Genomic DNA, 72,089 nt, shown 5'->3' on the forward strand with positions numbered 1-72,089 from the left:
CCGTTCCCCATTTTACCAGGTCTGTTTTAAGACCAGTAAAACCTGGAAAAGTGATGGCATTCCCAGTATTATGTAAAAGCTGTGCTTTCAATCATGGGTGCACTTTCTATCTTACATGACTCTGGGAGAAGCCGGCTGCCATGTCTTGAGGTCACCAGGTAACCTAAAATCTCTGCAGCCAACAGGCATGAGGAACCGAGGCCTGCCAGCTAGCACGTGAGCACCGAAGTGGAGTTTGCCCCACTGGAGCCTTCAGATGACAACAGCTCTGGCTGACAGTGCATTACAAAGCCATGAGATCCTGAGTCAGAACCACACTGCTAAGTCACTCCCTGATTATCATAGAAATGGTAATGATTGTTTTAAGCTGCTAAATTTTGAGGTCACAAAGCATTAGCTAACATTTTTTTCTCCCAATCAAAGCATAAGATCGGATAGACTATAATTTGTTACAACAAATGAAACAAGTATCCTTTATACTGCTTCACAATTCCAAATTATTCACTATCACAAGAGCAATGTGTTAAATTCTGGACAACAAAGTCAGCAGCGGTCTAGTATGAATATATATGATTGGGATTGTATTTTATCAGCTTTGATTTATTCCAAACAAGCTCTGACAAATTTTTGGTTCTTTAACTTACAAGGGTTAAATGTTACTAATTTCTGGGGAAGGGCTCCAGGCTCTAGTCTGCACCCCAACAGGAACCTCAAATGCTGGTCCACTAAACGCTTTCATTACTGTCAGATGAGCTGGTATTGAGGTGGAAGAAAGGTAGAAGATGAAACTGAAATAAACATTTCTTGAAACTTCTTCCAGATCAGCTGGTCTTCCTTCTGGAACATCTCTTGGAGCAGAAAACCCTGAACCCCAGAACTCTGCAAAGCCTTGAGAGGTACAACCTCCCCCGGCAGGATGCAGAGGTTCACTGTCGGTGGTGTGAACTCATTGTTAAGCACAAACACACAAAAGAGAACAAAAATATGGAGAGATTCCTTAAGAAGCAGGCTGTGGGCTTATATCTCTGCAGGGAACTGATGGTGAGGATGTCAGGCAGCAACAGGCCACCCGAAGCAGCCTCAAGCTGACCAAGGAGCTGGATGGATCGATGCTCACCCAGGTGGTAGCCAGAGATGTTATTTTAAAGAGGATCACAGCTCATAACCTTGTAGCCCTGGTGGGACCAGGTTTGCATCGGCCCTCGACATCAGAGGAAGATTACAGGGCTGCCAAAGCCATCAGCCAACAATAGCATCCGCATGTTGGTGCTTCTTTCCAGAGGCTGCTCTCAGGAGAGTACATGTGTGACAGGGACATCCTCACGAATAGTCTCCGTGGGGCTGACGGGCCTGTTCCTTCCACTCACTGAACATGCAACCTCAATACACCAAACTTGAACTGGGTCTCTTCTGTGCATTTAAGGCAGTTCTTTCATTCAAATGATTAAAGGTATCTGAGACATGTCAAAAAATCTGAATTTTTTTATCAGTCTTCTCAGCAAATGGCTTCATTGGATATATCTATAATTCTGGAAAGTAACAGTGTTTCTATACACTAGGACCAGTGAACACCATTTGATGTTCTCCTTTGGGTCATTTCAGAAAAGATTCTGCAAAATTCTTTTGAGATTGATATGTCCATTATTTAGATTTCCTCCCCAAATTTTAGATTTTGGTAAAAGTACAGGATAAGACTCTAAGATGTATTAATGATAAAATGTAATGGATTAGTTAAAAAAAATTACTAATTTCTCTCGATAAGAAAAAGAACAATTAATAACACTATTTAAATTGTTAATAAACCGATATTGCTATTAGTTGATGGAATGGTCAAAAAAAAATTTTTTAAGCCAAGTTCAAAGATATTTCTGAAACTGCATCCACAAACTGCCAAACATTATACCTGGCACAGATGAGACATCAAATAAATATTTACTGAAGTGAGTGGTAAAATTTTATAAGCAGTCAATTTCAAAGCACTGTGAATATAGCATAAATGTCATCAAAGGTCAGTTCAACTAGTGATTCTATACCAGAATTGATCTGTTTTGACTTTCCTTGCACTCAAAACTCTGTGTCTCCTCCTCTGTTTCTTTCCCAATCTTTGGTAAGAGGATAGTATGTGAAACCTACTGGTAATTCAAGGTGATAGACTGAACGACCACATGTGTTCATAAACTCTTCCTGTTGAGACTCTATTACTGAAAAGGGAATTTAAAAATGTTTAAAATGACAGAATGGAAGAGAAGAGAGACATCAAAAAATATATTTCAAAAAACTGTATGAGATGGAAAATATTTAAAAATAAAAAATCAATTAACAAAGTTAGAGAAGGCTCAAACTTTAAATAGCTATACAGATTAAAACTAGAAGTGAACCTTAATTCCTAAAGAGGTCTAAAACTTAAAGGCATCAACAAAGTCATGGAAGGGACAAGGCTGAATAGGAGAACTGGTACAGAGTACGAACAGAGTGTTCATCTTTTAGGTCCCCTTTGCCATATCATATGCAACCAAACACATCATTTCCCAGCTGTGCAAACTTGGGCAAGTTTCTTAATACCTTTGCACATAATTTTTTTTGTTTGTAATGAAAGAATAAGAAAATACCTACTTCACGGGGTCATCATGATGACTGAGTCAATATATATCAAGTACATAGAACAGTATCTAGCACATGGCAAGCATGCCATAAAGCACTTTTACTGTTATTTAAGCCTGTGAGATGCTATTTGCTTTGATTATAGTGTATAACTGTGTGAGAATCATAATTTAAGTAAAATCACCTTTGAGGGACACATGAATGATGAAGGGATAAAGGCACTTTCGTCCTGTGAACACAGCTCTATGATAAATATACCACAGCAACATCTTTGTTTAGTCTCAAAGCAAGACTAATAATCATGAGTGCTGCAGAAAAGTACTAAAATGGTAAAACTAGGGGGGATGGAAGGGGAGTTACGGGACTGAAAAGTAGTTACCATTTTGTACGGCGAGAGAGAAGAGCCTCTGTGATCTTCCCTACGTCGTTCTGCAAGTATAATGGCTATCCACTGCTTATTTATGAATAAAAAATGATGAAATATTACATAAGAAATGTTAGCAGGAAATCTTATAGTTCGTGCTATCTACAAAGCATTTATTGCAATGACAAAACTAGAGGTTAATTACTTTTTTATTGTTGAATTATATTGTAAAGTCTACATCTACAGTTTAATCAGGAAGAAATGCTTTGCATTTACATCAAGGACATATTTATTCTAGTGGAATAAGAAACAGACAAAGACCAAACACATTAAAAAAAAAAAAAAGACTACATGTTTTACCTGGTCCTAATTTTGCTATTTTGGACCATATCTTTCCTATTAGAAAACTGATTTTACATACATATTAAGTCTGATTTATCATTCCATATTTTTAAACATTAAATGCCGCTTCTCATAATTTCTAATTATAAACAAAAGATTGAAAACAAAATGGGAAACAAGGTTTAAAAACAAAGTAAAAGTAGACTGCTATTACCTTACAGCGAAAAGCTGAGTAAACTGTGCCCCTCTGTGGCTCATCTCAAAGAAAATACTTTAATCAGAGAGGCAAGTGCTTCTGATCTAGATGTACGTTTTTCACTTTCCCTGTAGGACCAGGCTTACAAGCATTTCTGGTAAACTGCCAATTAAGTGAAAAATGTCTACGAAGTATCTAAAAGCTAAATACCAGAATAGGGCTAATTCAAATCAAAATTGTATGCTCATCTAAATACACATCTTTAGCTTTTTCCTCTTTTAAAATTACCTTTTTATTTCAGATGATATTTAAAAATAACTTACATGGTTAGTGTGCTTTATGGTCAAAGACTGTAAAATTGAAACTCAAATGAATAAAATTTTTGTTTTACTTGATTCTACTGAAATTTTAATTACCTACTATTTTACTTAACCAAGTTATACATGAGGTAAGTTTTAGCTAAAAAAATAAATCAACTACAAAGATAAAGTTAACCACTTCAAGAGTACACAAAAATCATAATGCCCATCTCATATTCTGAGTTTACAAACTTATGTATTAACTACCATGTATCCAAGAAAAAGTTTACTATGTAATTTAAAAAAAAATATTTTTGCACTTTAATTATGTTGGGAAATAGAGGGCAAAATAACTTGGCAAAATTTGTTTTTGGTAAAAGAATACAATGCAATAACAAATCCAAATGGAACCTAAGACCAGTGTTTAGTTTCTAACTTCTAAACAGACATACACACTTATTAATCTAAAAAATATTTTGGTAGCAAATTGGATTGACAAAATGTTTTGCTGTAAATAAAAAATACATGTTTCCAATTATAGCCTTATAGCTAGCTAAACAGCTTTTAAAAACACATAAAGCCAGCTAACAGCTCTCTAAAATATGTCACACTAAAAAATCCCTGCTAAAAATCAACTGTATTTAATGGGTCTTACTGTAGTAGGACATTCATGATACTAGAAATCTTTTAAAAAGTGAATACAATAGGGCTACGGCAATACATTCTATTAATAAAAGTTACAGAAGAGATTATTGCTGTACTTTTCCCCATAAACACCATTAAACTTTGCTGCCGTTAAAAAAAGCACAACCCCATTACATTTTTCCCTTACTGAATTTCATGTTTCACATCTCTAAAGTTTTTATTCAGCAGAGAATAAATCTTAAAATCTTTTCTGTAAGAATTCAAAGTATTTAAATGAGTAGCTTCACATTAGACTGCCATGTTTTGCCCTTCTTGTTTCCCAAAATACACCGAAAACAATATACATTTTTCTCAAAAATGAAATAAGATGCCCACATTAAAAAAATAAAGCCTACAAAAATGTTCCAGAGCTAAAAAAGATTGATATGGCACGAAGTGATCTCCTACTAGTCCAAAGTCCAAAACATATAAATGAAGTCCATTTATATATCTTGTTTGCTTTTCAATGGAATACATTTATTGAGGTGAAATCACATTATTTTTAGCTCTTCAGTCAACAAGTGTACACAAATGTTTTTTTATACAGTTATTAAAAATAGGAGACCAAGCTGAGTGTGCCAAAGAGATATCATTCACTTGTGATTTCTAGAGTCATTAAGAAATTTAGAGAATGGATTTCGTTGGTTGGTTTCCATAGCTTGATAGACCAAAAACAAAAAAATGACCACAACAACAAACAGCAAAACTTTTACCCACATGGGAATGGAGCGTCCCTTTTTTGTTTTTTCTGACTTGACATCTGCCAAGGGAACATACTTAGGAATATATCTGGATGAGAAAGACTCCTCCGTCCTGAAATCACTGAGTTCTAACGGCCGGCCCGCAGCCCCTTTGATCGGTCTGCGGCAGCTAGCACTGTGGGGAGTAAAAGGAGGAAAAGGAAAATAAATTTTAGATAAAGTCATGATTTAAATAAATAATATAAAATGTCAAAAAAAAAAAAAGGTAAAATAAAATAAAATGTCATTACTGCTCCTGTCTCAAACACATTCCTTGAGGTTAACAGTAGAAAGTTATCACATATGAACAGTGAGGCGTCACCTTTTTAAAACTTCTTTACATTTTCCACTAAAAAAGTTAGATGCAAATTTTTTATTAAAAAATAATATGCAAAATGTTGATAAATATTCACTAAATTTGCCTTCTTCAAGTCTTTTCAGAGCTAATAGCGGCAATAGGAGGAAAGAAATAAGGTAGTTTGGTTGTGATTCCTTCAGTCAGGAAACAATTAAACAGATGTGTAAATAGTCTTTTCAAACAGAAGAGAAACTCTCAGGGAAAACAATGCTTTACTTCTTACTAGGTTTCCATTTCAATTTAAAAATGAGAATTAAATAGTAGGTAAATGATGTATTTACAATCCTTCAACTTAACAAAGTTAATTTTGAAACCGACTCGTGTTCTAGTCAAGATGGCAGAACAGGGATTCTGAATTGTTTATGTATCACTTTTAAAATAAGAAAAGTTACTAAAAAATTAAAAGAAAGTAATACCAAACTATCTATGTATTTGAGAACACAAAGAGAAATATACTCAAAATGTTAACAGCTAATTTTCTAATTTGTAAAAATTTGGATGATTTTTACCTATAGTTTCAAATCGATGACCAACACACTGTATGTACAAATACAGAGGAAAAAATGAGCTAATTTTAAAAGCAAACAAACAAAACAAACTGACTCAATTTTTCAGAATATGAACTGGTAGCTTAGAAGAATTAAACTGCTCCCAAAAAAGCTTAATTCTAAGAACACAGGTATACTAACTGTGAAAAATTAGAAATTAAAATTCTCATATGTATATTAAATAATCATGTTGCATACCCTAAAAATATACAATTTTTATACATCGATCATACCTCAATAAAGTGGGAATAAATAAGTGAATAAATAAAAATGTCCAGTAAGACATACTAATACTTGTTTCAATGTATCTGAATACCTAATTCCTGTTGGTGTTGATGCTTCAAAGGGAAACATTTCTTTAAGAATATCTCTTTCTAGTCTTCTTTCCTCTGTTTTTTCTCCCACCTAAGAAGAAACAAAGAAACAACTACAATTAAAATTTAGTGTAAATGTGCAAAAATTAAAATATAATTTTAAATAAAAGTTTCAGAGGACAGAATGCACTTCAATCTATCCCAGCTTTTATAACTGCCATTTCTAAATTTATTATCACCTAAGGAGTCACACACTTCCAAAGCTCTCTTCAGATTTCTTCAAAATGAAAGATATGTTAATGTGATAACTGCAGGAGAAAAAAAAATTGCCACACACTTTAATAAGTAAAAGTTAAAAAACAAAAATTGAGTGCAGCTTATTTGGAAGTATAAGTTCCCCCACTGAATTTCCCGTGCTTTTCATTAAGAGTACACTGTTTCTTCCTCCACTAAGAACTGTGTTATAAGATAAATGATCAAATATAGCAGGTATCAAATTAACATGGATCTTTAATTTTAGTATTTTTTAACTAGAGTCAATCTAATCTTCCTAACTTAAAAAACATAAAATATATATTTTTTAACAACTTGATTGTTGTTTTGCTGTGTTTACCTTTATGCCCAGATCAAAATAACCTTTGGTTAAGATTAAAACTACAATGCATCATGCAGTTAGTACTTAAAAGCTTAATTACACAGGAGTTAATCAAATGAAGCGTCATACAAAGTCATTTTGAGTCCCATTATTTGACCTTCCCGTGAAAAATAGTAAAGCTGCCCCCCTACAGCCTAGTTACACTTTCGACTCACATCCATAACAAAGAGAACAAGTTATAAACAGCAAAAAAAGACCACTCCCTTGATAATTGGAACTTAAGAGGCACACAGTAGCAAGAGGATAGGATTAGCATGACATATTAGTTATTTTATCATCACTATAGAAGTATGTCTTTAAAAGAATATATGCATATATACACCCACACACATCACCCAATAAAGCAAGCTCAGCTCCCCCCAACTCCAAAAAACAAATATAAATATTTCCTCTTTAAAAGATCAATGATAACATCGATCTAAGTTTTATTCATTTACTTCAGCTCTTGTCAATGGTTTCTTTGGTGTTCTTCTGGGAATGTCTGAGAATTCAGTGATTGGCAGAATAGGAGCTGCATGCTTGAAATTTCCAGTCACCCTATTGACAACCTGCCAAGATTCAAATTATTCAGACTCAGAATTATCCAAACATAACAAAGACATGTGAAAAAAGAAAAGAAAAAGATATTTTATTTCTCTAATATTTGATACTTTCCCTTAATAAAAATTCAGGCAAAAGGACTCAGAAATGAACATATTCAGTGGTTCACATGTGAAGCCTTATCATTCTTTAAATATTTTAGCAAAAAGGTATCCTTAGAATACTTAGGATTCTTGCACAATAAAAAATCCTAAAATTCAGAATTATATGGGGAAAATGAGTTTAAAAATATATAACTTTGAAATTTGCCAAATTCACCACCTCCCCGATTCTAATTAAAGGGTAATTTACAAAGAATACCACTTGTATAGTTTATGAAACATATTTACTAAGGTTTCGTTGCTTGAAGCCATTATAGTTTCAGCTATGGGAGTACTCTCTGAAATTATTGCACCATCTATACGAAAATGTTCTGAAGTATCCACCTGTTAGTTTGAAAACAAAACAAAAACAATAAACATAAAACAGTCACTAAAACCCTACCAATCTGAAAACCCAATTCTAAGCAATAAGCCTTGCATCACCCTTTTCCTCGGAGTTCTTCTCGACCCTCTCGTGGATTCCCTAGTTAATGCCTGTAGAGGTCCGCCTTTTGAAGATCCACTTGTCCATTCAGTCTCAGATATTCCAGCTTGAGAATAGCTCTATTTAAGCATTGACACATTAAAAAGTCATATTCTAACATCAGACACCTTAATGGCCATATTAGCATACTGAGAAGCCATGAAGTCTCCAAATGCTAACATGTGCAAACAATGCTGTGCCCTCAATATATTTCTGTGTATATTGACTGATCCGATGTGTAGCTTAACGTACAATAAAAATACACTAAACAGTCCAACTACAGAAGCTCACAAATTAAAATAAAAATGGGGGCGGGGGGGCCCGGACATCAATTTATCCTTGGCTCTTTTTATGACTGCTGTTTGCTGTTTGGCTCTGGTATTAGAGCTGCATCTCTTTGGCTGTCTAAACAAAAAGCGGGCTGAGCATTAACTTTGACTTATGTCATTTGCTACAACAAATCAATTTCTTTTTAAAATAAAATACAAATTTTATAATTGTTAAAATAGATTGAACATTATTCTTTTCATGTGGTTAGGATTATTTAAATAGATCAGTTTAAATTATAATCCATACACAGCTATTTGAACTTAAAAATTCCCAGATATCAAACTCAGAAAGATATTAAAATTGAGCACCAACACAAACCTGGTGGTCACCTTTCATGGACATGCAAGCCTAAAGTGTCACTGTGCCAAACCTCAGTACTACCCACTCCTCACTGCTCAGACAGTGGTTACCTTCCAGTCCCAGACTCACCTTTCCCTGAAAAACTAAGTAGTTTTTCTTCATTTAAAAAATAAGTTGGCAGTCCCTATATAATAGCTTGAAAATCATGAAATTAGTGCTTCTCAAACTGTGATTTGTGTATCAATCACTTGAAGCTTTTGTTAAAATGCAGATTCTCATGTAGTAGCCCTGGGGTGGGGCCTGAGATTCTACATTCCAAGTAGCAAATTATTCAACTCTGAAGCCACTATTATCAGATGCTCCTTTTAAATTCTTTTAACTGGAAAACAGCCATCGATGATTAGTGTTATACTAGAGAGTGTTTATACTGTCACTTTTGCTTTCAAGCTAGTATTTTATCTAGATAACATATGTTTTTATATCCAAGTCAGTATCTATTAATTTTAAAGACAGATAAATTTTATTCTTATTTTGGGACAATGGCAGTCATCCAATAGGTATGCTTATTTGACTAGTAGTATTACTACCAAACCCATACAAGGTACAGACAGTCTCACAGAACTGATTTTGAAGTGTCCTTCTGACTCACAATCTGAATCTCTGGATTCTTTTTTCTGCTATCAATTAGGAAATATTCACTGAATGCAAACTTAATGTTAGTCAAAAGGCAAATCTGTGAACAAATTACATATACATATGATAAATGCTTATTTAATAAATTCCTGATTAACTGTATAGAAGGAAACAATAGTTTTAATCTCAATCCTGGTGGCACAGTATCATTTGGAGAGCTTTTCAAAAAATATCAAATGCCCCCAACCCCACCTTTGACCAATCAAGTCAGAATCTAGAAGGGCCTGGACATACTAAATTTTTATAGCTCCTCAGGAGATTCTTAAGTGCAGCCAGGGTTGAGAACAACCGGTTTAAGATAAAATAACTGACTTATGATGCATCTCAAAGTCAAGTATTTTTTAAAACCACTTTCAACAGTTTCCTCTTTAATAATCAACTGATCAATGGCAATAAAAATAATTACAAGTATTTTAAAAATACTCTATTTGGTATTATTAATGTATAGTCAGTATTTCAAAACTCTTCAAAGAATTAAAAACTACACTGCTGAAAGGTCTAACAAAGTTATCCAACTGATACAATATAAAGACCAGGTCCTTCACTTACATCCACAAAGGTAGGGGGTTGGGGTGAAAAGACATCCTTTTCCCTTAAAATTGGTTATCTACCAAATTCTAGGACTTTCCTTGTTATGTCTTATTTTAAATATATAACTGAAATAATCTATCAAAAATTTTATTAAACATCTATTGAAACTATTATGGTTAACCAAGTTCTACTTAGCGATTCTTTATTTTCTTCCATGAAAGGAAACACGAGAAACTCACTGGTTACCCATAGGAACAGCTGGGAACAGGGGTGGGAAGGACATTTTCCCCTATAATTCATTTATACTTTCTTCTATTCAGGCACATTAAATTCTTTAGTTGAGGACGATCAACCAACTTTATTAGTTCTTGACTGTCATTGTCTAATTTAGAATTAATTATCTTTGCAGAAAACTAACAACTCTTCACACAACCGGAAAAGATATTCTGAAGATTAAAAAAACATTTTCTCTACCAGAATCTACTGTAAGCAACTGACCTTAAAAAAAATACAAGTAAAAAATAATAAAATTGTAATTCAACGTTATAACTACTTAGTAAGATAGACCAATTATTGATTGACAAGAAACTCACTGCTATGTAAAATTAGTAGTTAATGTGATTGTTACATACTGTGGCCAAAATAAGAATTGCAGCATCATCTATTTTGAGCAAGATGTTTCATAAAAGTCCAGAATTTAGCATGGAGACAACAAGGGAAAGAAACAAAAACCTTCTCACGGTGCTTTCAATAAGCTATCAGGTTAAAAGTTATCGGAAGACACTGGGTAGTTGAGGCACAGACAATGCAGAAGCTGGGCTATTAAAGGAGGCTATAAATCCCAGTGAGTAAAAATATAAGCTATACACAAAATATTTACACAAAACTAGGTTATGAAAAGAAATAATCAGGTTAAAAGCCACCATAAAGAACTATCAATTTAAGTAAAACATGACCAGTATGGTTATTCCTATTAACTGTTTTTCAAAGCAGCAGCTTATTCCTCCCTAAGAGATAGGAACTTATACATTGCTGGAGGGAGAGAGGGGTGGGCCCATGCAAAATGCTTCAACTATTATGCAGGGGAATTTGGTAACACCTAGCAAAATTACCCAGCAATTTCACTTATAAATTTCCTGAAGATAAATTGGCTAAAATATTAAATGATACATGTAGAAGCTACTCATTCATTCATCTTTGCATAATTCAAAATAGCATATATCTAAAAATAATCTAAATATTCACCAAAAGGAAAATGGCTGAATAAATTATATTACATCCATAAAATGAAATATCATGCAGTGGTATGAAGCAATGAGGAAGATGGCAATACTATATTCTGATATGGAGTGATCTCCAGGATATGTTTAGATAAAAACAAAGATAGAAATGTGAAAATAGGCTGCTTTTTATTTGAGGAGAGCATAGATAATATATAAATATATGTATTTACTTACATTTTCAAAAACAAACAAAATTTAAACCAAGACTTAATAAAAACGATTACCCGTGGATGGAAGGAACAAAAATAGAAGCCAGATTCCTGACGCTTATCTATTTTGCTTAAATAAAACCACATACATGTTCTCAATAATTAAACAATATGAAAGAAAAAGAAAAAAATTATTCCAAGTGACTTTAAGATACTCAACATAAGAGAAAAGAGACACAAGTAAAACACAGAAGTTAGAGAAGTCTTCATTCATTTATTTGATGAATTCATGATTTATTTTCTCTAAAAAATAAGTACTCCTAGTCTACGGCTATGCCACTCTGAACAAGCCCAATCCCATCTGATCTCAGAACCTAAGCAGGGTTGAGCCTGGTTACTGTTTAGATGGGAGACCACCTAGGAAGATCAGGTGCTGTAGGCGTAAAAAATAAAAATTAAGCTGACAAGGTCCTTGCAATCTGTGAAGTCAACCAAGGGTTGCCTTGCCTAAAAATAAATAAATAAATAAATAAATAAATAAATAAATAAATACTCCTAGCTTTACTTACTGAAAGGCCTAGAGGCAATGACAACCCAGCAGGAATGAACACCAGATTGTAGGTAGCCTCCAAATGATATTTCCCATTATCTATTAAAAGGATTAAGATTCTTTAGAAAAATGGCTGATATGTTAACAGGCAGAAAATATCCATGAACATGGGTCATCTTACTGTGCCAGAAAACAAGAAACTATCAAAGACAAAGGGAGTCGATAAAAGGATATAGGAACCAACTCAGTAATTTCTAATGGCTAAAGGTGGCACAATTTGAACATGAAAAAAGAATGATTGAAAATGATCATAAATCAAATATATAAAAACCATACTAGTAAAAAATTTCACTGATCACCTTCCAAAGGTGGTAAGAATGACTAAGGTGACTAAGGCACCTTAATTTAAAAAGTGGCAAATAAAAGGCAAGAATTAAGCATTTATCCTGGCTCTCCTGTATGAATTCTATTTCAATGTAACTAAGCAGTTCACGAGGAAAAGTTCTTCATAAAAGAATTCCAGTTACAGATGTAAGGAGAATGAGAAAAATCACCATCTTACAACCTCAAATGAAATAATAGACCTCGGCAATAATCATACATGACTGTCAAAATCATTACATGAAAGGGCAATGTGAAAGTTTATAATAGATGGATTAAGCTTTCAACATTTGAACTTATTACTATATAATTTCAGCATCACCGAAAGGATATCAAGTGCCAAAATCAAGCAATAGGAAGGCCATGACACCATTTATGAAACATTCCTGTCAAAGAAACTGAACCTGAATCTATCCATCCCTCTAATCTGTGCTGTCCAAAATGGTAGTTGCTAGCCACATGTGTCAACTTAAATTTGAGTTAAATAAAATTAAAACTTTAGTTTCTCAGCCACATTAGCCACATTCCAAGAATTTGATGCCCACATGTGGCTACTGGCTATCATAATGGAACGCAGATACATAACATTTCCATCATTATATAAATCTAACTCCCAGGCTATAGAACAGCAAATTAAATGACATTTGAAGGAAAATCTACCAAATTCAGAATGTGGGACAATCAATAGAAAACTGACTCATTTTCTTTATCACATAAATGGCGTTATAGTAGAAATAGCTACAAAATTAAGGTAAAAAGGAAACAATACAAAACAAATAATATGTGGAATTTCTTTGGATCCTTATTTGAATAATTTAATCATAAAAGACATTTCTGAAATTGGAGATATGAAAAATTATTAATTTTATTAGGCATGATAGTGGCATTGTGTGTGTGTGTGTGTGTGTGTGTGTGTATACAAACAACTTCCATCTTTGTTAGAGATGTATACTGAAATACTGATATTTTAATGTGTGGAATATATCAGAGATTTGCTTCAATGTACTCTGGCAAAAAGCAAAATAAAACCAAAGGAGTTTAAAAAACTGGAGGGTATGGATGAAGATGAAATAAAACTGGTAAAATGCTCACAACTCTTCAGGCTCTGTGACTAGAGGGTCATGAAACTTCTCTCCATTTGTCTACATTTTAAATTTTGTGTAAGGCCATTATCTAATTCTGCCTGTTGTCTCCTAAATCTATTCTCTCTTTTGATTATCCTGTCCCTCAGTTTAGATTCCCCAACACAACTATCTCTTAAATCACCTTTAATACCATTTTTCCTCCCTTGTTTTAACCTATTATCTGACCAGTCAGCACCTTGCCTTCATACTCTGGGCCAAAATTCTCCATGCTTGTCTATTTCAGGGTCCTTCACCAGATTTTCCTAGTTTCTGCATTAACTGCATCTTGCCTACACCACAATAAAAAAGGTAAATTTTCATCTAGAATAAGGAAAAAAAAAAACAGACTAGCTTAGGACCAGACTAGCTTCAGAGTGCAGGGAAAAGTCACAGAAGACAAGAAGGGCACAAGTAAAAGCAAAGTCAGAAACCGAGAGACAAAGACACAAATACAACACCCTTCCTCTTCCTCTTAAAGAAATTATGTCAGAACTGCTTAGGCATTTCTACCTTTTAAAATATATATTTTTTAGAAAGACAAATTCCATATGATTTCACTTACATGTGGAACCCAAACAAAATAAATGAACAAATATAACAGAAACAGACTCACAGATACAAAGAACAAAACTGGTGGTTGCCAGAAGGCAAGGAGGGGTGGGGGGCTGGATGAAAAAGGTGAAAGAATTAAGTAGTACAAATTGGTAGTTACAAAACAATCACTGGGATATGAAGTACAGCATACGGAATATAGTCAATAATATTGTAATAACTATGTATGGTGCCAGGTGGTGCTAGACTTATATCAGGAGATCACTTCATAAATTATATAAATATCTAACCACTAGGCTGTACACCTGAAACTAATATTGAATGTCAGCTCTAATTGAAAAATAAAAATTAAAAAAAAAGATATGATCAAAATTAAAAATTAAAAACACTCTTAAAAAGCTGTATGACTGGCTCTGAACCATGCCTAGCACAGAATCAAAACACAATGAGACATTTATTAAACACTTTTGCAGTAGGCGCAAACTAGACTATTAACAAAAAACATAAAGTTTACATGTCTGTTCCCATTTAATGAACAATGGAATAAACACTATTGAGTGTGCTGGAATATGCATGTCAACCATTAACCAAAGTGTAGGACACAGGCAAATCTGTGTTGTCTGCAGACTGCTTGTACCTGAATACAGTGATCATAAAACTGAAGATACCTGATTGTGCTCAACTCTTCTTTGCTTCAGTGTTACTGGAGTCTTTGCTCTGCCCTTTAGTGGTTCTCTCTTCTCAAGCTTGAGCTCTATTTTAGAGTCTGGAAATAATATCGGAAAAACTATTACTCTTTGAAAGACACAATGAATTACAATTATCTTAAGATTAGTTGGGATTGCTGGTTTTAGGCACATTAACATGTAAAACAAGTTTGTCTATTGCTATTACCTCAACAGACCAAAACTATTTAATTTCAATGTCTAAAAATTTTTCTTTCCCACTTTTATTTCATTCCATTTCTGTTTATCTCTCCTACTCTTTAATCTGATTGCTACTTCTTCCTATTTCTCCTCCTTGCCTTTTTCTGGGACTAATAGCCTGAAATGAAAGTGCTCCCATGGAGGCCTTTCACTAAAAACAATATAGATGTGAGGAAAGAACATTAAAAAATATAGTTACCATTCTTTTGTCCATACAGTACAAAGATTAGTTATTAAATTAAAATTTGTAATGTGGAAAGCAAAAAAGCTATAAGGAATTTTGTGGAAAAAAAAAAAACAAACCCTAAGATACCAAGCCTCTAACAAGTGCAATGATGTTATTATGTAAGTGCAGTTTAAGTCTCTTCCCATTTTTTGATGTAATTATAAAATACCTGGGTACAGTTGACATAAGTAGGAATCTTGTTGGTAGAAAAGTACAACCAATCACAAGCCACTTCTCCTCGTCCCCATAATACAAATAACATTTCTTTGAAGAGAAGCTAGTGCATCTATATTACTTAGCATATCACCATGATGGTTATTAACCTAACAACTCAAATATATGTATATATCTTTTTAAAGGCTTCAATATTCCATTCCCCTAGTCTTGATTTCATCACCATTAGAAGAGCTGGATTTATTAAAAGACTGATATAAATTTTAGTTAACTTCCCCATTTTTGTGGCCATTTATTATCACATAGCAAAATTAATGTCAGTTACTTCTGAAACTTGTTACCAAAAACTTTATATTACCTTCTTACCAGAGACAGAAATAGTCAGTTCTTAAACCAAAGCTTAGTTTTGTATGAACTCAATGTAGTTCTACGTAAGTAGTAGTCCAAATAGTCAAGTGTTTTTTGCTAACTACCTACTCCAGTACCGGTCAGTCCAGAGTCTACTTGCAAATATCCAAAAACTGAATAGTGATTTTTGCCATGGTAGTTCAAACGGTTCAATCTTTATTTAAGATTAAGGTATTAAATCCACCCCCGCTCCCCAATGCTCCCATTAATAGATCTATCAGTAAGTCTATGTTTGGGACAATTCTTAGCATTATGTAATTTTAAGCTTTTTCACCTCAAATTCTAAGTATTAGAAAGCGTCCAAAGTAAAGAACCCAATGGTAGTTGAGCAGAAATGTATTCAAACAAAGTATCTGGTTACAGATTAATTCCTCTTACAAATTTTAAAATTCTAACAGCCAATGAAAACATGGTCTTCAAACAGAATAAACCAATAATATTTACAGTATTTTCAACTATACCATTGGAATGTCAAGTGAGTTTCAATGATGAAATGATAAAGGAATGTTCATAAATATCTAACTCGTTGCAACTCCTAAGAATAAAACACACATACAACATGTTTCTGGAGACCACACAGAACTTAGAATTTAACAACTTTATTGAATTTGCAGAAGCATTCTACAGTAATACATTTGAAAATCACATAGCACTTAGTAGGTACATGTATACATGTACATTTCACAAGACAAATAACAAATAAATTTACTCCCAGAAAGCTGCAAAGATGGACATGTATAGTCTAAGGATATGGCTAGAAGTACCCAAAGGACCATATTTTGCTCATACTTAATACTACTTCCATAAATATACAAAGAAATTCAATTATAAAATGCCTCTACAGTTAGACTCTCATCTTACAATCATAGAAATGAAAACTGTTTTATATAGACACACAGACACTGGGATATAGTATGATTTATGACTTTTTTAAAAAAAAAAACTAATTTAAATTTGCTTTTAGAATTTAGATTAAGCCTATGAACTACAACATACCTTGAAAGTGTTACTTAAAAAAAAAATAACCCATCCTTCTAGCGTCTAGGTCATCTGGCAACCTAGTTAGTGATGGTGAGAATGCACTATCCTTGATTATGGTCTAGAGTAGTTTTTCCCAAAGTGTGGTCCACAAACTGTTTCTACCAGTTCATGAAGAAATGAGGCACTTTTTTTCTCTATCAAAACTTTACCGTAAAAATAAACCATCATTGATCTAAAAAGTATCTCTAGATTCAAGTTCTGGTGCATGCTTATCTGTGGATCAGTAACAGTTTATAGAGTGGCACTTTGAATGCAATGATCTGGAATATTATGAATGATACTGTACACATAAGTAAAAAACAAACAAAAGTGAGAAAATAAAAGAGTAGACAAGTTCTATAGAGTATAAAGATATGTAGACCAGTGAAGACCCTACTTATATTCTAGTTAATGGGATTTTCTTAGTTTTAAAGAGTTGTAAATCTTATGTAAAAAAAGGAAAGAGTGAACCATTTGAGATAAAAATGGGATCTAGAAGCTTTAAATTGTTTGTTTCAGGCTTTCTATCCGTGCAACTTCAAAAAAAGGGGTAGTGCTATATAGGTAATTATTTTAAAATTGTAATTTGATAGGTAGAAGCCCCATCTGGAGACTAAGACAACCTTAAAAGAAAATTCTGGGGAAAAAGTACTTGAAATTCCTAGAAAATCTGCTAAGTTCCCCATATCAGAGTTAAGATAGATGTCCTTCTTTCTAACTTCATTAGTGTTTATTTCCACGCTTTTTAACTACATTGCCTACTTCTCCTCCAAATAATGTTCCACCTTTAAAGGGAATAACAGCCAGCTTATTCTTAGAAGCTGGATTAATTTTGCAATCCTTCAGCCAGAGATAACGACGACCTAAACTGGAAGATCCCATGATACGGGCAGCCATCTTTACTTCATCAAATGCAGCTTCACAGAGAAATGAGGCTGCATCATATGTTTTGCTCAGAATCCCAAGTGCCTGTTGCATATGACTAGGATCTGAGCTAAGAATTTGTGCAGCTTGACTAATTTCTGCCTGCATAGCCCGAACTACAAAGGCAGTATGGGTTGCAATTTGCAAAGTTGATGCTGCAGCTTCGTATGCTCTACAAAGCGCTAAGTCCAACTCTTTATTGGTGGAAGCTGCCTGAATACCTGATGGGGTAGTGGCTTCAGAAATAAATCCCAGAATTTCATCATCTACTTTTGGAACCGATAATATCTGTGTTGCCTCTTTGGAAGAAACTGGATACTTGCATGCCAATGAAGGCAGTTGCCTGTCAATTTGCTGCCACTCCTCTTCAATTACTTTTGACATAGATTCGTGGAAAGGAAAAGATAGTTCTGGGGCATCTATTTTATCATGCTGTGACTGCTTAGACATTTCTATGCCTAAAGTAGCAAGTGAGTGAGAGATAACAGTTTTGGCAAAAGAAGACATCAGGTCAGATCCATGTATATTTTGAAATGCCACTGAGGAACCTGAATCCTTTTCCTCCACTGACTTTTTACTGAGTCTAGGGACTTTTCGTGGAGGAGACAGGGTTTCAGCTTCTTGAAAATGAGATCGATCAATTCTCTTCCATATATTTTCTACATCCAGTGGGGGTGTGGAGTTAGAAGTCCCAGGCAAACTACCTACCCCACCCTGGACCAGCAGAGAATTGACATAATCTCTGATTGCCTGAGCAAGTGGTGGAGAAATTACTTGTGATCTCTCGGACTCTTCTAGTGTTTTCTTTTCACTAAAGAGAACTGACTGATCTGAACCATGGGACCTCTGAGTACGTAATGGTTGAATTCCACTTTTCTCTCCATGGTAAATATTTTCTACTATGTCTTTATAACAAGTAGTGGTGGTTTCTTTTATCAGTGAAGGAGAAGCTGCAGCAGAGACCAACATGGCAGCGAGTTCATGCTGAGAAGATGTCGAAGAACTTTTCTCTAAACATCTATCATGGCTAGACTTGGAGGAAATAAACGAATTCCCTCCAGAGGCTAACTTCTGCATCTGCTGCCCGCTAGGCAAGGTTGTGGCAATAAGAGGTTCCCTAGGTGGGTCTCCCTTAGAAGCATGTACTTTTTTAGCTGCCTGTAGTTCAGTCCTGCCCAAAGGAGGACGGGGGGAGATTTCAGGAAAAGAAATACCCTGAAAAAATCCACCAGAGGGAGTAGTTGGAAGTTCAGAAAAAGGAACAAAATCCCTAGTGGACTTCGCTTTCTTGTGTTCTTTCTTCTTTCCTGTAGAGGCAAAAGAGGCAGGAAGTTTAAGCATTACCTGTGTTTAAGCTAATTTTATTCTTTGCCTCCTTGCTAACATAGTGCTGTTGAAAGAAAAGACTCTATATTTCATATTCTGAACATCCAATATGACAGACTATGCCCTGGCAGGCAATGCTTATGGAAATATAAGCAATTTGGGTCAAATTAAATAATCACGAAATTAATAAACACTTCATATGAATTAAACATTTATAAATATCAACCTTTTTCTTAAAATAAATTTTAAAAGGTCATTTATTCCTGTACAATTTTAAAAAATATTTAAATATCATGGTCTAATTTCTTAAGACAGTCAACTAAAAATGTCAAAATATTTGCTATAAAGATGCCTTGAAATAAGATCATCTAGCAAAACTTGTAAATTTTAATGCCTAACAGAGAAAACATGCCATATGTAAATACAACTGAAATATGTCAACTGTAAGGAATAAAACATACATATAATAAACCAATGAGATTTCAATATAAGAGTAAAGAGAAGTGACAAGGTTTAGCATGATATCATTTATATAGATCTTTTAAAGTGCAAAATAATACCATGTATTAGATAGATGCATATGAAAAAGTATTAAAAAAATGGATTGGAAAGATAAGCATCAAATTAATAATAGTGGTTGCTTCTATAGAGATGATACTTGGAAAGGCCAAGTGGGGGAACGTGTCTTTATTTGTAACACTTTATTCTCTTTGAAAAAATATAAAGGTACCTGGTAATTTTAGGTGACAGAAAATTAGACATTTGTATTTTTCTTGTTAGAATTCTTAACAAAAGGTATTTAAATCAAATTACTTAGAGGATTACTCTAACAATATGAACAGAAACTATATCTTGGTAATGTAATTTAAATTTTTTTCTTCGTGGTTACTGTATCTCATGAGTCTGAAAAAAATCACATATATTTAATTAACATCATTTAAAATTTTACCTTCCTCGTTGTCACTGTATCTGTCAGAGTCATTACTTCCATTCTGTCTTGTATTTTCTGCTGAAGAAGAAATGGTTGGCAAAGGAGTAGAAGATCTTGATTCTGTTCCTTGTTCTCTCAGTTTCAACAGCTTCTTCTCATATAACTTCCTGGTTGTTCCTATATTAAGGTAGAAATGGTTAATGCATTAGTACTTATATCCTCTTATTTAAAATGCAGCTCAGACATTATCTTTTTTAGCAACATTAAAATGTTATTTTCACCTTTCCTTTCTAAATTTAAGTGTTTAAAATAATATATAACAAATTATTTTATAAAAAGGTGTTTTTCTGGTATTTTAATACATAATTATAACAATGTTTCCTTTATAGCATGGAATACATAGTATATTGATACAGGTCTTAATTAGACCATCTACTGAAGTATTATGTATGACTGAGTATTTTTGAAAAGTTCTAGACTTTGTATATGTTCTCCAGTACTATATAATGGTACTTGCCTTTGTAAAATTGTTTTTATTAACAGATTGATTAGGGTGATCATTTCGCAATGTATGTATATCGAAACATCAAGCTGTACATCATACATACACCTTTTATTTGTCAATTATACCTGAATATAGTTGGGGGAAAAAAATGAATAGCTGGTACATCAACATGTAATTTAATGTATATTGATAATAATTTTAAAAGGGTATCAAATGTCTGCTGGCAATTATATTAATAGGCTTATTATCATCCATTTAGAAGCAGTGTGTTAAATAAAACAAAAGACAACATTCTAAATCCTTTACGACAATACATATAGGCAAAAACCTTTAATTCTCCAATGTTCGAACTTTTACATAACTTAGAAAATCAATATATATAGACCTTCCTCATCTTGAGGTTATTTATTGCCAAGACCCTCCAAACTTAATTAAGGTGCAATCGGCCTTGCGAAATCACCAAAAGTAACCAAATTGTGCAAATCGAGTGTATTTAAGTTCCAAGTTTCTCTTTTTAGTTTGTTCTTTATGGTATCATTCTTGAATTACAATCAAGACTTTTAAAAAGGTACTTAAAAATTTTATTTATTTAAACTGGTTTCAAGTATACAGTACATTGGTTAGACATCTATATAGTTCATAAAATGATCCCACCCAATTGCTCCCTCCCTCCCCTAGCCCTCCACCTAGCCATCATATTAATGCTAACTGCTTTCCCTCTGCTGTGCTGCCCGTGACCAACTATCAACTAATTTGTACTTCTTTAACCCTTCACCTCATTCTCCCAGCCCCCCAACACTCCTCCCCTCTGTCCGTCACTAAACTGTCCACTATATTTGTGAGTCTGTTTTTGACACATTTGTTCTTGTTACTTAGATTCCATTTATAAGTGAAATCACATGGTATTTATCTTTTTCTTTGACTTATTCCACTCAGCGTAATAACCTCTAGGTCCATCCATGTTGTTACAAATGGTAGGATTTCATTTTAAAAAAGTACTTTTAATAACGGAAAATGGGTACTATGCTGAAAACTGAGTAACTTGAGTTAAAGAAACAAGTCTGTCACTAATTTACTGATTTAAATGAATTCGGCCAGCCATGTTACCTCAGATTTTCCTCAACTGACATATAAGACCCATGAGTGTCTCACCAAGTAGTGTGATATGCACACCATATGAAAACAATCTCGACAACAGGTAATCTAGGAAATTATCTAGTTCAATTCCTTTATTTTAGTTCCCTCATTCATAGTTAAGGAAACAAATATCATTGTCATATAAATGATTAATGAGACTGGCCCTTAGAACCCAAACATAGCTGCTAGACGAGAGGGTACTGCTTCATAGGAAAGACATTTGAAATTTATCAACATACCCACAATCGGACCAGGATTCACTCCATATTTCACAAGCTGATCCAGAAGATCTTCATTAGTGAGCTCTGTTACATCTAGATCATCTTTATCTTCTAGTCTGGGTTTATCAGTTTTCTTTGTGGCTTTCTGTAAACAAAGGCCAGTTATCATTTCCACATGAATAAAAAAAGTTCATTTTACTATATGTTAAACATGGAAATTAACCTTTAAGTTAATTTACAGCTATATCGAGCCTCAGTAATTTGATTAAATTAAAACTCATTGTTTGAAGATATTTTCTAAGTTTGGTTATTATACAAACCCAATAACCAAGCAAGTGACTGAAATTGTAAAGACATTACTGTTGAAATAGTTTTGGTTAACCTAAAGAGGCAATGATGGCATAAAAAATTCAAATGAGCAAAAAGACTGGATTTAACTATTTTCATCCAGATAACTGTAAATACATTTTACTACTGGTCTCTTTTGATGATATTTAAAAGTTTAAATAAATCTAGGAGTTTAAGAGTTTATCATAAAGGCTTATACTTAGTTATGTATAAAAATGATTTCCTTTAAACAAGCTCATTGGAATTTAAGCCCAAATGAATATTCTTCGTGTAATACAGTGACTTTAACAGCCAGTTTCTGACCCATGTAGGAAGTCAGGCATGTCACCTCTGATACAGCTTTGTTGCCACACTTAGTTCTCTATGACCACTGCATTAAGAATACAGTGTTCCCCCTTATCTGAGGGGGATATATTCCAAAACCCTCAGTGGATGCCTGAAACTGGGGACAGTACTGAACCCTATACCTACATACCTATGATGAAGTTAAATTTATAAATTAGGCACCACAAGATATTACAATTTTAACAATAGGCTGTAATAAAAGCAATGTCTCCTGGGAAAACTACATAAACTTCCAAAATTAAACAGGAGAAGAGAGCAAACGTATGGGTAACTTTTAAGAGTTGTGGCAAATAGCCCTACAAATGCCTCCATAATCCCAGAAAGTATCAGAGCGCCAAACATAAATGGTTGCTTAAATAATGGCCACAAATATCAAAGTCAATTTAGGTCCAAATTACTGTTTAAGTCAGAAGAGTCAATACTAAAAATTTTATGCACAAATGGCAAAAATAAAAGTATATGGGCTGCTTACTTTCTAATGATGCTGAGGGGGAAAATCAGGCATTATTTGGCCATGGATTAGAATTGTTCTTTAATAATATTTCTTCAAAATAAACATTTGCAATACTTCATAAGACAAGATTATGAGAAATTATTTTTTAAGGATAGCTGCTAATAAGAACAATGTTAATTTAAGAGACATCTTTAATAAAAAACACGGCTGTGAAAAGTTAGGGTACTTTCAGAAGGCTTTAACATAAATATTGCAGTATCCTAGGATCATCAGGCTCAAATACTGAAGGAACTCACACGGCGATATCAAAATAGTTGCCTAGAGTCTAAGGGTTCGATATACCAAAGACTTGAATTCTTTAGAGAAAAGACATTTTTTAATCAAACAGACTTAATCTCATGTTAGTGACCGACTTGAATTTTCCAAAGCTTAGGAACAGGTTGAAAAGAAAAACTCCACTGTATAACAAATACTTTAAATAAAATAAAATCAATCAGATACAGATTACTTGTAGACTATCCCTCCCACCATAAGAATGTTCAAATTCTACTATCAACAAACATCCAGGAATTTCAACTTCTTGCAACAGCCTGAGGTTTTCAAGAAATCTTTCTTTGGCACTCACCACATTCAACCTACTTTTTATTAGTTACGTGTATAAATGCTTCTCTATCCTCTCTAGATGGTGAACTCCTTGAGCAATAGTCCCTAAGTCTGATGTTATCAAAACCTCAAAACTTTTGGAAAAGTTACCTCTATTTTACAACATCTTATCCCGTTCTGAGTCCCAATCTTAGGCCTGAGAATCTGTATTTTAATGTGTAAAGTTTAATTTTGGATGTAGTGTTAAAGGAGGTAGCAGAAAGCAGGAGCCTTTGTCATACTCATTATTTGCATCCCAAGCATCTAAAATAAAAGTGCATGACACAGGAACAGGCACCTGATGTTTTGTTGAATGAATGAATGAATGAAAGCAACATCTCAAGAGGAAAAAGTCATTTATTTTTTAAAATCCATTTCTTATTAAGAAATAAGGCTTATCAAATTGAAGCAGAAAACCAACTTCCTTATATTTTCCTAAAACATAATGAAAAACTACAGCTGTACAAAGAAATTTTATGAGGTCAATAAATTGTAACAAGCTAAGTCAAATACAGCAGGAGTTTATAACAAGGTACTTGATTTTTATTATTAATTTATAGGGAGAAAAGTTCCAGAAAAGTAATGCCATTTTATGAAATACCAAATTCAATAAGAATAAAAATTGGGAGACAGTGTGGTATAAATAATTATCAAGCCAGCAATTTCAGTAAGGAGGGAACCATTAGTTGTACAGATTTCTGCCTCTAGAAAGCTTTGTTCCTTTAAGTAAATCATGTGACCTCTAAGTTTCATTCAGTCAAAAATGCTCAGTACCTACTATGTGCCAGGTACTGTTCTCCAGTTTATTCCCAACTACGAGATGATCTAATATCTTTTTCGACTTTAAAATCCAACAGTTGTATATCACCTATGTGCTACTCTTATTTTTGAATCTCTACCATTAGCATCAAAGATGTTGAAGTATAACAATAACTATTGTTATAAAATAGATTCCGGCGAGTACTTACTATGTACCAAGTAGTATTCTAAGTCTCTTATGTGTCTTAATGAATTCTAAAAATGCTGAGATACTAATAGCTCCATTTTACAAGAGAGGTAACTGAAGTCAAAAATTGCACAGCTAACTCAGGCAATCTGTATACTATGCTATATAGTAACATTTGAACAGACTTTATGTACACATCACTTTCACAAACTTACCTCAATTCTGAAGAATGTATCACAGTTAACATTGTACTGTTTTGGCACTGAATAAAAACAAAAAACTAGACACAAATGCAACCTATTGTCACCCTCAATCTAATTAAGTAGGTATTATTCCTATTTCAGATGAAAACTGAGCATCTGATAGACACTTCATTTTTCAAGGTCAATAAGTGGCAGACCTGGAATTTGAATCTACGATCCCAAATCAGCCTGCACACTTAACACCTTACTGTGGAGTACGATGGCCAATTTATGATTTAATTAACATTTACCATTTTTAATATACTTTTTCTGTTTTGTTCCATGTCTTTAAATATTTCCTGTTAAGAATTCATAATCCACCAGATCAGACCATTCAAGAATGTTATGCTCCATTGGATTCCAAATAGCTACGCTGCTTGGCACCTTAGAAGGAAAAGGCAGGTTGCCAATTCTGTAAATGTTTATTTTTGTGTCAACAATCCAGATAATCTCAACACCTAAAAATATTGGTATCACAAAGATGCATAAAACAAAAAGCTTAGAAATAAGAAAACTAAAAACCAAAACCAAATTTTGGATATGCAAAACATCTGTCATATTACACCAGATAAATCTAAGAGACCATGACGATGACTGAAATGGAACAATTTCACCTTTAATTAAAAATATCGTCTACGGCCTTGCCATCCTGAACAAGCCCAATCTTGTCTGATCTTGGAAGCTAAGCACCGTCGGGCCTGGATAGTACTTGGATGGGAGACCACCTAGGAAGACCAGGTGCTATAGGCGTAAAAAAAAGAATAATAATAAATAAGTAAGAGATTGTAAGCTGACAAGGTCAACCAAGGGTTGCCTTGCCTAAAAAAAAAAAAAAATAGTGTGGAAAAAAAAATCCTCATAAAACCCATGTCTAAATAGAAGGTAAATACTATGCCTTTGGCCAAAGCCACATTAATGCTTGATTTATTTTAAAATGTCAAAAATTCACCACCTAAGAAAATCTGCCTTATCTCCAAATTTAAAACAATTTGGCTTTCTCTTAGATTACAAATGTTCTTTAAGAAATGTGAGTCTATATTATTATTATATATGGGGCTAACAATGACAAGAACATAAAATATATACATAAAAGGAATGTTCCATAGAGAACCTTATTATTATAAACAACCTAAGGTTCTTTTCCTGTAAATTTCAAGATATTTTCCTATGCCTGATAAAAGACCTATCAGACTGTTAGATTACAACTTTTACATAATGTATTTTAAACAGAAAATGATGCTACTGACCAACTTACCACTATTAACTTTTTCAAGTTGTTGACACCACTGAGTCTACTCAAGGGTATATATTTTTGAGTTTTAAATACTGAAAGTTGAAAGACATCTACGGTGATGAAATAGTTTTTCTCTACATGTATCAAAATGTTAAATGAGCTATTAAGGGCTTAACATGCCACTGGACATAGTAGGTTCTCTTAAAATGTTAATTCCTTTCACCCAGAGCTTATTTGCATAGTGCTGACCAACCTGGACAACATGAGAGATTAGTTGATATGATGAATAAATAACAAATGTGATCAATTATCAAAAAAAAAATCCATTATATTATTATTGTGCTGGGTGGGGTCTGCAGAAATCCATCTCCAATAGTTAAGAGCACAATGGTAGATATGAAAAAACGCCAGATAACTGAACTGAAATTAAAAATGTTTACACTCAGGCCTTCTTGCAATCCAAAGAACAAAGGGTAGGCTGGGACATACTCTCTCTTAAAAAGTTGCTGCCGCAAAACATCAAAACCAAGATAATTGTTTCTATGGAAAACTAATCAACATGTAAGAATTAATAATCCTATTATATAAATACAACCAAATACTTTCATGGCTCAAGAATAATACATTTGTGCAGAAGGCAAATATAGGGATCTAGGGAAGACCTGTTTTTTTTTTTTAAGTGTGTCAATTTAAATGAAATATATTTCATTTCTAACCGAATCTTTACTATAATAGTTTGAATATTACTTTCCTTTTCAGAGGGGTTGGGATAAAACAGATAAGGGATATGCTTTATTTCAAAAGTAAATTCAACATGCGAGTCAACTAGGTTTCTTCAAATCCACAAATACATGACATCAGAAACAATAACATGCGATAGCCTTTTATTTATTGAATAAATATTTATTTGGCACTACTATGTGCCAAGTACCTACTTAAGACTTAAGATTTTCAATTCTCTAAAGACCAGGGTAAGATTTAATTACACTTACATGTATGTACTATATTTTTGCTTTCAATTCCACGGGGTAGTCCAGAAAGCACATCAGATAGATTTGTAAAAACTAAAGTTAAACAACATAACTTTAAAATAAGCAGTACTTTTGTTTTTGAGTTATACTAGTAATCACTAGCAACAATTCCAAACTCCACATCCAATGTTTTACGAACCATTATACTATTACACCAATCACTACTTTGAACCACATTCTGCTAGGATTTGAAGTCTGGTAACTAGGCAGATTCATAACAAAATAGCATACAGAAACCCAAAGAACAAAAACCAAACTATTCTAAAAAAAAATATATATATATGCATTTGCTGAAGCCAATCTGAGATTTACCCGAGATCAGATAGTCCAAATTGCGGTACTGACATATCAGAATGTCAGGAAATAAACATTTCTCTTAATTCGGAAGTCTCTTCTCCTCATGAAAAATTTACCCAACAGGAAAAAAAAAAGTCCCAAAACCTAAGCTCTTAGTAACTAGAATTTTTCAAGTATTTGAGCGTCTATCACCGCTTAATGATGTATTTTCAAATGCTCATTTTAGAGTAATGCTGCCCCGTCAAAAGATGGCCTGTTGCTGTAAGAGTAACACAAACAAGAAAAACGGTTCAAAAAGCCCTCTAGATGCAAAAACATAAAAAGGCGGGAATTTATTTCAAATTTTGGTTAGAAATTAATATGCACAAATTGCCCTCCAGAGAGCGCTCTGAGACTCGGTTGCTGCTAGTCATTTCAGTCAAGAAAGCGGGAAAACGCTCGAACGTAACCTATAGCAGTTTCGGGCTGACCCCCTCCTTAGCGCTTTTGAAAAGGACACGGAAGTCCCAGGCTGAACACCCACTCTCGGCGGCCGGTGGTCAAGACCACAGAAGCACCCGCGCGCGCCCGCCACCCACGCGCGACCTCAGCGCCCACGCCAACTTCACACGTCCCAGACACGCGCGGCAGAAACGCCAGCCTCGCAGCCCCAACTTCGCGACTCTCTTCTCCAGCGCCCTCCCCTTCGACAGCCTGCGAGCCCGCGGCGAAGGGCCCAAATCCAGCGTCCGCACGCCCAGAGGCCAGCCTCCTAGACAGGCGCGGGGACAGCCCCGCGGCCGAGGAGGCCCGAGGGGGCGCCAAGGAGGGAGGACGGCGAGCGCGCGGGGAGCTACAACCGCCAAGCGCCCGCCTTTGTGGTCCCGGCCGGGAGTCCTTACCCTGCCGACGGTGGCTCGGCTGCGGCCCGCGGCGGCGGCCCCGGAGCCGAGGACCGGGGTCGGCTCGCGCTCCTCGTCGCTGGAGAAGTCCGGGGGCCCCTTGCTGTTGGCGCCGGCGGCGAGCGGCGGCCGGTTGCGCGCCGTAAGGTGCTGCAGGTAGAGCTGCACGTACACGTCTTTTCGCTGCTCCCCGGCCGGGAGCGTCACATTGTTGGCCACCAACTCACTCTTCAACTTCTCTTTCGTCAGGACCGAGGGGTCTTCCAGGAACTCCGGCATCTCGGCGACGTCTCTTCCCCGCAGCCCTCGCACCCGGCGCGCTCACTCTTTGCCCGGTGGGGGCGCCGCGCTGCCGCCTCCGAGCCTCCCGACTCCCGCCCGGGAGCAACACCGCGGAGCAAAAAAAAAAAAGAAAAAACTCGCACACACAAAGCAAAGGCCGGACACAAAAGCCCCAGAGCAGAACTGTGGGCCAAGTGCAGCCAAGATAGGAGCTCACACCAACCCCAGCCCACACACTACAGCCGAGGAGGGCAGCCTGCTTCGCCCACGCCCCAAGATCGCGCGCCGCCATTGGCGGGCGGCGGCAGGAAGCGCGCCGGCGATTGGCGGGACGCCTCGCGCGGGTTCCATTAGCCGCGGCGCCCTGCGAGAGGGTGTAGAAACGCAGTTTAAAAGGCGCTCGGGCGGGAGTCGGGGTGCCGGGCCCGTGTCTGTTTCCCTCTTCTCCACCCTTCCCCTTAGATACTGATAAGGGACAAGTCGTACTGCTTTTGTGCGCCGTTTCCTCTCCCTCCCCTACAAGAGATGAAGCCTTCCTCCCCGGGGTCGGTCGCCTACGGACCGGGCGTGTTGCACGCCAGCTGCCAGGATCGGGGCTGGGCCTTTATCAATCTCGGGACACTGATCCACCGAAGAATAGCTGCAGCCTTTCCTTCCCTAATAACAGCCCTGAAAGGAAAGGAGAGAAGCGAGGCGTGTTTGTAGGCGCTTATTTTCCTAGATTTGATTTACTTACCGGGGAGGGAGGGGGACTGCTCGCAGTTAAATCCCCATCTCGCTTGCGAACGCTCCTTTTGTTTCCGAAATTCAGGAAAAGCCAGACCTCGACTACTGGGCACTTTAAACTGCCGTTGAATTTGTGACAAAATTGTACTGTCAAATATTCCATTTACTTTTGACCTTAAAGGTTGGGGAATTTCTAAATTGTTTTATTTGAACAGTTAGTTGGAGCTTAACTGCGTTTTTGTTCAGAGCTGTCTCTGGGTTAGATCCCTCCACCTGTAAGTATCTTACTATAACTTAACCAAACCTAATGTTTAATAATACAACAGAATGAAAGGAAACATTTAGGAATGCCAGACGGGCAACTTAAGATAACTGAGATAGGTACATACTAGATTTTAGTAATACAGAAAGCCTAGTGACATAATTAGGCCAGGAACTCTCATCAAACCCATATTACTGATTCAAATTAAAAGCTGGTAGGGTTTCAGAAATTTGCTACATAAACTGTCTTCCTGAAAACAAACACGACTGATGACAATACATTCGTATTTCTTACTAATTTATATATGTTTTCTTCCAAGAAAGGAAAGAAGTCGATCTTGGACTTAGGATGTCTTAATTATTTCTCCAGATTCTTACCTCCAAACTAAACTTTATAAGCTGCTTAAAATAATTTTTCAAATATTTATGTGATTTCTGCATGGTTAAGTTCAAGAAAATTTAAAACAAACGCCATTACTAATAACGTTTCCTATGAATTAAACTATTTTATTTTGTTCAGATTGAGGAAACATACTTCTTTTAACGATGCAATGTTTTCCTAGAGGCAATTTTGTATATTTTATAGAAATCTCAGTATTTACATATATTTAAGCAATAGTATTAAGCTCCATAATACAAATTAAAAATTGTATTTTAATTAACGACTTGTTTTATAGATTTTCAGGATGTCTTATAATAAAAGTTACTTCATCTCCATCCCACCCACCCCCAACCCCCAGCTTAGCTGAACACATAGGGAAGTATATTTATCTTCAGAGGAGGAACTGAGCTGACTGGCAAAGGACCATGATTTTGCAGTGCGTAGTAACCCCCACAAATGTAATTAATGCATGTGAGATGGTCCCAATCTGCAGTGTGCCACAGTTCAGTTATTTCTTCCAGAATAGTCTAAGATTATAATAGGCGGAGCAACAAAGTCCTGAGTTTAATCTCTGCAATTTATCCTATTAAATCGTTGCCTTGATAGTTGAAGAGTTTTGCTCTGGCTTAACTGTACTAATAGTTTTTAACTGAAAAGGGTTAGAGTTACCAGGGCTAGATTTGATCTGGAAGGATCTCCAGGCTCTGACAGCTGCCCTATGGTCTGAGGATACCTGGGCAACTAGGTCCCTGAAGTGGATCTTTAGATCAGGTGGCATCAACTGACACCTGAAGATAATATTCTTCTATCTTAATTTGATGTGAATAGAGTACAATGCAGGAGTCACAGAACCACCAAAGACAGTCACCCAAAGATGCTGCATGGGATCACTTTTTTCATAAGGCTTTTGCACCAGAATTTTTTCCCGGCAGTGTAATCCTTAGAGACAATACTTCCTACTACTTCTACCAGCAAAAAAAAAAAAAAAAAAAAAGAAAAGAAAAGGAAAAGAAAAATCACCTGTTGTGTCTGAAAGTTGTTTTAAATAGATACACTACTACTAGCCTTACAGGCCAGCATTAAAGATAGTTCGCGAAGAACTGCATTCTAGATGCTCGAAATGTCCCCTGGGCAAAAATATCACTTTCATTCCCTTTCTTTACTTAGCTCTCCTTTTCTTATCCCAGGACATTATCAATAGGAGGTTACTTGCAGATTACACATTTCTTAGGAGACATAGTTGATGTCATAAGCTATCAGACAGTGAGATTGAATTTCTGCTTCATCCACAAAGTCATAAATTATCAAATTCAGACTTGATATCATCCTAGATGCACCCAGGTATATCCTTAGCACCACTGTTTTTAGCGATAAAGGTAATTTTTGCTTTTGACCCTACTGTAGAGCTCCAAAGTAGAAGCTATTTTTTTGTCATATTCGATGTACCTTAAGGCCAAGAAGTTTGGTCTACAGAGTTAGGGTGTCCTCTTTGTTCCTGATTACTACTTTCAAGCTATTTCTTTTCTTTCTTTATTCAAAACCATTTAAAGTTCATATCATCTGACTAAATCACGATCTACCATATTTACTACTATTATTTATCAGCCTCAGAAGATATATAGACTGCTGCTTCTTGCTAGAGGTTTTCCTCGCCAACCCTCTTGTCTACATTCTGTGTGAATTCAACATTCTTACAGATGACCCATGCTAAACTAACACTTGACCTCTTAGACCTTTGACCTCTTCATCTCCAAGAACTTGTTTCTCTATCCCATCTCATCCAACCACATCAGTGGTAATATTCTGAACCTTGTCATCAATAACTGTTTTATCTTCTAAATCTCAATTTCAAGCATCCCAATGTCAACTACTAGCCTTCTTCCTTCAGCTCATTTTTATACTCCTACTGAGCTAATTGAGACCTCCAATCCATTAACTCCAACACTAAAAAAGTATATTATCCTGCTTTTGCCATCATCTAATCATTTCTAACTCACTCAACTTAAATTCCCTGATCAATTCTTGTAATCACTCTTTTGCAGAGCGGTTCAACTCTTTTACCCCAACGTCTGTCTTCTTTCCTTGGAAGAACTTTGACCTTGCTTGGACCAAACACTGCCGGAACAAACTTTCTCATTGCTTGCAGCGAAGTAGCAAATATTACTGGAGAAAAATCATACAACAGGCCTGACCGGTTTTAATATATGACCTCAACACTAACTGGAAAAGCTATTCATCCTCTGGATTATTCACACCTTCACTTCTCTATAAATCACTCATATTCCTTTCACCATCTCTCCCCATTTTCAGCTGGTGACCTTGCCTCATACTTGAGGAAATAGAAACCATCTGTGGGCAGTGCCTCCACTTCATGGTTAAAGCTGTACCCATTTTCTCTTGCATCTTTTGAATGGAACAGGTGTCCTATCAGAGCAAATTCCGTCACTTGTTCTCTGGCTGTCATCCTTTCTTTCTCAAGGAGCCGATTCTTTCAGTCATTTCCTGAGATTTCTGAATTAAAAAAAAAAAGATTTTTTTATTTGTGTTACATTTGTCTAACATAAACAATATTTTTATCTTTCATGTTGAAACAGGTATTAGGTTTTTTTAAAGAAAATTTTAAATGTTATAGAATCGATACCTAAAACCGTGAGAAACAGTGGAAAGATATTTCTACATGAAGCCTCAGCTTTAAACAAAACAAAGCAAAACAAAACTGATACAATTACTTGGTCAGAAAACTCTTCCAAAACCCTTTTTTTCCCTAAATCACTTGGATAATGGCTGCCTTTTTCCCTTTTTGAAGTTCTTAATGTTATTAGCATACAGCTGACTGTTTTGTTTTTCATTATTGAAACATTACATATAAAATATTTTTGTTTTGCATAGAACTTGGTTTTGAATTTAAGGGTGCGCCACTTCAAAACAGAGCAGATGACGAAATACTCCATGGTCATAAAAATCATGTTCATGAAATTTAATAATATGAAAGAATGTTCATAATACGGCATTAAGTAAAATCAGAAAAAATACAGAACTGTATTAGGATAAGATCTCAGTTCTATAAATAACTAAAGTGTATATGGATATGTGTTTAAAATATATACAAAGAAAAATGACTAAATAAAGGCCAAAACGTTTGTAGTAATTTCTTCTAGGTAGTGGGGCACAGGTGGTTTTTATTTTCTTATGTTATTCTATATTTCTTAAGATTTATACAGTGAACACGTATGATTTTATAACCATAACTACTTTTTAATTAGTTTGAGAAATCAGGGAATCACTTGCCTTATCTGAATTCAGAGTCTGTCCGTTTTATACTTCCAAGGCTCCATTTTATCAGTTCATTCATAATGCATCAGTCTTAGGTAAAGTCATTAAAAATAATCTTAAAAGTAAATCTAGCTTATTAAATAGTTAAGGTAAATGCTCAGAGCATTTTTACTAGTGGATACATCCACTTGGAAGAATAAATGATAGACTGAAAAATTTGGGGTGAAATAGAACAAAATCAGAGTGCTGTTGTCAGGATTTGGTAATTTAAGCATGGACCTATCTATTCCAGAGCCTCTTTCCTCACATCATTCCTATATAATGATTGTAGAAGTTTAAGTTTAATATAAAGTATTGGATTAATATGAAGTATTAGGTCATTTCAAAATTATAGCAAGTCAGTAAATGGATCATTCTAAGAAACTTCAGATGTCCCAGCTTTGGAGAAGAAGTTGGAACATAATGGCATGCATATATACATTGTTTTACAACTTAGAAAACATTTTTATGTATTTTATTTGATTCTTATACAATCCTGCGAGTTAAGTGGGACCTCCAGTCTGGCCTTGCCGTATATAGACCAGTGGTTCTCAAACATTAGCTTGCATCAGAATCACCTGGGAGACCTGGTTGAAACTCAGGTTGGTAGGCCCTACTTCCAGTTTTCTGAGTCTGTAGGTCTAGGGTGCGGTCTGAAATTTTGCATTTCTAACTTGTTCCCAGGATACTGGTCTGGAAACAACAACTTTAGGCCATTTTTTAACATTCTTTATAAAGCCAGAGCTGACCATGTCACATTCTTGAATAAAGCTTGGCATTGCCCTCAGAGTAAAATCTAAATTAGTTAAAAAGGCACACAAGGTCCCAAGTGATCTGACTCCTGTCTACCTCTTCAGCTTTATGTCTCTCTTCCTCTCCAGCCATACAAGAGAACTAGCAGTTCTCCAAAGAAGCTATATTAGTTTGCTAGAGCTGCCATAACAAAATGATTAACAAGGTAATACAACCTGCTCTACCTCACAAGAGTATGGTTTTGTACAAATGAGATAACATGCTTGGTCCAACTTAAGATCAAGTATTATTGCAGATATGTACTGTATATGCCAATGTTGCCAGGGAGCAAAAGAACATAATTTCTGTGACAGGCTGAATTCGGTCCCCCCAAAATCCTATGTTGAAGCCCTAACCCCCAGTACCTCAAAATGTGACTATTTGCAGTACTGGGGGGTTAGTGAGACTTTTTAAGAGGTGATTCAGTTAAAATGAGGTCATTAAAGCAGACCCTAATCCAATCTGACTGGTGTCCTCGTAAGAGGAAACTTGGACATAGAGAGAGACACCAGGGACATGCCAGTACAGAGAAAAGACCATCTGACAACACAGTGAAAAGGTGGCCATCTATAAGCCAAGGACAGGTTTTGGAAGAATTCGACCCTACTGTCACCTTGATCTTGGACTTCTAGCCTCTAGATCAGTGAGCAAATAAATTTCTGTTGTTTAAGCCACCCAGTCTGTGGTGTTTTGCTAAAGCAGCTCTAGCAAACTAATATAAACCTCTACTTTTGTAGTTGAAGAAACCACATCTCAGGCATATTAAGTGACACTGACTCATAGAAGGTGTTCAAATATGTCCATTGGATGAATAAATGCCTTAAAATCACATAGCAAACTTTTCATTATTTTTCAAGATCCTTCTTTACGAGGCATTCTTGAATTACTCAAGGCAGAGTTAATGTCCCTATTTTAGCACCATCACACCATGCTACTTTCTTGCTACTTTCATGGCACTTATACCAACATATGATGGTATTTGGTTACTTACCTGTCTCCTACTGCTCAAATCTTGTTTTCACTTAGTCTATCCTTTTCCTTAGTGCGTTAGCACAGTATCAGGCTCATCATTGTTGATGATCCACAAATATCTTTGAGATAGATGAAATGAAATCTCAGTCCAACCAAATGAAGAAGGAAGAACAAACTACACAAAGTGAAAATACAATGTCTGGCAGTTTCAACTGCTATTTGATTGAATTACAAGAAATTAATATTTGGTATTTTCGAACAAAAAAACCCAGGGGACTTTTATGGGACATATCCAGTAAAATTCTAAAAATATTATTTTTTGAAGAACAGATATTTGACACAGGCCTGTAAGAAACTATTTATTATTAAGAGTTCTGAAGCTTACAAAGATGCAAGAGTAAGCTTTGCTCCCTGCAATTAAAGAGATTAATACAGTAGTTGAAAGTAGTATCTGCCTTGTCATCACTCGCATGAATTGGTGAAAATATAAAAGGTGCATGGTGTCACTTAAGTCCAATGTTTTCTGGCACGTTTTTAAAACGTTTGTTTCTGTCTTTATTATAAAACAGTAAAGAAGGGATCTGGAGTGTCACCTCGGTTGAAATCTTGGGTGACCCTTGGCAGGTAACTATTCCTGTGTGCCACAGTTTCATCTGTGAAAGTGGGATATTAATCACATGTTGTAAGGTTGTTTATAGTGCCTGGTACAGGGATTAAAACATGTAAACTATTTTAACATTTAAAGTTAAAAATTGTACTCCATTTTACTTGCTTCCAAAAGGCAAACGGGTCCCAAACCATTTTTTGCTTTTAAAAGGCAAATGGGTCTAAAATCGTTTTGGGAACAACAGCTTGCACAGTATATTGTACATTTCCCGTGAAGAACCACCGTGGACTAATATGCCTACTAATGCCCAACAGTAATAGCCCATATGACAGAAGACTCATTTTCCAAGGTCAAACTGTACCAAAAACATCAGCTTTAAGGCTCTACGATATACGGTGAATCTTGTCGTTCTGCACAGTAAGGATTATTAGGATAACATTTGAATGAGGAAAATTTAGGCCTAAAATTAAAGGCATTTTCAAAAAATGGCGGGAATACTCCTAGGTCTATAAGCCAGTAATCAGGAGAAAAGAAAAACTAGCTATGACCCCGACGTGATTCGAACACGCAGCCTTCTGATCTGGAGTCAGACGCGCTACCGTTGCGCCACGAGGTCCTGCTGGGCTGGGGCTCGCACAGGTCCTTAGGACTCTGGTAACATGGCGTCTCTTCCGGGAGACCGCCCCCTCTCCACGCCATTTTTTTCCATTCTCCTTTCCCATCTGCCAAGAATAGGTCGAATCTGGAGATGATTCCTTTATCACCAAGATATTCCTGACAGCTAGCCCACTAACTAGGTTGGGACGGAACCAGCGGAGGAAGGAAAATACGAGTTCCCGTTTGGTCGAGCCCCCAGAGTCAAAGGAAATTGGCCCCTCCCCTTCTCTAGCAAGCGATTTCCGTTTTCACCCACCCCGTTAGAGGCGGGGACTCCGCATCCTTCTCCCTTCCCCCTACAGGTTGAGCGCGCTGAGTTCGTGACCCCGTTGGAATTTGGCAGGGCACCACTGCGCACGCGCTGGGCTTTGCCAGCGGAGGCTGGATGCGCTTTTGGAGGCCTGTCTCACCGTTTTCTTCTTCTCTCTCCCTTCTGCCAATAACATAAAACGTTTACTCTCGGTGTAGGCTTTTATTTCACGATGAGCGTTAAGCTTAAAAGTCATCATTTTGAGAAGACACAAAAAATTAGCGGATTCTATTTGTCAGAAATGCCGCTCCATGGGATAACATGGAAAATGATTGTGTATTACTAAAAGGTAACTATCTCCCCGTCGGGGAATTGAACCCCGGTCTCCCGCGTGACAGGCGGGGATACTAACCACTATACTAACGAGGAGCTGTTGTCAGGTGCCTCTCAAAGGTCCCTTTAAGGTATGCAAAGATTCCGCGCCCCTTCCCCCTTATTTCCTTTTCTATCCACCATCCGAAAGTGTGAACATTGGAACACTTGAGTCGCTTCTCCCTTCAATATCTTCTCTCAGTACCTTGGACTCTTCTTCTATGAAAAGAGTTAGTAAATGGCTTAAAATAAATGAAACAAAATGCGCTTCTAATTTTAAGGATTGTTGAAAATAGTTTCAGGGGCTCTTTCTGTTTTCCCAATGATTTAAGTTTTCTGACAGGAGGTTTCTATTTGTTTTAATAGTGACCAAGAATACGTGAGTTGAAAGTTGAAGCAGAGCTTTACTTTCGCAAATTTATATTTTCATTCTGAAGATGAAATTCAAGGATAACATATGGTTGCCAGGTGTTCGGAGCACTCAGGGTCGTCCCACAGTCCAGTGCCTCTTCAAACAATTTGTAAGCTTTCCTGACACGAAAGGGCTCATGCATTTGACCAGCTGAGGCCAAATGAAATTTTGTTAGCTGATTTTTTTCCTGTATTTCAGTCTCTTTTCTGAGGCATTTACAATTATTTAAAAACAAAACATGTAAACTGTTAAATAATAACACATTTAAATAATTCAAAACAAGGACGTGCCATTGATTAAACACAAGGTAGAAAAGTGCACGAATAGAATGATTTGTATCATCCTGAGTCCTTTCATAAACAGGATCAAGCCTGTTCCTAGGGGTACTAGGAGATCCTCACATATAAACTTTTATATAAAGTATGCAATTTCATAGAGTCCCAAACTGATATGATTGAAAGTTTTCATTATAGAAAAATTATGTGTCCTAAGGAATCCACTCCTTGCGGTGTACTATGAATTAATATATTTTTATAGATCATAGGTTACATGGTATTATCCATCAAATGAATGAGATTGTTTAATGCAGATGTTAAAATATGGCAGTTTCTGAGGCTTGCTTTGGCATTTTTTTTTTTTTTTCACTTTTAAATATACCAAAAGCCTCATTGAAACTCACTGTCCTGGGGCCTCCTTCTACTTCTGACCCTCCAATAACTTGTGAGGTCCAAAGGGCACTGTGATCAAGAAAGGAAAATAAAAACCATACCTCACTGTGGCCTATTTTATCATGAAAGACTATGAAGATGACCACATGGATGGATAAGGAGTAAAGAAAATAAAATATTATATGTTATAAATTGGAAAAAAAAAACAAACCCCAAAGGGCACTGTGATAACTATGATAATGTCCTTTTCCTGGTAAGATTAGAGACTTGCCGGAGGTCTCTCAGTTGTCAAGGCTACAGGACAGTGGGAACCTAAGTCTCCTGAGCTGCCTGTTTCCCCCGCACACCCCTCTTCATCCCGGCCAACCCCGTATTTCCATGCTTTGGTAGAAGAGGCTTCATCTTTGTCCCCTCCATACGAGACACCATCCTCTCCACTGAAGCTCTGATAAAGCTATGTTCGTGTTCATACGGGTGTTGTTACTGCTGTTCTTTTTTTTCCCTCCCTAGGGAAATGAAGAAGTCGCCCGAGTCAGCAGAGATCATGGAGCAGGGAACTCAGCACCTGCTGTCCACCTTCCTAAAATGGAAAGGAAAAGAGGATACTTAGCCTGAACAGGGGAAGAGAGCTGAGAGATTCCTCGCTGTCAGCACTGGGAGAAAGTAAAGGTTAAAATCTGACAGTACAGAGGATACAGAATTCTCTTGAGAAGTAAACAGCATAATGGCAATCGATGTTATTGAAAGTTTCAAATCTCGCTCGACCTAAATAACTGTTTGTATAGCTTATCACAGTTTGCAAAACCATTCACATTCATTTTATTTTCTCAACAGCCCTGTGAAGTCAATAGGACAAGTATTTTATTCTTATTTCACAGGTGGCTAAAGAGAATCTTGTGCAGAGTCATACAGGTAGGAAGTGTTAGAGGCCAGGAATTACCCAAACTTTGACTGCAAATTTTGTGCAGTTTTCACTCTGCGTAGTTATTTATTCACTATTGAACCTACAATATGCCAGACATTGTTTCAGATGCATGGGGAGGTTTTAATGGATAAGTCTTGTTCTTGTGGAGCTTATATCCTAATAGAAGGATATATCAAAGGTAAAGCCAATAGAATTTCCTGGTAGAGTGAATGTGAGGTGTGACAGTAAAGGAGGAATCAAAGGTGCTTCCAAAATTTTTGGCCGGAGCAACTGCAGTGGAGAAGAATAATGAATGACTTCAGAGGGCGCCATCCATATTGACAGTCCACCACCGGGGAGGAGGCCAGGCACCATTCACATAGGTGCTCTGTGGGTGGCACTCCTTGGAATTATGCAACATCATAGCTTTCCATGTAGAGCAGTATTTTGGGGGACGATCAACATTTTAGTTTGGAACGTGTCGAGGTTGAGACACTGAGTAAGCAGTTAGATATAATGGTTGAGGACTCCTTGTGTAGGCCAAGCATCGAGCTGGCTGCTGGAGATAACAGCGATGAGCAAAGACAGACCCTGATCTCAAGGAGCTTTCGTTTTAGTGGAGGAGGCATATATCACTAAGCAAAGGATAATAATAACAACAAAGTCAAATTACAACTGCGACAGTTACTAAGAAGATGAGAAAGGAAGAGCTTTCTAGGTAGACGGAACTGGATGTGCAAAGGTTACAGGGCCCGAGGAAACATGGTGAGTAGAGAGTTGAAAGAAGACTGAAGTGGCTGCGGAGAGATGAAGCTGAAATGCCAATGGCAGTAGGACAATGCAGGGTCTCTTGGGCTGTGTTCACAACTTTTTTTGGCCTTTTATTCATTACTATTTATTTATTTATTTATTTACTATTTATTTACATATTATTTTTAGGGTTAATTGAGCTATAACTTATGTTCAGTAAAACTTATCTTTTTTAGGTGTGCAGTCTATGAATTTTGATCATAATCGAGTTATAGACTATTCCCATCACCCCTATCACTTCCATCACAAAGCTCCTTTATGTCCCTTTGCAGCCAGTCCCCTCCCTCCAGCCCTAGGCAACTATGGATCCGATTTCCATCTCCAGAATGTCTATTAATAGAACCATACAGTTTGTAGCCTTTTGAATATGGCTTCTTTCAACTAGCATAATGCTCGCGAGAGAGTCATCCACATCGTTCTGTGTATCCGTAGTTTTATTTTTCTTTTAAGTTGCTGTTTAGTATTCCATCGTACGGATGTTTGTTTATCCACTCACTTGCTGATGGATACTTGGGTTGTTTCCAGTTTCCAACTATTTAAATATAGCTATTATAAACATTAGTATACAAGTTTTCGTGTGGACATTTATCTTCATTTCTCTTGGGTCAACACCTAGGAGTGGGACTGCCAGGTCTTAGGGTGAGTGTATATTTGCCTTTATAAGAAACTGCCAAGCTGTTTTCCTAAGTGGCTGTAACACTTTGTATTCCCATCAACAATACATGTGGTTCCACATCTTTTCCAGCACTTTTTTTTTTTTAATTCGAGCCATTCTAATAGATATATAGTGAGATCTCACCGTAGTTTTAATATGTCTTTCCCTAATGATTAATGATGTCGAGCATCATTTCATGTATTTATTTAAGCACCCAAATCTTTTGCGCATTTTAAAAACGGGTTGTTTTCTTATTACTGAGATTTGAAAGTTCTTTATATATCCTAATTTTCAGTCTTTTTTAAAAATCAGATGTGTTTTTCCAAACACATATCTAATATATATATCTTGGGATATATCAACACATATATATCTTGGGAGATGTATTTTCTCCCAAGCTGTGTCTTGTCTTTTCACTAACCTAAATAACTTTTGTTTTTACCAGAGCATATATGACCTGGTTTCTTGAGTTTCTTTCCTTTTTTCTCTCTTATGCTCACTTCCTCAACTCAATGAACATAATGTAAACATGAACTTGAGCCAGCTCATTAAGCAATCTTCCTTCTTCCCAACCCTCCTCTCCCATAATTAAAGAAGAGCCTAAATTGCTCCTGGATAGTTTTTGAATTCTGTAACCCTTCATTCACAGAAACGTTATTTACATCTATTAAAATGCAAAACCCTTCATGCAAATATGGGAACTAACCCTCCATAAACATTAAAATTCAAAGGTAAGTGTTTACGATTTGGATCTGGAAGACAGACCTCAATGGGTACATGTTTAGATTATTAATGGGAAAGAAAACCTATTGAGGATGCTCATACTTCACTATTTTCCAACTGAATTTATTTAAACAGTAATTCAAAGTTAAAACTGAGAGGCAAAAATCTGTCTCCTTCCAATTCAATCAACACTTCATTCTTTTCTTTTTCTTCTTATTAAAAAACATAAACCTTTATTGAATTATTCTTTGTGCTAGGCAGGCGTGGAGCTAGGCATTGGGCACTCACTTTCTACCCTTGAGGAACTCAGATTTCATGGGGCAGGTGGACCCTTTCACTGATAGTTCTAAATACAATTTAAGTGCTATGGTGGAGGTATACCCTTAATGAGAGCCTACTATGAGTAGGCTGTTTTAAGTACTTTACATATGTTAACCATTTAATCTTTATTACAATTCTGTGAGTTTCGTACAATAATTCTCCCCCTTTTACAGACTGACGAAACTGAGGCACGGGAATGTTAAGTCACACGGGGAGAAAGTGGTGGAAGTATGTGTAAAATACTATTGGACTACAGAGAAGGAAGGACTAGCTCTGCTGGGGTGATCGAAGAAAACCTACTTTTCAGCTTGGCCTTGTAAAGATGATGAAGAACTTTGAACGAGAAGGGGGGAAGGTTTTCCAGCCCTTCTGGAAGAGGGAAGCACTGACAAAGGCTTCCAGCCTGTGAAAGAGTATGTGGGGATTTGGAAATAGCAAGTAGAGGGACTTCTGTTTGTAGGGATAGGATTGCAGGAGGCAGAAAATGTCTTCACTGGTCATTATCATTCACGGTTGGGGATAGTGAAAAATTACAGATTTTGAAGAGCTGGTAGGAACCTTCAGATCTTTTAGACCGTTTCATTATACTAATAAGGAAACTGAGGCCCAGAGAGCTCCAGTAATTTCCCTAACTCCCCAGGGCCGAGAACATCACACTGTTCCCTCTATTTGTTGCAGTAACGCAGGGGCATCTGCAGGCTCAGTGATGAGATGGTCATCAGTAACCCCAGGGCATCAGCTCTTGGCATCACCTTCCCTGTGGCTATCTGCCTTTGGGCTGGTCTCAGCTTCCTCTGCTTTCAGGAAACTGCCTGCTGGCAGTGGCCCCAAACCTCAAGGTCAGTGACCTTCCTGTTTCCCGACTTTTGCCTTTTTTTGCCTTACTGACCTCCTGCTGGCCTGCCTGTGTTAATAACTGTGCGGATTGATCTGTCTGGCTTTAAGGCAAGCACTGGCCCCACTGGGAGGACCTTTGCACTCAGAAGACTTACACCCTCCCCTGGCCCTTTTGAGTTAGTCATCAGCCTCCTGGGAAGGACAGATTCATTCCACTTATTTGGGGTGGGGTGAAACAGTTTCTACTTCTTTAGTCTTTACCTAGTTCATCTTCTATATGCAAAGCAACAAATACGTTCCTGCTTTAAATATATCCCTCCGGTCTGACAACTTGCTGATATTTTAGGAAAAAAGCTGCCTGCAGTACTTTTGAAATTTTTTACTTTTCTACCTGTGTTTCACTCATGTGATTAGCAAGGTTATGTTATCAGAGTTTATTGATAAAAATGAAGTTGATGATTCAATAAGAAGAAAACCAGCACGAAATAGGATGCAGAGTCCTATTTTTCTATGCCTTTATAAATACTGAAAAAGTCTGAAAAGAAATATGGGACGATATTTAAAGTAGTTCTATCTGGGTTAAAGTATGTTGACAGTCTCTGTTCTTTTTGCTTTTTTATATTTCTACCTATGTGCATAGATTATTCACGAACTCAGAAAAACATAACATGATTTTAAAAGTTACCAATGTCTGGCAAGCAAATTACTCAAATGCACATTTGTGATAGTCTTCCCTAGACCTCTGGTGACCGAGCCATCTATTCTACTCTATTTTTGCTTGTTAGTTGAAGATTTCATTATTTTGCCGCTTAAGTTGTATATTTCTAGTTACTTAAGGCACGGTGGTGGGAATGGGATGAGGAAGCAATTTCAACACCAGAAAAACAGGGCGTGCAGCCTCTTTTTCCTTGTCCCTTTGTCTCTCGAGTCTTTTGTTGTTTTCAGCACGGACTTTGATTCTGGATTTAAAGAAAAACAAGTGCCGGCTCTCCGCACGCCCTCTGGTGTCCCAGTGAGGTATAACCAGACATAACCCACAAAGATCACTGCCATTTCCACACAGCACTCTCTACCCACACGGCGAGGCTCAGAGATAGGAATGTCTGGAATTTCAGGAGAAGGAATCACACACTAACAACTTTGGCAGGTTTATTCTTGAAACTATAGCGGCGTGGATACCGATTTTTTTTAAAAAAATTTAAAAATCCACTCTGGGAATTTAAAAAGATAAAGCCAATTCTCAAAACGTTTGGCACAGGTTTCTGGGTTCTAAAACTAAGGTTAATTTTGTTATATAATTTCAACGTAAATCAGTACTTTGGATTAATTGCAGATAGATTAGGTGAAGGGGTCTGGAAACATAGGTTTTAGCTTGTCTGCTGATAATGATTTCTGCCACTCTGAGCTTTATCTAAGGTATGATGTGAGAGTCCATACTGAAGGTCCTTTATATTTATAACCTCTTTCTATTGCATTTTTTCATCAAACTACATGTTTTTTAAAATTACATTTCTGCTAAAAAAAAATCAATATAGAGAAAAGATATTTTTTGTATTAAATGTTTAAGGATCGATTGGATTCCAGGCATTACAGTTTTATTTGAATAGGTGGTGGGAAGGGAAAACTTTACCCTCTTAGGGTCTCATAGTGGGCCTGTGGGTTAAATTGACATAAGACAGATTAACAGGAGAAAAACATACAGATTTTTGCATGTACATGGGAGCCCCCATAGGAAAATGAAGACCCAGAGAAGTGGCAGTACCTAAATGCTTTTTTATACTAGGTTGAACAGAGACACAACTGTGGAAAAGTAACCAAAGTATATGGGGAGACTAAAGGAAGATAAGAGTTGTTTTAACAAGATCTGTTTGTACAGAATTCTCTTGGCCTTGACGCTTCGTCTCTGGTTATAAGAATGTTTTGTTCCTCCTGGTATAGGCAGGACACCCTAACACGGGAGTTTTATCTCTTGCTTTGAGAAAGAAACCGGGGAGGTCAGAGCTCTCTTCTTACAAGTGCTGTTTCTTCCAAGTGCTTTTTGTTTAAAATAATCCATATGCCAAAGGGGCATATTTTGGGGTGGCATGTTCTGCTCCTCTTTATAGGTGATACATGTACACAGTATGAAACTTAAAAAGTACAAAGGGGTATATACAGAGGAAATTCTGTCTCCCATCTTCAGCCCATAGCTACAATTCTCAGGTGATGTCAGAGTTGGTCCTGCAGTTCAGCGAGGTCATCGAAAGTTTTGGGTTCTTTCTTCTTTTTCCTCTGGGACTTTCTTCTCTGTAACCCCTCACAAACTGACTTTTCTTTTCATGATTGTCACTTCATGATTACAAGATAGCTACTGCAGCTCCAGGCATCGTTGCCATTTTCAGGGTTGGAGCATTAGGGAACAGGCAGCTGCAGTGAATTTTCCTTTTGAATTTATCCCTTTTAACAGTAAGAAAGCCTTTCCCCAAAAGCACTCTGTCAGTTGTTTTCCTTACATTTGGGTCATGAGGATGTTGGTAAAGTGACTATCTGGCAAAAGGGACTGGGTTGTGATTACAATATTGGTTTTTAGTATTCTAGTGTTCTGTTCTGTTTTTGAAAACTGAAACCTGATTAGTATAATACTGTTTTCCCTTAATTTAACAATAATGTGTTAATCAGTTTTATGTCTAGAGACACACCCAGAAAATTATATACGGCATTAAAATTTCAAGTCAAAGATACACATGTTTTGGAAACATCCTGACCACATCCATTCTCTATTTTAAATCATTTCGAGGCATCTTATTGTTGATTTAATTTAACTTTTCCTCATTATTAAAGAGGTTGAGTATCTTTTCATTTTTATCTGTCATTTGTACTTTCTCTAGAGCTAGTTCGGGTCCTAATTTTTTTCCAGAGTGGACTCTTGGGGGAGTCATTTTAGAATGGAAGGGCATCATTTAGAATAGCAACTGTGACGATGGTGATGTTGCCATTATCTCAGGATTACTAAGGGCAACCATATTTTTTAGTTTGCCTCTGACAAGCCCAGTTAGCTAGCTGTAGTCTTGGTGTATTTTATTTGTAGAATTCCATTCACTCTCATAAGTGTCTCCATTTTGATGAAAATTTTATGGTCATCTATTTGTAATATATATCAAAACACTCCAGTTGCCATTTTGCTCTGGATTCTCAATCAGTTGGTACAGGTTTATCATGAAGACTGGGATTTGGTCTGCTTCTTTCACTAATGTATCCCCAGAGCCCAGAACAGTGCCTAGTATACAATAAATGCTTAATAAATATGACTGAATCAATAAATAAGCTTATTGCTTGGAGTTAGGTGCATTGTTACCTGAGCAACTGTTTGCAAGGAATATGGAGGAATGATTTTGAGGTATACAGAATACGCATTTTGAGTTTTGATAGATATTATCAAATTGTTCTCCACAGGGGTTGAGCCAGTTTGCACTCCCACCAACAATATGTGAGAGCACCTGTTTCTTTAACCTTCATCCACATGGTATTATCGAAATTTTTATCTGTCAGTATGGTAGTTTTAATTTGTATTTCTCTTATTATGGAGAAGATTGAGCGTATTTTCATATGTTGAAAAGTGATTTGAAATTCCTTTCCTAGGAACTGTCTGGTCATATCCTTTGCCTATTTTCGGTTGACTTATTGGTCTTTTTCTTATCGACTTGTAGGAGTGAAAATAGTTGCTCCCAGTTTTCATGCCTTTTGAGTTTGTTTATCATTTTTTTTTTATAAGCAGAAAATTTTTAAAAGTCTGTATAATTAGCTTCTTTCCTCTTATAGCTTCTATCTTGCTCACAAAGGCTTTCCTTACTCCCACGTTATAAGATAATTCTCCCATATTTTCTTCTCATACTTTCAACTTTTCAATTTTTCACAAATACATCTTGATCCATCTGGAATTTATTTGGGTGTAAGGTTTGGGATATGAATCCAATCTGATATTGCTTATCGGATATTCTACCTTTTCCCCATGACTGGGAACTCTGAAGGGTTTCTGATTTTCAGGGACTGCAGTCTCCATGGCCAGTACTTTTAACACTCTAGTTAAAGTTCTAAGGAAAGGAATTCAAGGGCAAAGCAGTCAGGATGACAAATTTAATCTGTAGTGTTATGTCTTACACTTTTTCATTTTGTACTAATACTACCCTGTGTTAAGCACTTGGTGTGTTCAATATAAAATGCACAGAAAACTGTATAAAACATATACATAGAGTTTAAAAAATAATGGTAGAATGACACTTGTGTACCCGTTACCCAGGTTAACAAGCGAAACATTGCCAATAACTTGAAATTCCTTTGCGTACTCTACTTCAATCATATTCTCCACTCTCTTCCTCAACATGTGAGCACTCTCCTGATGTTTTGGTAATTATTCCTCGCTTCGCTTTATACTTTTACCACCTATGCATATCTTTAGATAATAAATTGTTTATGTTTTTGACAATGGAGTGAACGGCACAACCATTGTGGCAAGCTCTCAAAAGATAAGCTGAACAGATCTCTGAGTCAAGTTTAGCTTCTGTGTTCCTGAGAGAATCCAAGATCTCCTTTTGGGGAGTCAAGGGTCAGGATCAAGAGTGAGTTCTGGGGAACACGGGATATACCACAGTTGAGAAACCTGGTAGAGCTGTTGTTTAGGCCAGATAATGGACATCTGCAGAAATACAGTCAGGGAGTGGGCAGCTCTCTACCTGCTGCTTTCAAGTTCTCTATGGCCTCTCTCATCCTCTCAAGAGGAATCAAAGTCAGCAACTTTTATGAGTTGAAGTGAATTTCCTCAGCTCACCCAGACAGCAGGCCATGGTGGATGTGTTAGTTCTCTATTGCCACAGAGCAAATTCCCACAAATGTAGCAGGTTAAAACAGCACACATTTATTATCTCACGGTGTCCACAAGTCAAGAGTCCAGCATATTTTAGCTGGCTCCTCTGCTCAGATCTCATAAAGCTGAAATCAAGGCATCTGTTGGCCGGAGGCTCAACCAGGGAAAGAGAGTTCCATTTCCAAGCTTTCTCAGGTTGTTAGCAGAATTCATTTCCTTGCAGCTGTAGGACTGAAGTCTCCATTGTCTTGCTGTCTGTTGGCGGAGACTCCTCTCAGCTCTTTTAGGTGGCTTTTAGGTCTTTGCTCAGCAGTTAGGATTAAAGGCAGTAGCTTGCAGGTGAAGTCCTATTGGCTTTTCCTTTGACCTTCACATTCTTGTTTAAGCCTTGGATTCTCTCTGTTAAAACCCTTCCTATGTGTGTACCTAGGGTGGCTTCTGTTTTCTTAGCCACACCCTGACGGATACAGTTGTTCTGCGTTCAGCATTGCTGCTGGGAAATATGAAAGCCATTTTGATTCCTAGTACAGTTGTTCTGCGTTCAGCATTGCTGCTGGGAAATATGAAAGCCATTTTGATTCCTATATGCGATCTCTTTTTCCTCTCTAGGGGCTGGTAGAATCATCTCTATGACCCTTGGTGTTTTGAAATTCCACAATAATGTGCCATGAGTGGGTCTGTTTTCATTCTTGGGATATGGCTTTCAGGGAGTCCTTTCAACCTGGTGCTTCATGCCCTGCAGTTCTGGGACATTTTTCTGAATTGGTTACTTTTTCCTGTTTATATTCTTTGCTTTATCTTTCTGGAAATCTTCTTATCTGGATGTTGGACTTCTCAAGCTAGTTCTCTAAATAAGAAATCTTTAATTGCTATTTCCCATAACTTTCGTCTTTTTTCTTTACTTCTGGGAGATTTTCACAAATGTATTTTCCAAACCTTATTTTGAGTTTTTAATTTTGTTAGCATATTTAAAAAATTTTAGGTGTTCATTCTTACACTCAGATTGTACTTTAAAAATAGCATTTAGTTCTTGTTTTATGAAAACAAAATATTCTTTTTTCTCCTTGAGAATATTTTAGAGAATGTTTTTGAAGTTTTTCTTTCTCTTCTCTTTCCTTAAATTTGCTTCCCCCCTCCTCACCCCCACCTTCTGTTTATTTGATTTCCAGTGTGTATACTATGGGCTTTTCTCAGATGCCTGGAAATCCTCGGTTGTCTGCTTCTGATTATGAGTGAGAACCCAAAAGACAATCTGCAGTTCTGAGAGTGTGGGTAAAGCTTGTTCACTTCAGGAGCCTTCCTATCGGCGTCCTGAGTGATTATCCTCTACCCCCATGTCTGAAACTTTAGTTCTTTCCTTTTGAGTTACTCAGATTACTTGGAAAGTGTTTCAATTATCTACCTGGAGAATTAAAATTGGCTGGCAATGTTTTGGGAGCGGAATAAGGAATGAAGAGAGTCGAGGGTCTCAGTATTCATTCAGCCTTCAGTGAACACACAGTTACTTAATGCACCTGATTTCAGCACAGTATCCATGATTTCAACCTCTTTCAAGCCCAGAGAACACCATTTTACCTTCTCCAATGAATAAACCATCAGTATTTTGCTGGTGTGGGAAAGGGGCATTGGCTTAGCTGTATGGAATGAGTAAAGGTCTCTAGGACAGCAGTCCCCAAACTTTTTTGGCACTAGGGACTGGAGCTCCTATGAGAATCTAATGCCTGATGATCTGAGGTGGAGCTGAGGCGATGATGCTAGCGCTGGGAGCAGCTGCAAAGACAGATGCAGCTTCTCTCGCTCGCTTCCTGCCGTGCAGCTGGGTTCCTAACAGGCCATAGACTGGTACCAGTCCTCGGCCCGGGGGTTGGGGACCCCTGCTCTAGGGGATTAACTGCTGCCTCCTTATTTTATCATCTTCTTCCACCCCCAGTTCCAGAGCTCTCTGGTACTACTATCAGTTTCTAAGACCTTTGAAGATTCTGAGATGTTAATCAAAGTTCTCAGCTTTCCTCATGGCCAGATTAGATTTCAACTTTTGTTGGCCTACCATTAGTTACCTCTCATCTGTTTATTTTCTAGTTTCCAACATTTCTTGCTATTGCCTCTTCTTTTGTTCTCTCCAAACTTGTGAATTTTTTTTTTTTTTAAGAAAAGTCCATAGTCACAAAATGGCTGTTGCAACTCCCGACATCACATCCAAAACAGGAAGAAAGAAGTTTTTATTAGGAAGATAAATTATTCCAAAGTTAGACCACCCCTCATTCTGATTGGTCAGATATTTATGTCCACCCTTAAATCAATTACAGCAAAAGGGAGTGGAAACCATCCAGGTTCAATAGCTGGGACTGGGGGAAGAGACCACTATCTCGGAGCATATTTATTTTTGCCTTATGCCTGCACAAATTAGGGGCTTTGTGTTCTAGAAATGGCTGTGAAGTAGGCAACCAACATCATTTACTGTGTTCCTGATATAAGCACACTACATGTAACACTGAAGACTGTATTTTTAAAAATAATTTTTATTTTTAAATTACAGTTGACATACAATATTATATTAGTTTCAGACGTACAGCATAGCGATTAGACATTTATATACCTTGCGAAGTGATCACCCTGGTAAGTCTAGTACCCATCTGACACCATACATAGTTATTACAGTATTGAAGACTACTGATTAGTTGACAACCAGTAGGCAAAATCAGATTGTCTTGAATGCCTCACAATTATGTAACATCATTTATGGTGATATAACATCTACTGGTGATATATTCACCAGTTGAACAGAGGTAGAGGATAAGGATGTTTTATGAGAATGAAATATATGACCAGAATTCACGAAAGTTTCAGTTTGGCTTTCAGAATAAAGTTAAGACAATGGAATAAAAATTTGATTTAATTCACAGCTAGAACCAGATAGATCACATTAATAATAATAGCAAGTCAAGACAGAAAATACTTCCAAAAGAAAAAAAGTATATTTGAAGGTTTTTCTTTTTTGAATTTCCACTATGAAAGCAATGGTTCTCGGTGAAAGTCAGCTGACCTCTCTATATAGCTGAGGAGGTTAGCTAGTCCTGCTGTTTTTGATGAATTATTAGAAGACTCCCTCATTTAGAAAAAGCTATGCGTGTTTAAAATAACTCATTAATAATAAAACAGATTGTAGCTTGTGAGAAAGAAAATGAACAGATATGCATAGTTCTTTTTGAAATATTTGTTTTGGAGTTCTAAAGGGAGGTGCCAGCTGGGTTCTTAGTCTCATGTAACAGAACCCACTCCAGCTAGTTTAAGTAGAGACATAATTTATTAAGGTCTAACTGCTAGCTCAGAGAAATTCTAGGAGGGTTGGAGTCATTCTGCTACATATGCATGGGAAAGAGAATGATGTACATCTGGCTGATGAGAAAATCATAGGAATTTTTTCCATTTCTATTTTTTCTCATTTATTTGTATGTCTAAGTTTTTACTATACAGAAGTATAATTTACTTATAGGATTAAATGTCGTGAGTCCTATAATCCAGATATAGAAAATAAAGATTTTTTGATAGATAATCCCAGGATATAATTTAAATTTCTGTAATACCAGAGTACTCAATTAAATGTTAGTATAGCTTCTCAACAGTATATTTGGGGAGAATATTTTTAAAAAGTAGAGTTAATACTCGTTTTAATTAATTTTGTGAGAGACTAATGAAGTCACTGGAGGGAGAGTAAATGCTGGTTAAGGGTAAATGCAGCCCCTGGTTTAGGTTAGGTTGGGTGGGTGGGTTTTAACTATCATATTTTCTAATCATTTACAGGTCATAGGAATCCAAGGCACCTGGCCTGGCTTGGAGCAGATGGTTTGCCAGAGGCTGGAACTTTGAATCCTAGTCCAGATTACGAGTCTAGTTTAGGCTCCTGCGGTCCCTGAGGGAGGGGAGCCTTCTTGGAAGGCTCCTGGCAGTTGCTTCAGCTCAGAGCACATTCTGGCTGCCAGGCTGACATGCCTGTCCACTATCGCCTATGAGGGAATGCTTGGTGTTCCCGGACAACCAAGAGTAGAAAGAAAACGAAGATTCCCTGGGAGGTGCCGGTCTCCTTGAACATAAATGAGAATGTATGTGAGGTTTCGATTCTGTGTTTCAAAGCAAGTTGTAAAACTTGGAAAGCTTAAGTAAAGGGAGGGTCCGAGGATGCTTCCAGACTACCGAAACTAGCACGATACCAGGATTTAGCCATGGAAGTCATCTAGGAGTAAACCTTTTAAACAGAAAAAAAAAAAAGGTGATGTATTTTTCTTAAAATAGACCTGTCGATTCAGGACTTTTTTGTTTAAGGAATTTAAGACTTGCCCGTCTAAACAAAACTTAAATAGCATTTTGATTTCCAAAGGTTTATGTTCACTAACTTTTTTCAGTTTCAATAATGAGGATGATTGAAATATTTTTATTATCATAAAAATCGATTGCAGAAAAACATATTAAAATAATTTCCTCGCAGAGTGTTAATATTTTTTACCTCAAATTCCTGAAAATGTGAAAACATAACCCAATTTTTATTGTCTCAGTAATAAAAGAATAGTATTCTGTATAAATCTACTGCATTTCTATAGAGTTCTAAAGTTTGAATATTACAAAATGAAATGATCTAAAGATGAAAATAATTCAATTATTTTTTAATACTCATGTACTTCTTAATTGTGCAATATTATGAAAACATAAAGCTGAATGAGACAATTGTCTAGTGTCCCTGTTGACAGTGTAGGCCCCTAAGGGGAAATTTTGCTGAGAGCCCTGTGCCTTTGTTAACTGCAAAAGAGCCCCTCAGTTTTCCAGTAGGGCGGGGACTGTCTCCTTTTCACTGTGTTGTAGCAGTGGGGTAACTTTGACCCCGTTTGTTTTTTTTTTTTTAGCCTTGCTAACAGAGGCTATACAAAACAGGACTCTGAGAGACATGGGTAACATGGTTTGTGTGTCTTCAAGGTTGAAAATGGACATTATTTTATTTTGGAGGAGTACTTCCGATTCCTCCAGATGCCCACCAACTCCAATGTCTGATCACGAGAACAGAATCAACAAATATCGTATTTTTTCCTTTTCTGCTACAAAGGCCTTCTGGCCTATTCTCACAATTGATTATCAATGGAAAGTCTTGTACGAAGAATTGTGAATGATGTCACTCATGTCAACATAGTGCTCAGACTTTTAGCCGGAGATAAAGAACTTCATTGAGTTTAGCATCACTAGTGTTTTAAAAGGGACACAAATCAAGTATATTATTTCAAAAATCTAGAACTGCTTATTTGAAGTCAGAGCACAGAATAATGCTTTTAGATGTTAGCTCTCAGCTTGCTAGGGGAATCATTTGTCTTTCATCAATAGGTTTGGAAGGAAGGACACCTGACCATAATGAATAAAGAATACGCCACTAGACTAAGACCATCAAAACACAGCACACAGTTACACAAGAAAATAATTCTTGTACCAATTATTTGTATACCACTGTGTTCAAACTCTAAGCTCTGAAAAGAGAGAGAGAAAAAGAAATTGGTAACTGTGTCTCTTGGGCTGTCCACTCTTTCCTCCTATCTGAAGTTCAGGCCATCTTTGAGGGACTTAGGAAAATGTTGCTGTGAAGGTGGATTTATTTTGGCAGTCGGATTCTGCAGGTCTGACTGGCAGCCTGACTGGTAAGCCTGGCCAGGAGAAAATGCCTCAAGATATAGAGCATTTTGAGCTAGTAGTTAGCTTTTCTCTGTGAGTCAGTTTTCTCAGTGGTAAAATAGAGATAATAAAACTATTATAGAAAGATTAAATAAGATAATGCAGGAAAAGCACTGTGGAAGAGATTGCTATGTGCTGTCCAAACCATTTCCTCGTCTTTCTGAGCACATACCTGGACTATTTTCCAGTCTCCTCTGCGTGAGACATGGCTACATGTTGAGTTTTGCCCAGTGGAATGTGGGCAGGGGCGATGATTGTCACTTTCAGGCCTGTTCTATAAAAACCTCCCAGGGGCAATCTTTAATGCTAATTTCTCCTTCTGGATGGCTGTAGTGGAGAAAACCTCCAGGGTTGAACTTGGGTACCATAGATTGAAGATGGTGAAGCCACAGGAAGGAACCTGAGCCCCTAGATCTGATGGAGGATAATTGCCTCACCAGTTATACTTACACTGATCTCTGATGTGAGTAAGAAATAAGCTTTATTATAACGTGGCTCAGGTTTAAGATTTATATGTTATAGCAGCCAGTGTTTAGTTAACTAAGCCTGGTTCCTGCCTGCTTGCCTGATGGGAGGTAAGCAATATAAGACTAGCTAAAAAATGAAAAGAGAGCCTTACTCTGTGTCTTGTATGACACCACACTCTTAATCTCCTGTGTGAGGTTGACTCTGGATTTTAGCTCAAGCCACTGCATTTTGTTCACGAAACTCATCATAGCGCCAATAAATTCATGAACACATATTCCTGGCATATAAATAAGTTTAATTTATGGACCTGGAACTTGGGAGAGAATGCTGAATTTAGAAATATAGATATGAGAGGTGTCATCTTTTGATGGTATTTGCAGGCCCAATTGCGGATAATATCAAGAACAGAAGGAAACCCGAGGAACCCCGAGGAATTGCAATATTTGTGGGAAGTAAAAAAGGGAAGAAGAAAATGGGTGAGTGTAGAGTCAGGGAAGGGGAGTTTTCTGAGGAGTGGGGAGGGAATGTGCCCCCAGGTGTAGAGGGTCCAGTTAACCACATTCTCTGGTTCATGGCACACTATGAATAATTCATTGGTCTATGTAAGGCTTTGCTCTACTCATTTCTTTCTTTTTATCTCCATCACTACTCCCCTTCTCATTTCTGTTTTAATGCATTTGTGTGTGTTTGAAAAACATTTATTGATGCTTTGTATGTTTATTTTTAGCTTGTGTAAATGATGCGTTAAAGATCTCATTCCATTTATTTTTCTCACCAAACATTAAGTTTGAAGATCCACCTACGTCTGTTGTGAGATATATATATATATATTACCCATAGTTTTTAATTGCTGTAAATACTCCATGATGCACATTGTTAGGGGGAGGCTTTCTAAGAAGGCAACAGTATTTGACAGATGTGGCAGAGAGAGTCAATAAGAAAGGTTAAAAGTTGGGGAATTTGGCAGTGTGGAGGCCAGTGGTGACCTTTGCTTGGGGCAGTTTTGTTGGGGTTTTGGGGGCAGAAGTCAGACTGCAGAGAGCGGATGGAGTGTTTGGGAGAAGAGCAAATAGAGACAGTGAGTATAGACAGCCTTTGAAAGAAGCCTGGCTGGAAAGGGAAGGAGCAAGGGGATGCTGATTTAAGAAAGGGTTTGGAATTTTTAAGCTTTGTTATCCAAATAATCCATAGTCATTGGAAAAAAAGTAGAAAATTCAGATGAGAAAAAGAAAAATAACAAAATGGGCAGTGCATTCATTTCCTAGGGCTACTGTAACAAATTACCACAAACTGGGTGACTTGAATGAACAGAAATTTATTTGCATAGTTCTGGAAATGTAGTCCGAAATCAAGGTCTCCGCAGGGCCACGCTCTCTCTGAAGGCTCTAGGAGAGGATCCTTCCTGATGAAATCTCGCGTCATCAGGCTCATCCTGTGTCTCCACGCGGTAGACATTAGTCACTCAGTAGCCATCTTGGTGATCAGATGACAGTCATGGTATCCTTGTGCTTGTGTTCAAGTCACCCTTATTTTACTTCTCAGTGGCCCCAAAGTGCAAGAGTAGTGATACTGGTAATTCGGATAGGCCAAAGAAAAGCCGTAAAGTGCTTATGGAAAAGGTGAACATTCCTGACTTAATAAAGAAAGAAAACAAATCATATGCTGAGGTTGCTAAGATCCAGGGTACGAATGAATCTTCTACCCGTGAAATTGTGAAGAAGGAAAAACATATTCCTTCTAGTTTTGCTGTCGCGCCTCAAGCTGCAAAAGTTACACCACAGAATGTAATAAGTGCTTAGTTATGAGGGAAAAGGCATTGAATTTGTGAGTGGAAGACGTGAACAGAAAATATTTTCCAACCGATGAGCCTGTATGAAGACTTCAGCAAGGGATCTTCTGAAACGAGGGACACCCAGCCATTTACTGCACGTAAGGGATGGTTGCACAGATTCAGAAATAGATTTGGCATTTGATCATCTCACATCATCATCATCATCATCATCATCATCATCAGAAGGGTGAGTACAGTACAATAAGATGTTTTGAGAGACAGTGAGAGAGAGAGAGGTGCCATATTCAAACTTACATTATATTTCATTATCAGTTATTGGTCTTAATTTATTACTGTGCCTAATTTACAAATTAAATCTTATCTTAGGTATGTGTGTATAGGAAAAAAATCATAGTATATACATGTTTGGTACTATCCGTGGTTTCAAGTGTCCACTGGGAGTCTTGGAATGTATTCCCCACAGATAGTGGGGCTACTATAGTTCTGTGCAGACTCTAGCATATATGGCACTTGCTAGTTAGCCCTTGTGTATGGGATTTCATACCTTTTAGGTGTTAAGTACCAGAAAACTGAACTCAAACTTATCTAACCTTTTAGAGAATTTATTGGCTTATGTCATGGCAAAATTCAGAGAGAGAATGGCCTTCAGGGTTAGTTCGATCTAGGAGCTCGATGATGTTACCCAGAACTTAGTTTGTCTCCATTTTTCAACTCTGCCTTTCATGATGTGACCTTTATCCAAAGGCTGTCTCTCCTCATGGGTGCGTGATGGCCGCCAACAGCCTAGTGCCACCGGGGCTGTGCTTAGAGAAGCATGGAGTTATGTGGGAATGTATCAGTCAAGATTCTTTGGAGGCAAGGTTTAGAAACACAGCTTAAACCAATTGAGGCAAAAAGGAGAACTTATTGGAAAGCCCACATTGAGAAGGGTGGGGGCAGGAGGTATCAGGGGTCACTAGATCTACAGACTTTGTTGCTACTAGATTTTTTTCCCTCATCAGTCTCTTAACCTTGATTTTCTCTGTGTTGCTCACTTCTTTCTCTTAGAAAAGCTTTCTTTACACAGCATGAAATATGGCCACGGGCAGCTTCTGAGTCTCACTCTCTTGGCCTCACCACCAGAGAATAAATCTCTTTGTTTAGCTTCAGTAACAAAAGTCCTAAGGAAGATCCTAATTGGCTTAGCTTCTGGTATGAGTCCATTCCTTAACCAATTAACTGTGTCTAGAGAGGTAGGATAGTGTAAAAACATATTTCACACTACAGCTTCATGATGGTTAAATGATAAACTAAAATGATTGATACTGAATGCTTTAATATTCCCTATACTTGTTATCTATCGTGGTGTAATAAGTTGCTCCCAAACTTAATGGCTTAAAACAGCAGTAAGAATTTATGATCTCACATCGTCTCTGTGGTTTGAAATTCAGGACTGCCTTTGCTGGGTGGTTCTGGCTGAGAGTCTTCCCTGAGTTTGTGGTCAAGATGTTTGCTGGGGCTGGAGTCATCTGAAGACTTGACTGGGGCTGCAGGATTGGCTTCCAAGTGAGCTCACTCACAGTTCCTCCACTTGTGGGTTTCTCCACAGGTAGCTTGAGTGTCCTCGTGACCTGGTGGCTGGCCTTTCCCAGGGTGAGCAATCTAGAAGAGTACAAAGTGAAAGTCACAATATCTTTAATGGCCTAGCCTCAAACGTCACATTTTATCATTTTTGGAATATCATTTTCATTATACAAATCAGCTCTGTTCAATGTGTGGGGGGAGACTACACATGGGTGTGAGTCCAGGAGGTAGGACTCAACAAGGGGCCATCTTGGGCTGTCTTAGGCTATTACCACATTCCCTAAAACACATCCTATAGAATTGGGATATTAAAGTTGTTATATGATGAAAGGACTTAGTAGTCAAGTCAGTTTGAGAAAGGATGTTAAACCAAGTTAAATAGGTTCCTTTCCTGTATTGTTTCCAAGAGCTTTTAGTATGTTGTTAACTGCTTTGAATTCCTGAAAGGGGAGTAGGGTAAATAATACCACACTTTCTTTCTCATTCTCCAACTTTTCCTCCAGTGGGCCCTTCTCCCCTCCTCCTCCACCTACTTCCTTCCCTCCAAAAGCATATCAGAACGCTGCCTGTCTCCTGTTAAGAATGTATGTTTCTGGCAAAGCAATACATTTTCATTTGGAATTGCTCATCCTTGATCCTCCAACGCCTTCCTATTTATTTGGGCAATGCACATCAAGAAAACCTAAGAGTAAAGTAAAGGAACCCATTTTCTGGTGAGGTGACTGGTCAGTTTCTGAAGAAATTCTGCAGAGAAATTTTATAAATCTCTCTACGTCGGTGATGGTGTTGAGTAATATTGAGTCACGTAGTGACAAATACTGTTTGAAAGCCAGCAATTATTCATATAAGAAAGTTTGGGTCCCTTTTTAAAGACATATTTGTTGGGGGAAACACAAGGTGTGGGTAAAATCTTGTGTTTTGGGTTATTGCCAGTAAATACTGAACCTTTCAGTTTCGAGAACTTCCCCACCTCTTCTGTCTAAATAGGGTTTTTTGATTGTCGTTTCTTTTGTTTAAATTATTTGTCATAGCAATGGTCCAATTTATTTAAAGTGTTTTGTCACATTTGTGTAAGCTGGTTACACCATCTTGAATTATTTAACTCAGTATAAACAGTGAGGTGGTAGATATGTGAAAGCTCGTATACCATATGTGTTTATGGAAATGTGCTTATTGAGATACTTCCAAGCACAGCATCTGCTCTTATGCATCTTTTATAATATTTTGCATCAAGCTCATGCAATAGTTCATCTTCACCATCTGATAATTTTTCATTTAAGAAGTTTCCCCTCATGTTTTTTGATAAATGGCCATTTTTAATATTTTGGAGCAAATAAGCATCTAAATGAAATACAAGAATGATCAATAAAATGTTTTTCTTGAGATCTTTAGTTTCCATTATCCAGTGCATACTTTTTAGAAAGAGCTGAAGGCTGTGTATTGAGAAGAGTAAGGTCTTCTGGATAATATCTCAAATGGAAAAACAAGTTTATTTGACCTGTGATGCATGTGGACTTGTAGGTCACATAAAGCCTGCTGAGAATAAAGTTCTCCTTTCCACCGTCCTCTGAATTGAAAATTTGGGCTTACTCTGGATTCCTGTTTTTGTACTCAAAGGGAGTTGCACAATGTCCAGTGTTACCTAATGGCTTCTTTTAAATTGCAAATCCACCTTAAGATCCTTTGGTTGTCTTTATGGAGAGAAAACTTACTAAGTCCCCAAATATAACCCGGCAGAGACCTGTATGTGCACAGCTACTGATTTCAGAAAATAATTAATCATGCAGTAGGCTAGTGTTCATCTACCTTCACTAGCACTTGAAACAATCTATTATTAGTAATATTTTCTAAATCTCAAAACCAGAGAATCAGCTCTATCTAGGGGACCAACTTTTAAAAAAAAATTTTAAATTTTTTATTTTAATTAGTTTCAAGTATACAGTCCATTGGTTAGACATTTATATAGTTTATAAAATGATCCCCTTAAGAGGACCAACTTCTTAATTTACTAAAACATACATTGGTTCTAATACAGTAAAGGAAGTGCAACCACCGTGACTCTACAATCTGCTGCTTTTAAAACTAAGAGAGATGTCCAAGGGTCTCCAAATGTATACACCAAGGTCTCTCTAGCATGGTGTGCAAATCACTAGCAGAATGCAAAATGATTTTAGGTGGTGCATGGATAAACTTTCGAAAAAATTGTAATCATTATTTACTTATTATAGTGGATTGAACAGTGTCCCTCTCAAAAGTCCTGTCCACCCAGAACCTCAGAATGTGACCTTATTTGGAAATAGGGCCTTTGCAGGTGTAATTTGTGAAGGATCTCAAGATGAAATAATCTTAGATTTAGGATGGACCTTGAATCCAGTGACTGGTATCTCTATAAGAGAAAAGAGAGAGAGATTTAGACACAGAGACATACAGAGAGAAAATGGTCATGTGGATATTGGGGCAGAGATTGGAATGATGTGAGTGCAAGCCTAGGACCATCAAGGAGCTAGGAGACGGGTATGGAGCAGTTTCTCCTCTAGAAAGCTCAAAACCTACTGATACCTTTATTTTGAACTTCTGGCCTCCTAAACTGTGAGAGAATCGATTTCTGTTGTTTTAACCCACCCAGTTTATAGTATTTTGTTATGGTAGCCCTACCTAGGAAATGAATACACCTGAAAAATATAATACACAAAATATACATGCTGAATAAAACCTGTGATTTCACAGCTGTTTCCATTTTTAAACTGATATATTCTCATATATTTAGGTAGCAAAAAGGTGCATTGATATTAAAAAATTGAGTACAGGGTCAGGCCTGGTTCGTACTTGGATAGGAGACCACCTAGGAAGACTAGGTGCTATAGGTGTAAAAAATAAAAAATAAGGGATTGTAAGCTGACAAGGTCCATGCAATCCGTGAGGTCAACCAAGAGTTGCCTCACCTAAAAAAAAAAATAAAATGAAAAAATAAAATAAAAAATTGAGTAAATAATCCCATAGGAGGTAGAAAGATATTGCAAAACTGCTATGGGAGGCATGAGGATGGGGGACCATTTTTGGAAGCATTGCTGTTTGCAACAGGGTCTTTTCCATCTGAGTGGCATTGTGGGAGATTGGGATGCACTCTTATCTTTTCCCTTAATCAACTCTGTGACTTTGGATAAAATATAAATAATGGCCCATCTTCCTCAGTAACAAAATGAGAACAGTAATAAATATCTCACAGAACTTATGCCGGGATGAATAGTTCCTTTTCCATAACAGTTGAAGTACCAAAAACTTACTTATCTGAATCAATTTCAGATTGGTGATTGTGGGATGGGGGACTCATGGTAGATGGATTGATGTACTAAAGAACATTTTATAGTCAGTGCCTTCAAATGTTTCGAGTTGTAGGTGATAAATATATAGGGCTGAGCAATGTGGGGAGTGAGTTGTGGTAAAGCAGTAGGAACTGATGAAAATAGCCCTTGATGAGTCATAGCTGAAGTCAACTTTCTATTCTTTCTGTGTCTTATTATGCGTTTTATGAGTTCTGAGGCCTTTATTTCTCCTTCTTTTCAATCCTATCATCTTGGAGCTCATAAAAGCGAGTAAACTCCAGACGTAATTCAACATATCTTAGATATAGGGAAGTATGTATTTAAGGAAGTTCGGAAAAATTTTATAATTTGATGTGGAGCTCCGAAAATACTGTAGGATGGTTTCCTAAGCAGACTTGCCTGGTACCAGCAAGGTGACCTGGAGTGGGAATAATACAGCTAACATCTATTGTGTACTAGCCGATGGGTAGGCACTGTGTTAAATGCTATCTCATATAATCAGCCCTGAAATCTCTAAGATTGATATTGTTACTAAAATTCTTATTTTATAAATGGGGAAACTGAGGTTTGGAGAAGATAAGTAACTTGTCCCAGCTCAAATAAGTAGAGATTAAATAACTTGTTCCAGATCATCAAATAAGGCAGTTTGCCCCTAGAACATGCACTCCTAATCTCTTTGTTATGCTATATAAAGGCTAAAAAAATACAGACATACAGGAAGGGGAAGCATGCCCCTGTATGATGCAAGAGAAAGAACTTGGTCTTTGGAGTCTGGAATGTCTATTATAACCCTGGCTCTGCCACTTAGAGACTATCGACCTTAGGCAAATGACTTAAACTCTGTGAACCTCAGATTTCCCATCTGTTAAATGGATGCAGTGACACAAACATCATAGCAGTCCTGTGAGGTTAAATAAGATGTATCCTGTACAATGTGAGGTACATGGGAAATAGCCTGCATTGTACCAAGTATTTCTCCTGAGGTAACTTACTTAATACTTACAATAACCCTTTAAGGTAGGTATTCTTATTATCTCTGTTACTTTACAGGTGAGAAAACTAAGGTTTAAAGACGTTAAGCTTTTCCGGCATCACACAGTCAGCACATGGCAGAGCAAGAGTTCAAACTTAGAAAGCCTGATTCCACAGCACAAGCTCTCATTTACTTTTACTGTCTTCCTTCGCCTTGTGAAAAAGAGTTGGGAGCTGGAGTTAAATCTAAGCCTGAGAAGATCATGCAAGTATAGCAGCTGGTGAAAAAGCCAGTTTGTATTTAGGGTACATTCATACAAAAATAGGGTTCAGTGCATCTGATATATTCTGTGCTGTTCAGACTGCGTCTGGAATAGTGTGTGCAAGTTTGGATGATGCTTCTTAACAGCTACTAACAAACTGGAAATGACTATGATAATGAGAGAGGTTGGAAGTGATCTCAAGAGAGGAATAACTTTAAATATTTTGGTTTAATGAAGGCCTGAAAGGGGTCAGAGAGACAGATGTTTTGGGGAAAGGCTAACTGTCCAGAAGGTTGACAGTACCTTAGTATAATCACTGTGGGCCCTAACCTTGTTCCCAGACTTGCAGGTCCAATTATTTCACTGTATCAATTAACTAACATTCAGAGTTGATCATATTCTTGGCAATTGACTCACACTAACCAAATCTCTGAGAATGAGGCATTAACCAGAATGCCAATTAACTGCTTAGAATTAGGAACATAAGCACCAAACAGATTTTATATATGTATTTCCTGATAAGAGCATATTTTTTCCACCAGGTGGTCTTATATTTTTCTGTCAAAATGTATGTAACACTGTGAGAGGCTAACTTGTTAGCTTTCAAGTAGGACAAAATTGTAGGCCCTTGACAGTTTCTGACATAGGGTGATGGTCAAAAGTTATGTCTCATTGATTTATAACTTGATTTTATTGACACGATTTATATTATTAACTGAATTTATTCTTATGAACAATATTTCATATGTTGTTTTGAACTTTTGTATTTTGTCTTCAAATGCTTGTTTATATTCTTTATCTGTTTTTCAACTGGATTATTTTTAATTGAATGGAAGATTTCTATTTTTTTCTACAGTGAAAGGATTTTTAAAAAATTATGTGTAACAATAGGCAAAATTATTTAAAGTCAATAAATTTTTATTTAAGGAATTTTACATGTTGTGATTCCTTCCACTGCCTATCAAAATTGCCTTAGTTCCTCTAAACTTGAGTCAAGTTAGCCCTTTTTAGAAGAACCTATGCTTAATCCACGGTTGTCCTGTTAGTCAGACCATAATTTTTTTAGTTGGGCTTCTTTTATCTCCACTTCAATATGGACATACTGATGACATGCTTCCAACATTTCCCCACCTAGAATTTTTGGGAACTAACTTCTTCAGGTAATTTACTTTAGGGTCACTTTAGGGTCAAAGTAGATGAATTTACATGGTTCTCAATTGCAGAGATCCTTTAAACATGAATGAGTTCAAATCATATTCACTCCTAAGCTCTCACACCCAAGAATGGTATGGACTATGGGATTTTTTGTCTTCCAAAAGACAAAAAAAAAATATTAACCTTTAGGCCTTTTTAACTTTTAGCAACCCTGTCTTGTAGTTCTTTATCACAAATCTAACAGATATTTCTCTGAGTAAGGCAAAACCACATAGTTACTCTATGAGGCATTTCCAACAACGTGGGGCTATAGAAAAGCCCAGTGGAGATAGACATCACTATTGGGTTGTTTTTTATTAACTGATAGGTTCATTATACAAATACATATGTATATAAAATATTCAGCTATATTTAGATAATTTAGATAAAATGAGATATATATGTATATGCAATAAAATAAAATAAGGCATAAAATTTTGTTATTTCAGTTGCAAATATTTTCTTTCATAATTTACAATCTTTTGACTTTGTTTATATGTCTTCCGCCATACATATAATGTATCTGGATTTTATGTTTTGTCAAGATAGCTTTCTCCTCCTAAGATTATAAAAGTTTTCTCATTTTTTCTTTCACTCTTTAAAAAATTTATATTCCAAATACAACTGAAATTTATTCATTCTTAAGTATAGAGTGAGGAAGACATTTAATTTTACTTTTTTTCAAATAGATAGCTCCTTGTCCCAACACCATTTATTAAATAGTCTGTTGTTTCCTGACTGATTTTAAGTGACTCATTTATCATATCCTAGGATTATATATATAAATGAATGTATTTTATTTTTCTGGGCTTTTGGTTCTGTTCTATTGATTTCTTTGCCTTTTCTTTTTATAATGCCATATTATTTCACTTACTGTGACTTTACAGAATATTTCTATATCTCATGAAGTACTTTTTTGTTCTTTTTCTAAAAATCTTGACTTTTTTGGCACATCTCATAGATATACTTTAGAATTAGCTTGCCAATTCTATAAAAATTTTTTAAAAATTTTGATTAAAGTTGCATTGCATTTATTATTTAATTTGGGGAATAGTAATATCTGTATGATATTGAATCTTTTTATCTAGGAATATCTTTTATGGCCTTCATTAAAATTATATGGTTATCTTCAATAGATTTCATGCTTTTAAGTTTTTTTCTTAAGTAATTCAAGGTTTCTTTGGAATTGAATATAGCTTTCCTCTCTATTACATTTTCAAATTACTTTTTGCTTATTATAGGAAAGCTGTAGAATTTTATATGTTAATTTTATTTCTACCTTTCCAAAAATGTTAATTTAAACAGATATTGTGTGATTGGCTTGGATTTTCTAGATATATGTCTATCAATATTCATATTTATTTATTTTTTCTGATCTTTTTGTGTTGACCAGTAACTCTAGGACAAAATTATTGACCCTAAAAGTAAGTATCATTATATCTTGTTTTTGACTTTAATGGTGATGTAGTCTAATATTTTACTCTGCAGAATGATATTTGGAAATTGGCAGAATGATGATAATTGTTGAAGATGAGTGGTAGGTACATAGAGTTCATTAATCTATTTTCTTTATGCTTGTATACGTTTTAAAATTTCCATCATAAAGAGTTAAATAGAAAAATAGAGTTGAATTAAAAAAAAGAACAAGGCTAGTTTTAGGTCAAAACCCTTTTTTAAATTGAAGTTGTATCTTTTTTACCCCCCTAGCTTATTGTAAATTTTTTATTTGAAATGGGAATAGAATTAAATGTGTTTTCAAAAAAATATTTTTGAAAGAAAAACTGTAACAAGGTCCACCCATCTCAGAAGACTAAGTGAAAAAGTATGAGAATTTCAATATAAAAAATTGAGAAGTCATTCTCTAAATATTTAGACTGGCTTCTCCCTCTTTTCATCAACTTACAGTTTTCAATAACAGTAGAAATGTCTCTAGGGCCTACGGCATGCCGAAAAGACAGAAGGGACTAAATAATGCATCATTGCTAGAAGGGTTTTTTTGGGAAAGAGATATGGGTCATGGCAGCTGTATTGAACTGCCAAGATCCCCCCTCCAGGACATTTATCCCCCCAGCTGCTGGGATTATAGTTGGCTGACACTTTCTAGCTGCCAACCCTTTCCAGGAATTGCCTGTGGCTGAAGAGAACCACTTTGCTCAAGCTTCTACCTGCTTCTCAGGAGCAGCCGCATCCGAAGACTGGCTTGTATGGGGCTGTAAAATCCCAGCATCTTTGCCCAGCTCAGGGCAGTTGTCGGCAGGGCTGATTCCTTCTGAGGAAAGATTTGTTCCAGGCCTCCTGGATGGCCGTCTTCTCCCGGTGTCTCTTCACATCAATTCCCTCTACATGTGTTTGTGTCTGTGTCCAAATATGACACCAGTCATATTGGATTAGGAGTCCACCCTACTCTAGTATGACCTCATCTTAATTTAAAAAATGACATCTGTAAGGACACTGTTTCCAAATAAGGTCACATTCTAGGGTTCTGGGCGTTGGGACTTCAGTATATGAATTTTGGGAGGACACAATTCAGCTGATAACATAGTGTCACTTCAAGTTTCTTTCCGATACCTTGGCCCTTCCTCTATAAGTTTCCTCTGCACTCCAGTATCCTTTTTCGTCTAGTATCGAGTCACTTTCTAATTTTATAGTATAATATTTGTGGGCAATTAAATTGGAATATATATTCTTTCCTTTTTTTTTGATAGACTAGCCCGGCTTTGAAGATTTCTTACTTTCTTTTTACATCGATTTAATTTTTTCTCTAGGGCCTTCCCCTTTCTCCTAAAGAATTCTTTCTCTTCCTCTAGAGTCTAACCTAATCAAACAGTGTTGTTTTATTTTTTGTTTTTTCCCCCTCTGTTCTCACTCTGCTAATAAAACTGAAACACGTCTTTTAAAATCAATGCATTTGTTTCCTTATTTCCCGAGCAAAACTGATTCCCAGAGACAGTGTGCCAGATAGAGGCCTTTTAAATTATTCTTTCCTTTTCGTTTTAAAATTTCATTCAAAACATTTTTTAAAAATTGTGCTAAAATACACATAATATAAAATTTATCATCTTAACAATTTTTCGTGTACAGTTAAGTAGGGTTAAGTATTTTCACATGTTGTGAAAATTGTTTCACAGTCATTTCATTGAGTTCCTCAAGCAAAAAGATAATATGGCCCCCTGTAAAATGAATCCTTACATCTTTTTCTTCTCTAATTTTTTTTATTACAAAAAATTTTAGATATAAGGAAAAGTTGAAAGAAAAGTACAATGAACACTTCTAATCTTACACTCAACAATATTATTTAATCATGTTTGCTTTGTCCACCTATATGTATATATATTTATATATATAAATTTATATTTATATGTATAAATTATATGTATATATTTTATACATTTGTGTGTTTATGAATGCATATGTGTATGAAAAATATATTTATGCATCTTTTCTTTACCGTCCTGAAATCTAATCCTGACATCAGGACACTTTGAAAAATCTAATCCTGACATCAGGACACTTTGCTCCTAATATTTCACCATGTATCACATAAAAATAAGAATATTCTCCTACATAATCATGCTGAAGAAAATGAACAAATTTCCTAATATCATCTAATATTCAGTCTATATTCAAATTTTCCCCATCTCTAAAATGTCTTTTATGACTTTTTTTTGGTTTTGAGAACCATTAAGTTTCATGCATTTCATTCTAATTCTTTTTGTTTATCCATCGAAATACTTTTCACTCTTTTGTATTTGAAGCCAAAGTTTGAGTCTTTAAAATAAAAAAGCCATGGTGAACTTATGTAATTAATAAATTATAATGGACAAGCCAAATGATTTCAAGAGATTTATACTCAAATCTTACCTTGGCCCTAGATCTGTTGAAGTTCAAAATAAGATGGAGAGGAATAGAACCTAGGTCTGCTGAAATATTGCAACCTATTCATACCTAGATGCTACCATTAAAAGGCCAGTCCTCTGTGGTCTATGTATGCTTAACTGTCTTTTGTAATTTCTGGCTCTAGTCTACTATTTTCTAAGAAATATGTTATAAGTAGCAAAACTTATTCCATTGGTGGAACAATAATTCTGTATAATGAAGTTTTGTTAGTCTTACAGGGTATGAAAATACTGTTTTTTTTTGTGGGGGTAAACTAATGTTTGATTGAATCACACCTGCTTAGATCCAAGTCTGCCAGAAAATAGCTCTTACTAATGCTAGTAAAAACTAGTCTTCTGTCTGTAAACGTCAGCCAAAATATAATGTGTTACAACCTACAATGGTCAACACTCATAAAAGTGCTGAAGTTGAAGCCCTCCTCTTTTCCTTCATCTTTCCATGTGTTATTTCGATTGCCCTAATCTAGTGTAGTAGTGATCTCATAAGATTTTCTGATCAATATGGCTGTATATTGAGGGAGGAGTGTATATTGGAGTGATGATTAATTCCACTCCTCTCGGAATCCCTGAATTTAAAACTATTTGAGAAGTACATTCAGAGGTCATTAAGGAGATGGACAGATCAACCTTGTTTTTGTAAAGTGGATTGGAAAATATGGTTAGATCCATTATTAGGCTTTCTCTCCCCAGGTTCTAGACCTTGGGTTAACCTACCTGAGGGAGAGTTTTAGTGTTTAGGACAGAATCACATACCCAGAATTGCTACTTCACATTCTGTGAGCCCCCCATTAGTGCAAGCAGAAAAAAAACCCCACATAACTGGGTACTGTCTTTTAAAATAAAATTGAAATATAATTTAATTACAGTAAAATTTATCATTTTCAATGTGTAGTTGGATAAGTTTTAACAAATTAGAAAATTCTGTGATCACTATCACAATCAATATTTAGAACATTTTCATCACCCCAGGAGACTCCTTCCTATGTTTTTGCAGTCAATCTCTTCTACTATCCACCCTTACCCCTAGACCCTGACAATCCTGATGAGATTTCCATCCCTGAAGTTTTACTTCTAAAATGCTGTATAAATGGAGTTGTGCAGTATGTCATTGCATACATCAGTGGCTTGTTTCTCCTTATTGCTGAGTTGTATTCCATTGCGTGGATATGTCACAGTTCACCAGTTGCCGGACATTTGGGTTGATTCCAGTTTTTGGCTATGAAGAATAAAGCTGCTGTAAACATTTGCGCAAGTGTTTGCATGGAGTTATGTTTTCATTTCTCTTGAGTAAATTCCTAGGAATGTGATTGTTGAATCATATTGTAAGTATATGTTTAACTTTGTAAAGAAATGGTATACTGCTTTTTAAGACATTAATTCCACCCAATAGAAGAACATGAAGCAATGTATGTTATACTCTAAACACTCACAGGGCAGGTAAATTTCCTACCTGGGGATGAGTAAGTGATGAATGGGGAGAGAGGATATGACTTTAATATGTAGTGACTCAAAACTCTGAGTGGTCATTAGAATCTCATAGGAAGCTTTTATAAAATTTGATTGTAGTGACTCAAAACTCTGAGTGGTCATTAGAATCTCATAGGAAGCTTTTATAAAATTTGATGCTATTGCCCCACCCTCTTCAGTATTAATAGGTTTTTGGTGAAATCTTATATTTTTTAAAGAGCCCCAGATGATTCTAATTATAGCAAGGCTTGAGGACCACTCTAGTGGAAGTTCCCTCATGGAACCATGGTGCCTGTAAAATAGACATGGCTTCTTGGTAACCAAGAGGCCATTTCATTGATGAAAGAGAATCAGTAATATGATAAAATCAGCTGTAACTTTCATGGTATTGTATGAAATAGTATAAAACTAATAACATTTTAGGCTCTAAATATATTTTTAAAATATATATCTTCCACGAATTTTTAAGAGAACTGTAATTCTGAAGTACTTAGGCCACTGAAAAATCTAATTCAAAATGTTTTGTGTTCTCATATAAAAACCTCAGCTCTCCTACTCCTTTTCAATATTAAATATATAAGGAGACTCGCAATGATTTTTTTGTTGTTGTTGTTGTTAACTCTGCTGAGTTTCCCAAGGATGTGGCCTTTCCTGATTAGTTGAATATATTCTGTTAGGATAAAGATTATTCAGTTCTAGATGGCACAATTTCCTTGAGAAATTCTAAGCTAATTTTAGACTCTGATTCACAAAACAAACTACTGTTTAGTTCTTTTGATTTGATTTGAAAGGGATGCCTTTTAAAGCATCTTTTATATTATTGGACCTGTTTGAAAACTTCTTACCTGTATCATGTTCTTTGGGCTTAGTTCTTAGTTTAGAATGTCAACTTCACTCTAAAAAGCGATGAGGTGTCAAAGTAAAGTGTTAATGATTCAAGAGGAACATCTCTAGGTTTCACAGATGGCTTTCTCATTGTATTTAGAGGTGAAATACAGACTCCTTCAGGGTGATACTTTCCAAAAACAAAATGAAATAAACTGACAGATAATAAAAAAATGAAAAGCCTCACTGGGCACAGGAAACTCTGAATTGGCTGGTCTGGAGAGTTGAAATCTGAGGATAAATTAATAGATAGCATGTTTTGAAATGTCTTTCCATGGAGCATTTACAACGCAAACTGAAGATTACTTACGATTGTTTTGAATTGCCAATGCTACAGAAAAGGGCAAAAGAAAAGAGGAAAGAAAAAAAGGAAGATTCTTTATTCTGGAAATTATAGTAGCTCATTGATTAAGAAAGAAATTACTATACAAATATTATTATAACAATATCAATGGTCTTTAAGTAAGAAAAAAAACGCTCTCACATTCTTGCTATCTCCAAATCAATCTGTTTTCATTTTTTAGGATTCTTTTGTTCCATTGATTAGGTAGAACATTGTTTATTCGCCATTTCCAAACTCTAAGGCACGCAGCTCAGGTTTTTTGTTTGTTTTGTTTTGGTATTATAATATTGCCATGGAAATCTTTATGCAACTTTAGGAAAATCTTTTGGATTATTTTCTTAGAATAAATACAAGGAAATAGGATTTCTGAATCAAAGTACGTAACATTTTAATAGTTCTTTACTATGTTAACTCTTCTTTCAAAAAGTGTTATCAGACTTTTTATTCTCTGCAGGTACAAGGGCACTACCTCACCAATCCTAGGTATTCTAATTTGAATTCGATTTGCTATAAAATGGTGCCTCATTATTTTAATCATCATTTCTTTGATTATTAGAGGGATTGAACATTTTCCCTCTATTTGTTTTTACTAATTGTAATTTCTACATTTTGATGCAAACTTTGATTGTCTTATATTCATTTATGTCCAGGGAGTAAAGAAATCAGGGCAGATAGAGGTAAAGTTTTACAATAGTTGTATTGTTAAATGGTGTGTGTGTGTGTGTGTGTGTGTGTGTGTTTGTGTGAAACAAACATTTTCCCACAGAAGAATTATATGGTCTTTTCTGAGAAGCATTAATACCCTTAGATGGCTGGTATCCATGAGATCCAACTGTGTAATAAGAAGGACATAGGAAGTGTGGCATTTCATGGGAAATTTAGTTGCAGGGAAGTAACCGACTAGTTTATTCACATCGAGAATAATTTTGTTTTGTTTTGGTTGCTTGAAATTAATTGGTTATAAATAGAAGTCTAACTAAAACATAGGTCTAGGAAAGAATAAAATCTCACAATGGTGCAACTGTTGCTAAATAATTTCCTGTTTGCCCCCAATCTGGCCAATTTCAGAAGGATTGAGGAGATCTCATCTTACAACATGTTATAACAAAGAAGGAGGGGTTGAGAAATCATACTACTTATTGCTACATGCCTGGAGTACTTACAATAACTAAAGATTGTCTGGGATGTCCTCAATTCAAATATTCTATTTTGTTGATCTGTGTTCACTGCTACACTTGTTGGATCACAGGTTCCAACTTCTATTCAAAAAGTAGAGTCACCATATGAATTTGCAACAGATTCCTAGCTAGTGTTCTCAACCCCATTCTTCTCTTCTAATCCATTTTGCTTCTCTCTTTCTTTTTTAAAAAGAATACTTTTATGTGCCAGAAACTTAGTTTCAGAAGCTCTACTAATTTTCTATTACACATTGCAACAAGCCTAAACTTTTTCCAGCTTTAAAGACCCCACCCTCCTTAGGTGACGTTCACCTGCTTCCTGGACACTCATCCTTTACTCTAGTCAAGTACCTCTGGTCTCTTTTCCTTGGAATGCCTTGTTCATTCCCACTGTTACACCTGTTTCCTTTCTGTCTTAGTCCATATGGGCTGCTAAAACAGGATATGATAGACTAGAAGACTTATCAAAAACATAAATTTATTCCCCACAGTTCTGGAGGCTGGGAAGTCTGAGATCAAGGTGCTGGCAGATTTAGTGTCTGGTGAGGGCCTGCTTCCAGGTTCATAGACATATCCTCACACAGTGGAAGGGGCAAGGGAGCTTTCTGGGGTCCCTTTATAAGAGTACTGATCTCATTCACAAAGTCTCCACCCTCAGGACCTAATCACCTCCCAAAGGCTCCACCTCCAGATGCCCTCACGTTGTGGATTAAGTTTAAGCATATGAATATTCAGTCTATGGCACTTTCTGTGCCTAATACTTACTTCCTGGGATGCTTTCCCTTCTTTCCTCACTTAAAACCAGACTCACTTGTCAAATCCCAGCTCAATTCTGACATTAAAAAAACAAAACTCAAATAGAGCTTATCCTCTCGGGGAAGTTTGGGTCCCATTGCACAGGTAAGTCTTTGCACAGGATCTTACCATCCAAAGGCAGCTTTAGCCTGTCGGAAACAGTTTTCTCTGGTGGTTCTCTTTAAGTGTGAACTGGTTTTTGTTGAGCAAGTGCACATCTATTGGGTGGCATCCTGTTTCTTAAAGGATCCTAGATGGGCCCCCACATATGTGATTGGTATATTCAATGTACTGGCCTTGGATGCTGTGCTAGAAGGACACCACTTTATTCTTTCTCGCCACTACCCTCACATGAAAGCTTCAAATAAACTCCATTCCAAGCTTATTCTGTTATGGAGATTGTGTTTGAGCAACTTGAGGCAAGGAGCAAAGCTCATCCATTGTGACAACACCAGCCCCAACTTGGAGCCTGTCACATAGCAGGGACTCAATGAATGAATGAGTGATTGAACGATTATTATTGTGCCCAGAATGGCTTCCCTGTGGCTTGCACAAAGCAGTCTTTGGGATGATTCAAAATGATTTAAATCCCTTCTTTACAGAATCGCCTTTAACCACATAAAGCTATCCTGTCTTAATTAAGTCTTTTCATCAGATATATTTTCAATCTCCAAAGAATATTCCTACACATCGATTGCAACACTTTCTAAACTTTAGTCTTACGATAGCCTCCTAAGGAATGTTTGGTTTTCTGGAATGTGTTCAGCCTGAGGGCGGGCCGGAAGTGATTGTGTAACAATTGCAGAAGTCTGTGGTCTGAATCTTTCAAAAGTCTTATCTCAGCAGCCCAGACTCGGGACTCTGCCAATAGTCACAGCTTCTCTGTTTCCCGTTGTGTAGTCTGCAGAAAGCCCCGATGAGGACTGAGGGTTATACTGAAGGCATCATGGTGTGTTTTAAGTGTTAACAGGATGTTGAATGGGACTTTTCATGGTTTCTCAAAATTTCATCTGAAGCCCCAAAGCTGAGAACAAAAGGTGATAAGTATCCCCAGGTTTCTGAACAGGGTATTAGCACTAGTCATA

At 36.5% G+C, this 72,089-nt stretch overlaps 1 protein-coding gene, 3 non-coding genes and 2 pseudogenes across 7 annotated transcripts; 2 read left to right on the forward strand and 4 right to left on the reverse strand.

Annotated features, from left to right (window-relative positions):
* Positions 1 to 3,156: 3,156 nt before the first annotated feature.
* TMPO (thymopoietin) lies at positions 3,157 to 28,939 on the reverse strand. 4 transcript variants are annotated; one of them, XM_039874050.1, is made up of 9 exons: positions 28,377 to 28,930; positions 21,975 to 22,101; positions 20,112 to 20,270; positions 14,827 to 14,924; positions 8,226 to 8,345; positions 8,031 to 8,126; positions 7,539 to 7,649; positions 6,449 to 6,537; positions 3,157 to 5,362 (listed from the first exon to the last, which is right to left on the reverse strand). In XM_039874050.1, exons 1-9 carry the CDS (start codon positions 28,653 to 28,655, stop codon positions 5,080 to 5,082), a joined length of 1,362 nt encoding a protein of 453 aa, XP_039729984.1. In that variant the 5' UTR covers positions 28,656 to 28,930; the 3' UTR covers positions 3,157 to 5,079. The 4 variants fall into 4 exon arrangements, with proteins under 4 accessions (XP_039729984.1, XP_039729985.1, XP_039729986.1 ...); XM_039874051.1 differs by lacking the exon at positions 8,226 to 8,345 and having other exon boundaries at positions 28,377 to 28,932; XM_039874052.1 differs by lacking the exons at positions 8,031 to 8,126; positions 8,226 to 8,345 and having other exon boundaries at positions 28,377 to 28,931.
* LOC120611760 (uncharacterized) lies at positions 11,875 to 11,993 on the forward strand (annotated as a pseudogene).
* On the forward strand, positions 25,565 to 25,683 carry LOC120611819 (uncharacterized; annotated as a pseudogene).
* Positions 28,940 to 36,254: 7,315 nt separating the features above from the next.
* Positions 36,255 to 36,326, reverse strand: TRNAW-CCA (transfer RNA tryptophan (anticodon CCA)). The gene has a single exon. It is a non-coding gene; the product is annotated as a tRNA-Trp (tRNA).
* Positions 36,327 to 36,974: 648 nt separating this feature from the next.
* Positions 36,975 to 37,046, reverse strand: TRNAD-GUC (transfer RNA aspartic acid (anticodon GUC)). Its single transcript has one exon. It is a non-coding gene; the product is annotated as a tRNA-Asp (tRNA).
* Positions 37,047 to 62,610: 25,564 nt separating this feature from the next.
* On the reverse strand, positions 62,611 to 62,741 carry LOC120611774 (small nucleolar RNA SNORA18). Its single transcript, XR_005655287.1, has one exon. It is a non-coding gene; the product is annotated as a small nucleolar RNA SNORA18 (small nucleolar RNA).
* Positions 62,742 to 72,089: the final 9,348 nt, after the last annotated feature.

The sequence above is a fragment of the Pteropus medius genome, unplaced genomic scaffold (genome assembly GCF_902729225.1).
Source record: "Pteropus medius unplaced genomic scaffold, Ma_sr-lr_union100, whole genome shotgun sequence".
Taxonomy (NCBI): Eukaryota; Metazoa; Chordata; class Mammalia; order Chiroptera; family Pteropodidae; genus Pteropus; species Pteropus medius.

What these genes read in the sequence shown, in the direction of transcription:
- TMPO (XM_039874049.1), bottom strand. Translation starts at nt 28,655, where the DNA reads ATGCCGGAGTTCCTGGAAGACCCCTCGGTCCTGACGAAAGAGAAGTTG. An exon ending in GAATCCTGGTCCGATTGTGG is followed by an intron (nt 20,271 to 21,974) that starts GTATGTTGATAA and finishes ACCTTAATATAG; the next exon opens with GAACAACCAGGAAGTTATAT. An exon ending in ATACAGTGACAACGAGGAAG is followed by an intron (nt 19,144 to 20,111) that starts GTAAAATTTTAA and finishes TTGCCTCTACAG; the next exon opens with GAAAGAAGAAAGAACACAAG.